Source organism: Peromyscus eremicus, chromosome 16_21, assembly GCF_949786415.1.
Source record: "Peromyscus eremicus chromosome 16_21, PerEre_H2_v1, whole genome shotgun sequence".
Lineage (NCBI taxonomy): Eukaryota > Metazoa > Chordata > Mammalia > Rodentia > Cricetidae > Peromyscus > Peromyscus eremicus.
The window spans coordinates 819189-889483 of record NC_081432.1 but is presented as its reverse complement, the minus strand read 5'-3'; the positions used below and the strand labels follow the sequence as shown (position 1 = coordinate 889483).

At 43.7% G+C, this 70295-nt stretch overlaps 4 protein-coding genes and 1 pseudogene across 5 annotated transcripts; 2 read left to right on the top strand and 3 right to left on the bottom strand.

The window, feature by feature from the left end:
• The first annotated feature begins 1321 nt into the window (after positions 1-1321).
• Positions 1322-1638, top strand: LOC131893752 (protein BEX3-like; annotated as a pseudogene).
• A 14702-nt stretch (positions 1639-16340) lies between these two features.
• LOC131893750 (HLA class I histocompatibility antigen, alpha chain G-like) lies at positions 16341-21406 on the bottom strand. Its single transcript, XM_059243848.1, has 5 exons — positions 21336-21406; positions 20824-21092; positions 20330-20608; positions 16617-16892; positions 16341-16513 (listed from the first exon to the last, which is right to left on the bottom strand). Exons 1-5 carry the CDS (start codon positions 21404-21406, stop codon positions 16341-16343), a joined length of 1068 nt encoding a protein of 355 aa, XP_059099831.1.
• Positions 21407-26505: 5099 nt separating this feature from the next.
• On the bottom strand, positions 26506-28783 carry LOC131926071 (popy Class I histocompatibility antigen, A-1 alpha chain-like). Its single transcript, XM_059281323.1, has 6 exons — positions 28711-28783; positions 28223-28492; positions 27760-28035; positions 26893-27168; positions 26657-26764; positions 26506-26573 (listed from the first exon to the last, which is right to left on the bottom strand). Exons 1-6 carry the CDS (start codon positions 28781-28783, stop codon positions 26506-26508), a joined length of 1071 nt encoding a protein of 356 aa, XP_059137306.1.
• Positions 28784-40524: 11741 nt separating this feature from the next.
• On the top strand, positions 40525-50474 carry Zfp57 (ZFP57 zinc finger protein). 2 transcript variants are annotated; one of them, XM_059282030.1, is made up of 5 exons: positions 40525-40637; positions 42614-42720; positions 45469-45604; positions 47463-47528; positions 49307-50474. In XM_059282030.1, the coding sequence occupies exons 2-5, from the start codon at positions 42703-42705 to the stop codon at positions 50257-50259; spliced, it is 1173 nt and encodes a 390-aa protein (XP_059138013.1). In that variant the 5' UTR covers positions 40525-40637; positions 42614-42702; the 3' UTR covers positions 50260-50474. The 2 variants fall into 2 exon arrangements, with proteins under 2 accessions (XP_059138013.1, XP_059138014.1); XM_059282031.1 differs by lacking the exons at positions 40525-40637; positions 42614-42720 and having other exon boundaries at positions 45495-45604; positions 47317-47528.
• A 1900-nt stretch (positions 50475-52374) lies between these two features.
• Positions 52375-66309, bottom strand: Mog (myelin oligodendrocyte glycoprotein). The gene is made up of 6 exons (XM_059282242.1): positions 66168-66309; positions 63816-64163; positions 57601-57714; positions 55426-55446; positions 54899-54919; positions 52375-52391 (listed from the first exon to the last, which is right to left on the bottom strand). The coding sequence occupies exons 1-6, from the start codon at positions 66256-66258 to the stop codon at positions 52375-52377; spliced, it is 612 nt and encodes a 203-aa protein (XP_059138225.1). The 5' UTR covers positions 66259-66309.
• Between the last annotated feature and the right edge of the window lie 3986 nt (positions 66310-70295).

Sequence of the window (70295 nt, the reverse complement as noted above, 5' to 3'; positions counted from 1 at the left end):
GAGGCAAGAGGTTTGATATGAGTTTAAGGCCAGCTTACCCTACATGACACTGACATTAAAAAAAAAAAAAAAGATTTATTTATGGGTGTGTGCGTGTGAATATGTGCGAATGCATGCCGTGTGTGAGAATGTCATGGAAGTCAGAAGAGGAAGTCAAATTCTCTAAAACTGGAATTGCAGGTGTCTGTGAGCTGGGTGCTAGAAACTAAACTGGGGTCATCTACAAGATCAGTAAGCACTCTTAACCATGGAACCATCTCTTCAGTCCCTTGATACTTTGACTTTAAAAAAAACTTTAAAAAAGTGAGACTGCCCTTACATTCTGCAAGTAAGTAGTGGTGGTGAAGAATGTAGTAACTCCTGGTTAGTTTTTCACAGCCTTGATTCAAACCAAGGTGTCAACAGATTAACTCAGTGTCAAGCACACCACAGTAAATATGGCAAGAAACTTAAGAAACATAAAAGTATTTATGATATCATACACCTCATAGCTAAGTGATTTTATGGGTTCCATCCAGCTTCAAACGCTATTGGTTTTTGTTGATCTTGGAGGCACATGACTTATTTCCACCATTCAAGAGGCTGGGGGTGGGTGGAGGGCCTGCAGAATGTCGGGGAATAGTAAATGTTTCTTAGAGGAAGTCAATGTACTTGGAGAACATGTAATTGCCTGTTGGGCCCAGAGAACAGATAAGTTTGTAAATGGTTTGAAAATTATTTTGTTTTGGAGCATTGGATGGGACTAAAGTAGATGATGATGGTATATGGCAAAAGTCTGTCCAGGATGCTGACAGGCTTCTTGCCATAGGAGACTCTTTTTTTTTTTTTTTTAAAGATTTATTTATTTAGTATACAGTGTTCTGCCTGCATGTATGTCTGTCTGCAGGCCAGAAGAGGGCACCAGATCTCATTACAGATGGCTGTGAGCCACCATGTGGTTGCTGGGAATTGAACTCAGGACCTCTGGAAGAGCAGTCACTGCTCTTAACCTCTGAGCCATCTCTCCAGCCCCCATAGGAGACTCTTAATAAAACAAAGGGGGAGGAATAGAGGTAATTATTTTCTCCTTTGGTGATTGGGGACATTAGGCAGGCTAGGGGAGAGAAGAATAAAGCCCTGTCCAAAATCTGCTGCTAACTTCCTTTATGTAAAATAACCATCATGAGGCTGCAGAGCTGCACAGCATCTGGCCACCAGCTCCCTGCTGCCATGTACATGGCAGGCTGGCATTAGGCCTAGGTGAGTGAAGCATGTCTGCCGGCACCTTGTGTTGCAGAGAAAATTGGGAAAGGGAGGACATGGCAAGGGATAGGCCCAGGAAAAGGAAGGAATGGAGCAGCCACTGTAAAAAGGACAAAAGACTGACTGCCCTTTGGGAAGAGGGAATGGCCAACAACCTACAGGAAACAAGAGAAGAGGATAGGCTCATTGACTTCCTCCTAATTTCCTACAGGCCGTACTCAATAGGTGGATTTATGATGAGATGGGTAGAGATGGAGAGGCTATGGATGATATGATGGGAAAGATGAGAAAAATCAAGAGAAAACTTAGGGAGCTACAGTCAAGAAACTATATATTCTTGGGGAGGAGCTCTCTAATCAACACTCTCATCATGATGAATTTTGCCTTATGCTTTGACTTCTACAATTTTCCATGAGGTTCATACATTGATTCAGACTGTCTTCTTCTTCCTAGTATTTTCTTGACATGCCTTTACTGATCTGTTTGTGGTGAGCTTTGTGTTATTTCCATGTGCTGAGTGGGTCTTGTGTTGCCAATCTAATTGGAGATTGTCTTCCCACTCGGTGTAAGTTTCTGTTAACAGTTTTGCCCATTTGCACAAGAAAATAATGTAAGTAAATAAAGCAATTGAAAATCAAAACAAACAACAAAAACAGTATAAGCTAAGCATGGTGGTGCATGCCTGCTGTGGGATGGTCTGTATGTCAAATGTGTTGCTGATTGGTCAATAAATAAATCACTGATTGGCCAGTGGCCAGGCAGGAAGTATAGGCGGGACTAACAGAGAGGAGAATTGAGAGAACAGGAAGCTGGGTGAGGGAGACACTGCCAGCCGCCGTCAGGACAAGGAAGATGTAAAGTATCGGTAAGCCACAAGCCATGTGGCAAGGTATAGATTTATAGAAATGGATTCATTTAAGCTGTAAGAACAGTTAGCAAGAAGCCTGCCACGGCCATACAGTTTGTAACCAATATAAGTCTCTGTGTTTACTTGGTTGGGTCTGAGCGGCTGTGGGTCTGGCAGGTGACAGAGATTTGTCCTGAGGTGGGCCAGGCAGGAAAACTCTAGCTACACATGCCTTTGATCCCAGTACTCTGAAGACAGGGGCAGGCAGATCACCATGTGTTTGAGTACACAGTGAGCTCCAGGACAACTAGAACTACAGAGAAAAAACCCTTTCTCAAAAAGCAAGACAAACAAACAAATCGGCATGCCAGAGTTCCATATTTTGAGTGATAGTCCCTGGACTCTGTCACTTCCCTTTCTGAAATTTCCCTGCGAGTGTCACACAGAAGCTGGCAGCTGTGAAAAGGAAAATCAGACCAATGACCAAATGGCAATAAATTTTCAAACAGAGAAAAGGGTAAATTAGAATAAGACTAAGTAATCAGAAAAGAATAAATCTAAGCACATTCCCCCAAAACCCATGAAAGCAACTATTCATAAAACAATTTAGTCACAAACGGTTTAGCCTCATTTGTCTGATGAATATATATCTTCTGTTTTAAGAAATGCAGACCGAAGCTCAGTATGGTAACAAAGACCTGAAATCCCAGCATTTAAAAAGTGAGGCCTGCCTGGCTGGGGTGTGTGTGTGTGTTGGAGATTGCAAGGAAGGGAATCAATGAATTACCCACAAAGAAAAAAGCACAAGAAAAGTGTTTTAAACTTGTATCTTTCTGGGCTGTGGTGGCAGCACATGCCATTAATCCCTTCACTCAGGAGGCAGAGGAATGTGGATCTCTGAGTCAGAGGCTAGCCTGGTCTACAGAGTGAGTTCAGGACAGCCATGGCTGAACAGAGAAACCCTGTCATGAAAAACCAAATAATAATAGTAATAGTAATAATAATAATAATAATAATAATAATAATAAACAATAGCTTTATCTTTAGGAGGATTTTTACAAAGAACACTATGAGAGGGAAGTAGATGGATCCTGATCCATGACCTTGAGAAATGACTCTCTACTTTATGGTGCTGTCTGCCTCTAGGACTTGAGAACCAGCCTGGCAATCTAAAGTCACTTGTAGGGCTGGCCCTCCAATTGTCCTGATCTCATTTGCTTTGATTCATATGAATCCAGGAGGATATTTTTCTTTCATCTGATGTCAGTTGGGTGGTTTAGTGTTACTACATAAAGTTCTTTCTGATGTAGGAACTTCAGGGGAAAGCCAAATGTTTTTAGTCCCTTAACTATGAGGAACACATATATCTATTTTGTAGAAGATATGTGCAAGCCAGCGTGTTAAAGGTCAGAGGAAGTCCATTTGGCAGACTTGCAGCCATTTATCCTTTTTAGACTGTGGGACAATAATAGTATTAGTCAGAGATAAATATAGAATTAGGAATTGGATACAAAAAGAATGGGTACATTTGAGGCTGCATGTTTAATATCTGCCAAGCCTCTAATTTGCTATGTGTATAGTTTTTAATTTTTTTTTTTTTTTGGTTTTTCAAGATAGAGTTTCTAAAAAAAAAAAAAAAAAAAAAAGAGTTTCTCTCTGTAGCTCTGGCTGTCCTCGAACTCACTCTGTAAGCCTGGCTAGCCTCAAACTCAGAGATCCACCTGCCTCTGAGAGCTGCGATTAAAGGCATACACCACCACTACCCAGCAGTTTTAGCTTCTTTACTCTAGCAATCTTAGTGGGAAAGTAAACAATCTGTAATAGAGCAGTCATGGTAACATCTGCTGGTACATGGAGTACCAGCTGAAGTTAAGAATGTATAGTTACCAGTCTGTGCCAAATTCTTGGCAAGCTCCATACTCATTTTTGAAGTAATTTTAATAGTGTCCATGTTTCCTTTTGCCAAGACAGAAGTTCTAGAAAGAGCAATATTCTCAATAGCATAAAGAGAAAGAAATAAAGAGAGTAACTATCAGTACGCATGTGTGTCTCATTCCGTTTCTAAGACCCTCAGATAGAAAAAAAAAATTATTCCTAAGTCCTGCTACTCTGCAGCATTCTTTTTACAACCCCGGAGCAGCCTTGAAAGATAGTCTTTTAGTCTGCATTATCTGGCTCTGTAACCAGGGACCAGTAAAAGGATAATCAGAAGACTATCCATGGGAGAAGAGGTAGTCCCATTGGCACCTTCTGGGAGTGTTCAAGAGAGACGACTCCCTAATCAGCAGCCTCAGATAGCCCTCAGTCAGGATTCTGCAGATCCCCTGGACATGGAAAACCAGAAAAGACAGGTGAGTAGTCTAATTCCCCAACCTTCCTTATGTCTTTTCCTTTGTCTCTGTCTTTCCCTCAAATTGGGTCAAACATAATCTAGAGAATAGCAACTGTTCATCGAGATTATTAAACACACACTTAAAAGAGAAAAAATAAATTTAGTATGAGCCAGCTGAATGACTTTAAGTTCATACAAAAAGTCAGCCCCTGGTTTCCAGACTGGGGGACCCTAGATGTAGACAATAGGATAGATATTAAGATAATTGGTGTATGAAAAGTGAAGGGATGGACCTGCCTCTTACAGCATTTGCCATTTGGAATGTACAGGCAAATAGTCAAGAGCTTGTGCACAAACCAGATCCAGAACCAACTGCTCCCCAAGAGGGAAGACCTCCACTGTCACCTCACTCAGAATTATAACAAATGCTTATCCTTTAATAACAGATCCCAGAGAAAACAGCTCAGAAAGAATACTAAATAATTAACCTCTGAGGAGGAAACTGACTTGGAGGAGCAGGCAACAGAGTATCATAATCCTAAATGTCTCCCCCTGCAACGTTTAACCATACATTTCAAACAGCCTGAGACCCTGAGAAAAGTAAAAAGAAACAAAGGACGTCTCTGAGTATCCTGGACTTTGTAGGTCAGGCTGTACTACAGGGGATGACAGGGAACAGAGAGCCTACTCAGAAACGCTCAGCCCCTCTCTCCCTTCATGTGAAAACTCGGTTGCAATTTCATTCCAGATCTAGAAAGAGACAGTAAAATACTATAATCTTATTTGGCTTTCCCTGCTGTGCTTACTTGTAGATCACTCCACACATCCCCCTGAGAACGTGAAAAAGGGTCCACAGAATTTGCTGTGCTCTCCCAGCAGATTTCCTGCAGATTTCACTGCTAAGCTGCCTGCTTTAGTCAGAGCATCCAGCAGGACTAATCCCTGGGAGAGGAAAGGAAAGAGTTAACTTCCAAACTGCCTGCAGCCATGGATATCAGCTTGCAACAGCCACGGCTGTTTGATTAGCTACAAAGCAAGCTTCCCTGACAGGCTGACAGCTTCTGCTGAGCTGGCCAAGCCACTTGGGCTAATTGGAAATTGAAAGATGATCCCCCACTCTTTCTCTATCCCAGCACTAGGGACCTGTTTCTTCAGCTGTCTTCTCCTGTTCCTACTCTATATATCTTGGAGCTCCAAGTCTGATTGAAACTGACACTTTTATGATTGTTAATCACAAAATTTTAGTATAAAATGTTTATTACACTTGGAGATATAGAATATAATGCACAATTTCTTTATTTTCTAGACTCTCTGATAGTTTAACTTTATAACCCCCTTTATAACCCTTTATAGACTAACTCCTTAGTGGATAACAAAACAGCTGGATCTTCTTTTACAGCTGCAGCTGAACACTAATTAGGAAGCTGATAGATTTATTACACATGTGTTATCAGAACAGTCTGCTTCTTATCATTTGCTTTAGAAATGAAATGTAAACTTCAAATAAAACTTTTAATGCCTGAAGAATTTCTGTTGAATATATATTAGCTGTGTATAACAAAGAGGAACAGATATGGAGAAAGAAATTAAGAGAGTGACAGTCAGTATGCTTGTGTGTCTCATTCTGTTTCTAAGACCCTCAGATTAAAAAAAAAATTATTTCTAAATTCTGCTACTCTGTGGCTTTCTTTTTTTACATCCCTGCAGCAAGCAGCCTGGAAAGCTGGTCTTTTGGGCTGGATTAGCATAAACTGACTTTCTAGTGGGCTTAGTGTATCTGAGGGAAGTTGTGGCAGCACCAATTATAATCTGTCTTCTAAAACTGCTTTCTAAGAGGCATCACCACAGAGAAATCAATCTGGGTTACTTGAAGAGGCATCCCAGAGCCTCTTGTTGCTTCACACCATTTTATAGCTATGAGGTGATCATGCTGAGGGAAAGAGGATCTCAGTCTAAAAGGGCTAGATGTATATAGACAGATGTAGAGTGTTAAGTGATACAAGATCATGAGGAACATTGGTCACAGGACATGTTTCCAGATGGTCTGCTGGCCCATAGACATTTTGTCTTAATTACTTTTTTTTCTTTATTTTTCTTCGTCCCCCCGGCCCCCCCCAACCCCCCAGAGTTGAGGACTGAACCCAGGGCCTTGCGCTTGCTAGGCAAGCGCTCTACCACTGAGCTAAATTCCCAAACCCATCTTAATTACTTTTAAGGGAGTAGACACAGCATTAAGAGCATGGGGGTGAATGAGGATCCTTGAATAAGAGCTTATTGTTCTCAATTGGAATGACTGTTGCTGCCACTGCACATAGACACTGGGGTACATGTGTTGTATTGGGGTCCAATCATTGTGAAAAGTGGGGCACTAGATGGACCCAATAAAGAAAGAGCTGTCCAGGGATGCTTTCAGCAATCCCATTATTTTTATGGAAGTATAGCTGAAAGGCTTATCAAAATTATGTAAACTGCGGTTCAGAGATGTGGACTGTGCTAGATGAAGCTTTTCAATGAAAGTAAAGTTCCTGAAAGAAACGGGGATGAAGGAGAGAACAAGAGAAAGGAGCCTTAGGAATCCATTAGTGGCAGCCAGTATTTCCTAGAAATGTACATAACTGCTTGTTCTTTGGGAGAAGAGAATGAACAAAAATAATCAATGCTAGGCATTTTGAGGTAAGCTTTGAAGTTCACCAAGGTATTTTGTGTTCTAAGCTAGGTCAAGTTATTGCAGCCAATGGCTTTAAGATCTAGAGGCTTCAGGTTCTCATTCAGCAGGAGCTTTCTGAACAATGAGAGCCTGTAAAGTCACTCTATTTGTCTTCTTATAAAATAAGAAAATATCAATGTTATACAAAACTGGAGCCTTCGATAAGGCTATGCAATCTGAATCATATTTAACTATTGGTGAAAATACTGAGAGAGAATCATAGTATGTCTGTGGTATTCAACTTCAGGTTAATTTTCTCCCTCTAAAAAAAATCTAAGAGAAATGACAAGCCAGGGTATAAGGGAATCTAAAATATGAGTAGAGGATGTTCACTGTGAACCACAACAACACGAGGGGATAAAAAGAATTTATGACACTTAAATATCTTTTCTAATTAATGGGCTGGTGTCTGAGTCCATTTGTTCCTCTTCCTCTGTTGGCAATGTTGGGGTTGTAGGTGAGGAAGTGAAACTAGACATCCTGTTGAGAAGGGAAATTTTCTTTGTCTTGTGAGAGGTGACACTGAGCTTCTAGAGGGAAAGCTTTGTTCCTGTCCTAGGCAGCACCCATGGGTCTGTGGTCAGGACAGTCCAACCTCATGTGTGTGAATCCCACACTGGATGATGCTTCCTGAAAGATGTCATTCTCTTCAGAGGGTGTTTAATGTCAGTTTTCTATAAAGAAAAGAATGGAGGAAGCTTGAGGTTGGTCTGGGGGTTATAGAAAAGATGGACACTGAGATGGACTATTGGGTGTAAGGAATTTATTAAAAGAGTTGTTAATGTCATGGATAGACAGACAACAGAATGTGTGGCTCTGAGATGATTTCAGGCCCCAGCACCAGAGACAGACAGCATGGCTGGGCCTCTGAAGAGAGGAATAAGGGCCCATGTGGCAGAAGCAAGGGTACTATTTTATAGCTCTCTGAGAACTGAGATGGTTGCACAGCACAAGCCTGCAGCCAGGCTCTGAATCCCAGCAAGAGACAGGGAGGAAATGGGGAACAGAATGTGTGGCCACCAACACGCACTTTGATATAAACTCACTTCTTCAGGTGAGAAATTCTGATATCTGAAAGTCTACTATCCAGAGATTCATAGAAAGTGTCTAAGTGGTATCTTGGGGTGAGGATGGGAGGTGGGATGCTGCAGGAATTGTGGCCTGAGCAGTAGCTGGAATCTAACAAGTCATGCTATATAGCCCTGGCTGACCTGGAAATTTCTATGCAGACCAGACTGGTCTTGAATGCACAGACCTATGCCTGCTATGTTCTGGGATTGAAGGTGTGTGCCACCATGCCTGGCCATAATATTACATTCCTACATCCTTATGATATTACAATGGTGGCATTAAATTGCCATAACAAAAATGTGAAATGTTTATATATGTCTAAAAGATGGGCTGGAGGAAATCCAGAAACTTAAAAGGCATGGAGAGGACCTGATGATACAGAGTTTACCATGAATATCTTGCTCTTAAATTTCCTAACCCTAGTCATTGTACTTCCCAACAAAGGAATTCAGATGAGGGGCCAATGAGATGGATCAGCAGGTGAAGGCTCTACGGAGCCTGATAATCTGAATTTGTTTCCAGGGATCAACATGGTAGAAGGAGAGAATCAACTCCTAAGGTTATCTTCTCACATCTGCACAGAGACATACACAGAAAATAAATTAAAATGTAAGGGTCAGGTATGGTGGTAGGGGCAGACTGATCTCTGAGTTGAAGGCCAGCCTCATCTACAAAGCAAGTTCTGGGCCATACAGGGTCCCTATAAAAAAACCATTGTGCCACATTATATTATAGACAGACTTTATGTATTTCTATAGTCTCCAGAGAAAGCAGCTTTTCTTGGAGGCCTTTTCTTGTCAAAGGGGTTGATAGATTTGTAGTTCTAACCTTATGGAAGCAGGCATTTGCTTGTCTTTGTTCTGTACCAGAAATTCTCCTCCAATACATATTCATACAAAGTCAATATAACTAGGTGTTAGAGTAGGAAAAACTCCTTACAATAGAACAGAATCTCTGGGCTGGATGGAGACCTAGGATTACAGTTGGGCAGAATCATTCCTTGGCCTAAGGACACCCCTAGGAAGGCATGCAAACCTTAATACTTGCTAAAGAGAGAGACAGAATAATTAGTCCTCTAGTGAGATACCGTACTGACCCAGCCCTTAGGTCAGTAGCAGATGGACCACAGCCATATAGATTTGTTAGTCTGCCCATCTTCAGGATTAGCCCTTTCCCTCTCTTCTGTCTCTGCTCTAAGCATGCTCTCCTTAACACCTTGGGTCTTCCCTTCAACATTTCAGCTTCCTTACTCTTCCTTTAAAGCCTCCTTCCTTGCCATGTGACTGTTTGTCTGCCCTGTGTCTGACCTCCATGACAGTTTAGAATGGCCTTTATCCCTTCTTTCCTCCATTCTCCTCCTCCAGGAAGCTGCTGAGGCTTGGCAGCTTGCTGATCCTGAGGTTTTCCTTTTTAACTTGATATTGACCTTGAGATTCTTTTGAGTCTACTCTTAAATTACTTTATTATTTAAACCAAGAACACCCAAAGGGGACCCCAATTCCTCCAGTATCGTTGGCATACACCTATAATCCTAGCACATGAGAGATTGGGACAGAAGAATAAAGAGTTCAACATTATCCTCAGTTACACAGTAAGAGTTTGAAGCCAGCCTAGGCTACAAGAGAGCCTGACTCAACAGAAGAAAAGAAAACAAGCTAGCAGTGGTGCCATGCCTTCAATCCCAGCACTCTGGAGGCAAAGGCAGGCAGATCTCTGTGAGGTGGAGGCCAGCCTGGGCTACAGAGCAACTTCCAGGATATCTAGGGCTCTACAGAGAAACCCTGCCTCTAAAAGCAAAACAAAACAAAACAAAAACAAAAAGAGTGGAGGGAAGGAAGGAAAGAAGGAAGGAAAGAAGGGAGAGAGGCAGGAAGGAAAAGAAAAAGAAAGGAAACAAAACAGAACACAGGCGGGGGAACCCATGATGGAACAAGACATCCAGCATGACACTGGAGTAATGGAGTGACTAGGGTAACATTAAGGAGATCCAGGGTGTCTGCCTGCCCTGTACCAGGTAGGACAGGGAATATGGGACATTTGTCCCAAAGAGTGTTGGTAGAGTTCCAGATGTGTTTGAACACAACATGTCCCTACACATGTACACACATGTTTGGGTGCATAAGGTACATATGTTTATTTGCTTATTTGCTTGTTTGCTTGCTTGTTTTTAGACCAGGTCTCATGTAACCCAGACTAACCTGGAATTTTCAGTCTTTCTGCCTCAGTCTCCCGGGTACCAGTATTATAGGCATTTGTCACCAGCCCTGGATTAAAGGAGATCTGGACCCTGGGAAATAAATGTTTGAGAATGAATTTGTAATAGGTATTGTGTACATTTGTTTGTAGTGCTACAACAAAATACCAGGGCTAGGTAGCTCATACAGAACAAAAGTTTATTTCTCATAGTTCTGGAGGCTGGTAGACCCAAGGTCAAAGTGATGACTAATTCAGTGTCTGCTGAGTGTTCACTTCTTGGTACAATGACATTGTCTTTTTGCTGAGTTCTAAGCATGGCAGACATGGTAAAAGAGCTCCTGGGTTCTCTGTTGTGAGAGGACTAATCCCATTAATAAAGGTTAGTCGTCCTGATCCCATTATTTCCAAAATCACTAACCTCAAATATCATCACATCCAGGATTAGGTTTAAATAGGAACTCTTGGATATAACTGGTCTGAGGATTGTCTAAAGACAATTGTGACCTGCCTTTTGAATATGTGACTGTGAATTAAGGTACCTCAGGGAACTGGAATTGTCCCAGGAATCTCATGCTGAGAGACAAACACTCAACCCTGGTGCCAGCCAGAGGAGGAACTTGTCCCCAGAAGAGATGTTTCACACACTTCTAATAACATGTTGGACCACCTTGTGGGATGAAACTACAGACCAGACAATGGAGGGGGGTTGATGGTGAGCTAGACACACCCTGGACTTGGACAGCCTAATTATGCACATCTGTTACCTTCTGTTAAACATTGTCCTCGTGTGAGGTCTCTAAAGGTAGACTTGGGAGCTGCTCTAGTCCTTATCAATGTGGCCATATTAAATGAATATAGTTCTCTCCCCCTGCTTTATACTATTTGGCTCTTTTAATTACCTTGTTGAACAGACAGCTGACCACGCCTTATTAGGGCTGTGAGGGGCACAGGCTCTGATCTTAACTCTGGTAACAGGCTAAGCTAGCCTTAATCTTTCTCTCTCTCTCTCTCTCTCTCTCTCTCTCTCTCTCTCTCTCTCTCTCTTTCAATTTTTGAGACAGGATTTCAGTATATAGCCTTAGGTGGCCTGGCTAACCCTAACCCAACCTTAACCCTTGCTTTGTACACCAGGCTGGCCAGGCTAACCCTAACCCCAACCCTTGCTTTGTAGGTGGGTGGCCTCAGATTGACAGAGACTTGCCTCCAAGTACTAGGATTAAAGGCATGTTCCACCATGCCTGACTAGCTTTAATCTCTTAACAACCCTCCTGTTCCATTGCTCTCAAGAGCTGGGATTAGAGGTATAAGGTACAATAGATGGCCCACAAATAAATTATTATGAGTTTAAGATTTTTGAGATTTATATGTACGTGTATGGGTGTTTTGCCTGAATGTATGTCTGTAAACCATATGTTCACAATACCAGAAAAGGGTATAAGATCACCTGGTCCCAGATTCAGGGACCCACATCTTCTGAAAGAGCAGCCTGTGCCTTTAATTGCTGAACCATCTCTCTATTCCCTATTATTATGACCTTATAAAGACTATTATAGGGCTGGAGAGATGTCTCAGAGGTTAAGAGCAGTGGTTGCTCTTCCAGAGGTCCTGAGTTCAATTCCCAGCAACCACATAGTAGTGCACAATCATCTATAATGAGATCTACCAACTACATGGTGGCCCATAACAATTTTTTTTTTTTTTTAGAGCTGAGGACCGAACCCAGGGCCTTGCGCTTGCTAGGTAGGTGCTCTACCACTGAGCTAAATCCTCAACCCCTGAGCTAAATCCTCAACCCCGGCCCACAACAATTTATACTGAGCCCTGGTGCCCTCTGCTGGCCTGCAGGCATACATGCAGGCAGAATACTGTGTATATAATAAATAAATAAATAAATAAATAAATAAATAAATAAATAAATAAATAATCTTTTTAAAAAGATTATTGTACTTGGGAATATAGGAATCTATGATTATTGCTCCTTTATTAAATTGATTCCACATACACCCCAATGTAGTAAACATTTATTTCTATTTGCTTAATGCTATAGACAGAATTTCCCTGTTACCAGAGTTAAGGAGATGACCAATCACTTCCTTATTAGATATGAGGCCTGGTCGACAGGTGGTAATTTATGCTTGGTGCTGTAAACTTGGAGAAAAGCCCATGCCAAAGAGATTAATAATCCCTAGGGAGTAGGTAGGGCTCCACCTACTACTGTTGTGCTGCTAAATGGAAATCCTGTCAAATGGCCTTCTAAATATTTATGTGGATGCCCACAGATTATTGCTACTCTTATCCTTGGTCAGAGAAGCTTGTTTTTACACTTAATGTAGAGCCTAACTGATCAAAATGCTGCATGTAAGTGTCTGTTGAACATTAGGTCCTATCAGGATATCTGCATCACTCCCTCTGAGGCCTAGTTAACACCATGCCAAAGAATGTCAGGGCTGGAGGATGGGGAGCTCTGTGAAATGCCATCTTGTGGACCATTGTATTCCAGAGCTCACAGCTCATGACAGTAGGTGGGGTACTTATTGGGAAGGAGGGGTACAGTGGGCATTGGAAGGGGATGAGAAGGGTTAATGGTATACATGAAAATGACCAAAATGCATTAACAATGTATGTTATTGTCGAAGAATAAATAAATAAATAAGGTGTCCTGGAAAAAACTATGTTTGTGGAAAAATTGCCTAGAAGTATACAAATAAATGATGTTATTTAAAAAACAACAACAAAACAAAACAAAAACATCTAGCTGGGCAGTGGTGGTGCACAACTTTAATCCCAGCACTCTGGTGGCAGATGTAGGCAGATCTCTGTGAGTTCAAGGCCAGCCTGGTCAAAGAGCAAGTTCCAGAACAGGCTCCAAAGCTATACTGAGAAACTCTGTGTCAAAAAACCAAAACAACAAGAAGAAAAAACAAAAACAAGAACAAAATCAAAACAAAAACCCAGCCACATCAACACCTCAAGGCCAAGCCCCAGCAAATTCTCTCCCCTCTCTCTCCCTCTTCTCTCTGTCCCTTCTCTCACTCTCTGGTTTCATTATGTAGCCCTGGCTGTCATGAAACTCACTGACCTCAATTCATAGAGATCTGCCAACCTCTGCCTCCGCAGTTCTGGAATTAAAGATTTGTGCCACCATGCACTACTATCAACAACCATTTTCTAGAGCCACACTCTACCTCCTAAATGTTTCAAACATTTCTAATCAGCACCACAGCTTGTATACAAGTGTTCAAGAATATGAGCCTATGGGGATATTTTATAGTTAGATCAAAATTCTGAAACAATACCCAGTTCTAGGGATGAGCTTAGAAAATATTTAGAAATTTCCCACCCAGGGTGATCCATGCAACCCCTAGAGCCCACCTTGTTACTTAACCTCCCTGGAATTGTGTATATCCTTTACTTATAACTTATATCCACTTATAAGTGAGCTTGTGGGTGTGGCCAAACAATGACTGATCTAATTTGAGGTCCAAGCCACGAGAGGGAGCTCATGCCCCACAGTGCCTGGATGGCCAGAACTGGAAGCTGGATAGCTCAGAGACCTAGGGTCGAAACAAACATGAATGACAAGAAAAAAAAAAAAAAGAAAAAGAAATGATTCCCAATAATATTCTACTATACTTACAGATTGGCACCTAGCCCAATTTTTCATCAGAGAGGCTTCCTCCAGCAGCTGGTGGGAGCAGATGCAGAGACCCATGGTGAAACATTAGGGAACCCAGCAGAAGAGGGGGAAGGACTACAGGAGCCAGAAGCGTCGTCAAGGATACCAGGAGAAAGGCCCACAGAATCAACTAGGCAGGGCTCATAGGGGCTCACAGATACTGAAGTGGCAATCATGGAGCGTACATGGATCTGTGCTAGGTCCTCTGCATACATGCTGTGGTTGTTTAGCCTGGGTTTTGTAGGACTCATAACAGTGGGAGTTGGGGTGTCTCTTACTCTTTTCACTGCTCCTGTAACCCTTTTCCTCCCTCTGGGTTGCCTTGTCCAGCTTGATATGAGGGTTTATGCCTAGTCTTATTGCACCTTGTTATGCTGTGTTCGGTTGGTATTATTGGGAGGCCAGCTTTTGTATGAAGGAAACTGGAGGAGCAGTGGATCTGGGGGAAAATGGATGTGGGCAGAGGTGGGGTTGGAGGGAAAACTGGGAGGAAGGAAGGGTGGGGAGGCTGCAATTGGGATATAGTGTATGAGAAAAGAATAAAGAAAAAGAAAAGGCATAGAAAATCTCAACTTTTCTGTGTACAGGAGTCCCCTGGACATCTCAAGATTCAGAGTGTCTTGGCTGAGATTCTGTATAATAAAATTGAACTGAACCTGCTGATGTTCAGACCACAAGCTGCAAGGATGTAGACCAGGATCCCCTAGTCAATGCACAGTCTCACTCACTGTTGATATCAGGGGTCATTATTGAAGAAGAATGTATTCCCCCACACTTGCAAAACCAGCACTCAGGCTGAGGCTGGATGATTTATAGGAGTAGAAGGTCAACCCAAACTATTGCATCGCTCACTTTTCTCTTTAATGTAAAACAAACAAACAACTTCAAAGAAGAAATAAGCAACTTAAGACAAGAAGGATTTCTTTTGGTTTTTGATATGAGAAGGTACAACCCATCCTGGCAGGAAAGGCATGGTGGAGTTCATGGAAGCTGGAGCACATGGCAGGGGTGACTCATGTCTCCATGCATCAGGAAGCAGAGTGTGAGGATGCTGGCTCCTATATGGCTTTCTCCTTTTCTCCCTTTCTTCAGTCTGGGACCCCAAATCATGGGCTGGTGTCACCCACATTCATTGCATTCCCTCTCCTCAGTTAATCTTCTCTGGGAAAACCTTCACAGACATTTCCAGAATTGCAAGTCCTGGGAGATTCTAAATCCAGTCAAGTTGACAATGAAGATTTGCCATCACAGCTAGTGAGTTCCAGGCCAGCCTGAGGTACAGTGTGAGACCCTGCAAAAGAGAGAGAAAGAAAAAGTAATATCTGGTTTCCCTGGTTTACAGCCTAAGACAGTGGATCTGGAAAGAGGCCTGAGCATTCTAGAACAAGGTTTGAGGTCACTGATGTCAATCATCAGAGCAGCACCCACAATGAAGAACAGTCCCAAATGTCATCACCCTTGAGTTGTCATGTTGGGTACATATTGTTTTCTCTTCTATAGGGTTTAGCCTCAGGTATGAGAAATAGTAAGCATTAACATGATGAAAGTCTCTGACTGATATCTGACTTATAGACACAAATAGTGGAATCCAAATTCTTATCATTTAAATATGAAGAAATTTTATATGTGAAATTATAGGCTTACAAATTTTTTATCTTAGAAAAATCAAAAACCCCAAACTTGAGTCTTCACATCTAGGGACAGAACATAAAAACCCATCAACACCAGGTTCTGTACAGGTACAGGTAGGCCACCTGTGGAGCCAAGAACTCAGCCGGGTTCAGCTGCAGGGATGTTTAGCAGAGTGATGGGGGACTAGGTCTCTGCTTCCTTTCTAGACTTTCAGGGAGGAGGGAGTTCTAATGCTGAGACATGATGCCAAGGGGGTGGAAATAAAATGACAAATGTTATCTAATACATCCTTTTCCATCTCTGGGAGGATAAAGACAGAGAAGGATGCAGAATAAGTCGGTTCCTGAGGAAACTCCTAGTCCTAAACCTCAGATAACATTCCAGGGTATGATCACAGGCAGACCTACAACAGGGTCAGGAAACACGAGAAAAGGATCAAGTACCCTCCCAGAGGCCTGTTTTCTCCTCTTGGAGACTCTACCTCAGATTTGTGTCCACACCACCAGAATCCTCAGTGTGAAACCTTTGTTCTCTATTTTCAGCTGTTCCTCACAGAGTTACTTAAAAATGGTCCCAAAGTGGCTAAGCACAGGTGAATGGAAACACTTTATAGTAATAAAACAGGAGATGGACACATTTATTTCCAGGGTTTGAAATTTCTCAGTAAGGCCCAAATCTCAAACACTGTCTTTATCCTACCTGTATTCTTCCTCATCACAATGGCAGCCACAGCTCCAACAATCAAAACTCCAAGGAGAACCAGACCAGCGATGATCCCCATGGTGGGGATGGTGGGAGAGGGAGAAGGCTCTGGGAGAGAGAGTAGGAGAGGATAGAAGTGAGGGTCCCTGACCTTGCTCAGGGCTCCTGCTTTCCCTAAGGACAGACTCTGTACCCCCACACACTCCTTTACCCCATTTCAGGATGAGGGGCTCAGGCAGCCCCTCATGTAGCACATGGCATGTGTATCTCTGCTCTTCTCCTGAAGGCACCACCACAGCTGCCCACTTCTGGAAGGTTCCATCCCCTGCAGGTCTGGTCTCAATAAGATCCATGTCCTGGGTCAGGTCTTCCTCCTCCCTCTTCCAGGTCAGGGTGATGTCCGCAGGATAGAAGCCCAGGGCCCAGCACCTCAGGATGACATCTCCTTCAGGCCTGGGGTGATGGGTCACATTTGTTTTTGGAGGATCTGAGGAGAAGAGTCAGAGAAGAACAACCTTCTGTTCCTTCCTGTGGAGCACTTTGTTGTTTGTTTTTCTGGCTCGTTTTTTGTAGGCCCACCCACCATATAGGTCCCAAAAAAATACACACAGAGGCTTGTTCTTACTTATGAATGCCTGGCCTTAGCTTGGCTTTCTTTCTAGCCAGTTTTCCTTAACTTTAAATTATCCTGTCTACCTTTTGCCTTTAGGATTTTCCCGTTCTCTTACTTCTTTAAATCTTATTCTTTTTTTTTTTTTTTTTTTTTTTTTTTTGGTTTTTCGAGACAGGGTTTCTCTGTGTAGCTTTGCGCCTTTTCCTGGAACTCACTTGGTAGCCCAGGCTGGCCTCGAACTCACAGAGATCCGCCTGGCTCTGCCTCCCGAGTGCTGGGATTAAAGGCGTGCACCACCAAGGCCCGGCTAAATCTTATTCTTACTCCATGGCTTGCTGATTGTGTAGCTGGGTGGCTGACCCGTGGTGTCCTTCTCCTTCTCTGGCTGCTAGATCTATTGATCTCTCCTTCGAGATTTCTCCCTCTATATGTTCTCTCTGCCTGTCAGCCCCTTCTATGCTTTCTCCTGCTTCACTATTGGCCATTCAGCTTTTTATTAGACTGTCAGGTGTTTTAGATGGGCACAGTAACACAGCATCACAGAGTTAAACAAATGCAACATAAAAAAAAGTAACAGAGCTTAGAATAATATTCTGCTACACCACTTGAGCACTGATCATGTGACCATCACCAGCATTGGGTTGGAGATTTAAAGAGGAGCACTTAAACTGCATGGATTCAGGATGCAGAACTATCTATTCCTTGAGAAGTTCTAGAATAAAGGCATGAACCTCTATACTTCTGAGAGGGTTAAAACCCAGTGACTCCCACTAGCTATAGCTGATCTGTGAACATTGGCAGAAACAGGGGCTGAGATCAAAAGGGAACTTCCACTCACTCTTTTCAGAGTTGGTACCTCTCCAACGCTGAACAGATGGAATCTCTGTTATGGTTTGAATATAAAATGTTCCCCAATGGCTCAGATATATGAAGCTTTGGTTTGTATCTGGTGATGATGATGATTCTAGTGAAATATTCAGGATGTAGGATCTAGCTGGAGGGAGTTGGTCACTGGGTGGTGGGCCTTAAGAGTTATAGTCTGTTTCTAGCTACTCTCTGCTTCCTGATATGTCCAGATATGAGCAAGGTTTCTAGACTGTAGCCCTGAACGGCTCCCACCACCATGTGCCGCTTATGAATTGTTAACCAATGGTTGGAGAGCCACAATACTTCAGTTCTTCCTCCCTGAAATTGCTTCTTTTCAGGTTATTTGGTCACAGGAATGAGAGAAGCAAGTCATACACTCCTTGAAAGAAGGGTGGATCCTGTGGAATCTGGAAACCAGGGAGGCTTCCTCTGCTCCAGACCAATGATGAAAGGGTGGTTGTGACTAACTGGAGTGGCATCAGCAAGTATCTAGATAGGACACCAATGACAAATGTCTTAGTACTGTTCTATTGCTGTGACAAGACACCATGACCAAGGCAACTTATAAAAGGAAGGGAGCAAGCTAACTGGAGGGCATGGGCTTTGAAATCTCAAAGCTCAGCCCCAGTGACACACCTCCTCCAACAAAGCCACACCTCCTAATCCTTCTTACACAGTCCACACTAAAAGTCAAACATTCAAATTGTGTGTGTGTGTGTGTGTGTGTGTGTGTGTGTGTGTGCACCTGTACACGTGCAGCACATATCTGAAAGTCAGTAGACAACTTGTGGGAGTCAGTTCTCTTGCTGACCTAATGATTCTTTCATATTGTCTCAGATTATGCAGCCTTTGTTTCATAGAGGGATGAGTAGTTACAGGACTCAATTTCTCTACTTCCACAGCACTCAGATCTATGTCCCACAGTCTTGGGAACCCTGTGGGAACCTTGGGAGCTCCTTAATTTTTAAAAGTGTTTGTTTATTTGTTTCAAGAAGTTCAGAGGGAGAACATTCCTGGTTATCAAGGTTTCCCATACTGAATCACTACTAAGGCCCTATATGCATGCTGAATCTTAGGCTTTTCTCTGAATTAAAGGTTGGCCTGAGGGGCATTCTTTTACTTGTACTTCACTTTCTCTCTTTACTGTCTTATTCTTACCATGATCTCCAAGTTTTTGGATTGCAGAAGCACAGCTCTAATCCCTGCTCTTTCCTTTATTACTCCCTCCCCACCCCCCAGCCATAAGAAGTGGTCAGCCAGCACCTGCATTCTGACTTTCCCCACTTCAGTTTATCACTGCAATCTGAGGTTAGCACAAAAGGCAGTATTTGCATGTCCTTTGCTCATTGTAATTCCTCCCTTAGGAGGGCAAGTTCTTTCTGGAAGGTGACTCAGCCTCAGTTGCAAGTCTCACTGCCCACAGCAAAGGCCACACAGCTTTTGCTGCCACTGTCTGCCGAGGATCTGGTGCCTCACAGGGGTTACTCCAGGAATTGCTATTGTTGGTGCTCATGTGATAGATCTCATGCCAGGTAGAGGAGGACAACTACCCTGGGATTCCCAGCACAGATATACATCCTCCTTCAGATGGAATGGTCTCAGATGCCAGTCTTATCACCCAACCAAGGGCAATGCAACTCTCAACTGTCATTCCACCCCATATGGAGAAAGCAGGTCACATCAGTACTTTCCCCCATGGATCATTTAGCTTTGCTGGATGTTTTATATCCCATAGGAGGATTCATGAAACTGATCCTCCCTAACCCAGCTTTGGTCCTGCTGTGTTCCCACTCAGTTGTCAAGTGTTTTTATTACATTTTCTGGAGAGATATGAACACACATCTATTCACCCTAGATAAAACTCCAACAACAGACCAAAGAGGGGATTCCATCCAAGTCCATCTTTATCTTCTAACACTAGTTTGGCGATCCCATAAATTTATTGTCAGTTACTTACAGACACATGGGTGAGGAGTTAATATTCAAAAACACCTGCATCACTGAAAAATCCACTCCAGCATGAATGACAGCTCACAAGACTGCCTCATTGGAGTCTGAGACCAGTGTATTTTATCAGTTAACCTCCTTCTGCCCCCATCCTGGCTTTCCTGGAGTTCACTATGTAGATAAGGTTGGCCTGGAACTCACTCATTCTCCTCCTCTCAAATGCTGGGATTAAAGGCATCAGCCACTACACCCAGCCCAGCAATTAACTTTCTAACTCCTATATACTGTAATAACTCTGCGACCAGGTGCAGCTGGCAGGATTCCTTGTGAGGAACATGGTAGAGTGTGAATGGCTAGAATCCCCAACTACTCTGATTTTGAAACAGCCCATTCCACTCCAGGGGGACAGTATTTCACAATAGGTGGCTTAGGAGTTAATTCCTGTTCTCTTCCCCCATAAACTCTGCTTAAGGGTTCACAGAAGCTACCCCACGTACCTGCACGCTGCAACATCTCCTTCCCTTTATCCAGGTATTTGAGAAGCCACTCCACGCACCTGCCCTCCAAGAAAGACTTCCATGACCTTGCAACACCAACTGCTTCCCACTTGCGCCTGGTGATCTGAGCCTCCTCGGTATCCACCGCAGTCCAAGAGCGCAGGTCCTCGGTCAGAGAGATGTAATCCTGGCCGTCAATACCGACATGCTTATACCCACGGAGGAGGCGGTGGTCTGGCCCTAAGTCACAGCCGAACAGCCACTGGACAGCGTGAGACCCTGTTGCAGCCAGGGAGATCAGCAAGGTTTTCTAGGTTAGCCCCACTCACTACACATAGCCCGTGTGTGATTGGTCAAAGCCTATTTCCAACTGAAATGAAACCCTAGTAAATTGTCGCAAGCTTCTCCAGGATGATTCAACTTGCCGGTTTCACTAACCCAAGGTATGTATGTGTCTATGGCCCTAGGAATATGGGGAGTCTAGGGTCGCTCACCATTCTCTCTCTGGCTATGATAGCCAAGCAGGGTCCACAGTTCTATTCGGCCAAGTATTAAGATGTCCCTGCCTAGTCGAGTCAGCTCCTTCAAATGCTCTGGGTCCTGAGCTAGAAATGGCACGCGCGGTTCCACCCGCTGACTTGGCATGTTGCTGTCGAAGCTCAAGATCTGCGTGTTGTCCACGTAGCCCACGACCATGAACCGAGGTTTGGGATAGCCAGGACCGTACAAAGTGGTGGTGAAATATCGCAGGGAGTGCGAGCCCAGCGGTGATGCGTCGTGATCTTGCACCCGGTCAGACCGGGGAACAGGTGCATCCGCTGGGAGGGGTGCAGGGTGCGGGGCTCCAGACATGGACTGGAGAAGGGAGCCTGGCAGGGTCGACCCGGCTCGGGGAGGAGGGTGTCTGGTTGGGCGAGGGCGGAGACATGCTTTTCCGGGTGCGGTCCCTACCGGGTTCCTCGCTCCTCCTACAGAGAAGGCTTCTCTCTCCATCCCGCACTCATCTGCGCCGGCCTGAGTGGGGGACAGGGCGGCCACCACCAGCAGAAGTAGGACGCCGGGCAGCGTGGACCCCATCCTTGGTGTTTGGAGAACTTGAAGAGACTAGGTCATTGTTCTTCTCTGTGGAGTTTTTAGCGTTGTGGGTTTGTGGGGACGGATCATGATAACTCTGAGTGGTTCTCTAAAATTCCCACATACAGCAGAAATGAGCATGTGGGTGTCCAGACATTACCGGGGAATAAGGGGTTCCCATTTGTGAATTCTTCTTGATTAAAAAAGAAAAATTTGCCGGGCGGTGGTGGCGCATGCATTTAATCCAGGAGGCAGAGCCAGGCGGATCTTCCTGAGTTCCTGGTCTGCCTGGTCTACAGAGTGAGATCCAGGAAAGGCACAAAGCTACATAGAGAAAACCCTGCCTAGAGAAACAAAAATAACAACAACAACAAAGAAAAGAAAAGAAAAAAATTAAGGCTAACAACAAAAACAATAGCAAAATCACGCTCAGAAGGATGCTCCAGGACCACTTCATTAGTTTTGGCGGGGTGGGGGTGGGGGGTTATGACAACAGCATTTGCAAGCCATAATCTTAGCAGCTGCTGTCTGGAGTAATGTAGAGAGGAAAGTAATGCCTTTGAGTTAGGGTCAGAGCTATGAGCAGCTGTAGAAAGTGCAGAGGAAAAAAGCATGCGGTCAAAAACACCAATGCACATAAAATAAAGACAATAACAACATTTTAAAAAGAACATCACTATTGTGGATGGATTAGATTGTTACTGGTCCAGAGAGCGAAATTATCTTGAGCTATCCTAGCCTCTTAAAAGCCATTCTTGGGGCTGGAGGGATGGCTCAGAGGTTAAGAACACCGACTGCTCTTCCGGAGGTCATGGTTCAATTCCCAGCACCCACATGGTGGCTCACAACCATCTGTAATGAGATCTGGCGCCCTCTTCTGTATACATAATAAATAAATAAATCTTTAAAAAAGAGTTGTTGAGACCAAGATTGGAAGAAATTAAAAAAAAAAAAAAAAAGCCATTCTTATCCCCTCTGTGTGTGACCTGACATCCTTGTGACAATTAGGTAAATCCTTTTGGAACGTACAAACAGACCCCTAGCTCAACCAACCCATGTCATCAGATAGCATCTGAGGTCTGTAACAGAGATTCCCCTGCCTTGATATAACCTACCTGCCTGATGTTTCCACCAATGTATTTTTTTTTTTTTTTTTTTTTTTTGGTTTTTCAAGACAGGGTTTCTCTGTGTAGCTTTGCGCCTTTCCTGGAACTCACTTGGTAGCCCAGGCTGGCCTCGAACTCACAGAGATCCACCTGGCTCTGCCTCCCGGGTGCTGGGATTAAAGGCATGCGCCACCACCGTCCGGCATCACCACCAATGTATTTTTAAGAGGTGTTGTTTATGCCTTTTTTGTTCTGTTATTATGAAAACTTCATAAAACGGTTACCATTTTAGGACATGGAATTTGGAGTAACTGAAATCTATGTCCCAGGCTATTATCAATTGTATTTGGTTCCAAAATAAACTCTCTTATTCCCTTTGAGTTGGGATCTGTGTTTTTATTCTTCACATTCACAGTGTATCATGAGTATTCAATCTACATAAGAAGCATATATGACCATGCTTGTATCTTTCCACTAGAGGGAATCTAGTAGAGTCATTGTATCTAGGGTAAACATTAGAATGCAATAGTTGTTTTTCACTGTATCTAGGGTATCAGTAGAATGTACTAGTGTTTGCTGAATGTATCTAGACCTTGAAGAAATCATAGTAGAGAACAGTGATGGTTTTCTATGATTTATAGAATTTTTCTGAAGAAGTTTTCCATCCCTTGCATGATTTTGATCACAAGACTATCTGGGCACACTTGGAGGTCTTGAATTATTAGGTACTGTGAAGAGTACACAATATGGATTAAAGCTGCAGGGATGTGATGATTTCCTTCAGAGAACATATAGATCAAAGGGGCTTTGGTATGAGGAACTTGTTGTACCTCAAAACCTTTGTGTATGATCAATAAATATGATTCTGAACAGAAGTTTGAGGTTCAGTTCACAGAAACACTTCCTCCCTGCTGCCAGAGAGCCTAAAATTACATTCTGGGGTGACTTTCCTTCTTTGAACAGCCCACACAACTCAGAACACCCAACATCCCACAATGTCACAATTGAGTGACAATAAATTCAGTAAGTGTGATTGGTTTCTATTTCAGGAATTTGGCAGATAATGCTGCTTTCTTTGGTAATTGAATTAAAGCAAACACAACTTTTATTCCAATCTTAATTACTGATATTAACTGAAATGTGACACATCACACAGGAAATATATGCATATATGACGGTTACAGAATAGATACAAAGATTAAGGAGGCTGCAGTAGCATTTCATGATGCTTCATAAGTTGGCTTACAGAAATGTAAATAGAGGGCTAGAGAGATGGCTCAGGTTAAGAGCATTTACTGCTCTTGTAGAGGACCCGGGTTTGATTCTCAGCACTCACATGATGGCTCACAAGCATCTGTAACTCTAGTTCCAGGGTATCTGATGCCCTCTTCTGGCCTCTGCAGGCACCATGGATATACCTGGTGCACAGACATTCATTCAAGCAAAATATTCATACACAGAAAATATAAATAAATCAAAGAAATGTAAATAGTCTTTTTAATATGGTGGGAACCCAAACAGTGCATGGAAGAGGCTGCTGCTATGGAGTCAGACACTGAGCAGAAGACTGAGAAATGAGTCCAGCTGCAGAGGCAAAAGGGTGGGACCAGATCTAGCAAAGGAATGGACAGATAGATGGACAAAGATCTAGATGGATAAAAGGAGGATGAGCAAATTATAGTGAAATGGTCCACATCAGCATAACTGAGCTGAAGCCCCAGGAACAGTCTGGAGTTCTCCATTAGTCACTGATGCACACACTGAGTGTCTGACACTCAGTTGGGTCAATTGGTGTTGGGTCAATGACATTACAGTGCTGATGTCCATGTCTTCTGGGATTCTGATGAAAATGTACCCACTCACTGTCCCATAAGTGTCCCATAAGTTCTTGGGCCTAATTTCCCTGATAAGATTCTAATACACCCACATAATCCCACAATCTCAATTCATCCCAATAAGTTTATGGCAGATTGTATTCCCCCACACTTGCAACACCAGCACTCAGGCTGAGGCAGGAAGATTTACAGGAGTAGATGGTCAACCCAAACTGTTGTATCATTCACTTTTCTCACTAATGTAAAATAAACAAACAAAAACCTCAAAGAAGAAGGAAACAACTTAGGGCAAGAAGGATTTATTTTGCTTTTTTATTTAAGGTACAAGCCATCCTGGCAGGAAAAGCATGGTGGAGTTCATGGAAGCTGGAGCATGTGGCTGGGATGACTCATGTCTCCATGCATCAGGCAGCAGAGTGTGGGGATACTAGTTCTTATCTCCCTTTTCTTCAGACTGGGCTCCCAAATCACAGGCTGGTGTAACCCACATTCATTGAAGCCCTCCCCTCCTCAGTTAATCTTCTCTGGAAACACCTTCACAGACATTTCCAGAATTGCAAGTCCTGGGAGATTCTAAATCCAGTCAAGTTCATGATGAAGATTAGCTTTCAGAGCTACAGGGTGAGTTCCAGGTCATCCTGGGGTACAGTGTGAGAACCTGCCAAAATAAAGGTGGAGGGAGGACTGGAGGATGGCTCAGTAGTTAAGAACATTGGTTAAACTTCCAGAGGACCAATGTTCAGTTCCCACCATTTGGTGGCTCACAACTCCCTGTAACTCCAGCTCTAGAGAATCTAATGTCCTTTTCTGGCCTCCTCAGGATGGTGCATACACAGTGCACATAAACTCAAGCAAGCAAACATATGTACACAAAATTAAATAAATAAATAAATCTTTATTAAAATAATTGACTGGAGAGATGGCTTAGTGGTTGAGAGCACTGGCTACTACTGCAGAGGAGCTGGGTTAGTTCCTAACACATACACCTTGACTCACAATCATCCAGTTCCAGGGGATACAATAAGTTTTCTGTCCTCTGAAGGCTCCTTCGTGCATGTGGAATGCATACTCACACACACACATAAATGATAAAAATATTTATAAAACCTTTCTCAAGGCAGGGAGGGCTCTATGCTCAACTATCTAAGACAGGTCTTGGAAGAAGCCTGAGTATTTTAGAACAAGATTTGTGGTCACTGATTCCATGATCAGAGCATCACCCATAATGATGAACAACCTCAAATGGGAATATAATATTTTTCCCTGAGAAGGTAAGAAAGGATAATGTCATCAGCCCTGAGTTGTCATGTTGGCAGATACATATTGTTTTCTGTCCCATGGGGTTTAGCGTCAGGTGGAAGACATTTACATAATGGGAGCCTCTGACTATTTGCTATCTGAAAATTCCCCAGATTGATTTCTTATTTCCATGTAAAGATAGTAGAATTCAAATTCTTGCCCTTACTAAACATAAAGAAAGTCTACATCTGATATCGGAGGGTTGAAGATTATTTTACTATTTTATTATGGAACCAAGTGAGTATTCACAGCTAGGTGGAGAACACACAAGCCTATCAATGCCAGGTGCCACCCAGGACACACCGTCCCTGTCACTGGACACAGGTGCTGGTCACTGTGGCTGGGACATTTTCCCTGCAGCTCCTGGAAACGATGTCACAATGTTACACTTGCCAAAAGCATTCTGTGCAGTTCTAGCTTTTCCTTATCACCATGTGCTGAGCCAAAGTCCAGCATGTGGTCATTTGACTGGTGGAACCAGGAACTCATGATGTGCTCAGCTGCAGGAAAGCTTTTGGGGAGGTGATGGAGAGACTTGGTCTTTGCTTCCTTTCTAGACTTTCAGAGGGGTATTCCCCTGAAGTGTAAAGAGAGTTCAAGAGCTGAGACAAATGGCCAACGGATGGGGATAAAATGGGAAAAGTCAACTCTTACAACAGACTGTGTAACTACATTTCCATGAAGGTAGGGAAAATGCAGGATGGGAGAACTCAGAAATTCCTTCCTGAGTTCAGAACCTTGGGAATATTTTTAGAATTATTATCTGAAGACCTAGATTCAAATCAGGAAATAGGAGGGAGATTTGCAAGAAAAGCCCAAGTTCCTGCCTAGAGATCTATCCCAACCAGCATGTTGTGTCCAATCACGTCAGTGTGAGATATTTGTCACTTATTTTCAAATATGCCTTAGAAAGTGTTAGAACACAAAGTCCTAGATCAGATAAGCACACATATATGTATATGTCTTATAGTAACAGTAAGACAAAAGCCCTCAGATAAGGCCCCATTCCCTACCTCTGCTCTTCCTCATCACAATGGCAACCACAGCTCCAGTGAACACAACTCCAAAGAGAACCAGGCCAGCGGTGATTCCCATGATGGGGATGGTGGGTTTTGGAGGGTCTGAGAAGGGAAGGGGAAAAAAGAGGTGTGGGCTCTGGCCTCCTGCTCTTAGCCATGATCCTCTCAGGGTCTCGAGAAGGGCTCCCACTTTTCCTAACGACCATCTCTGTGTCCACACCACTCCTTACCCCATCTCAGAACAAGGGGCTGAGTTAGTGCTTCATGGTGCACATGACATGTGTATCTCTGTTCCTCTCCAGAAGGTGCCACCACAGCTGCCCACTTCTGGAAGGTTCCATCCCCTGCAGGCCTGGTCTCCACAAGGTCCATGTCCTGGGTCTGGTCTTCTTCATCCAGCTGCCAGATCAGGGTGATGTCTGAAGGGTAGAAGCCCAGGGCCCAGCACCTCAGGATGCTGTCTCCTTCGGGTCTGGGGTGATGGGTCACATGTGCCTTTGGAGGATCTGAGGGAAACAGTTCGGGCATCTAAGATTCTTTCCTGAACTGCATAGTACTTATGTGACCATTCTGGGAATGGAGAGAACTTGGGCGGTGGAGGGATTTAAGCACCATACAGTAGTCTAGACTCAGGTATCTGGGATAATCTACTCCTTGGAAAGCTCTAGAATCAGGATGATTCAGGCAATATACACTTCAGGACTCCCAAAGGAGAAAGGAACGTCTGGTCCTGACTGGGTGAGGGCTGAGAGACTCAGCATCACTGGAGCCAGACGCTGAAGACTTTGGTTATGGGCAGAGAGCTGCATGAGAGGCCATGGATCACAAAGGGCTGCAGACTGGGAGCTGTTGTTGGTTATTTCAGGGATCTTCTCTCCTTCCTTCCTGAGGTAGACTCTCAACCGTCCTGAGACAAGGCTGATCCCTCCCTCAGGAGAGTCCATCTCTCTGGTGTTTGATCAGGATACCCGGGATCACTCTTCCCTCTCCAGATGCAAAGAAGATAAGTAGTATTCAAACCCATGTTCCTCCCTTCTGGGGAGACGCGAGCCCCAGCCCGAGGATAGATGGAGGAGATTCCTCAAGGCCCCTTGTACCTGCTCCTAGCAGAGTGTCCTTCCCTATCTCCAGGTATGTGCGGAGCGACTCCACACACTCGCCGGTCAGGTAGGATCGCCTTTGCTCCGCGACACCAGCCTCCTCCCACTTGCTCAGCGTGATTTGCGCCGCCGAGTCGCCTGCGGTCCAGGAGCGCAGGTCCGGGTTCAGGGAGAGGTAATCGCGGCCGTCGTAGGCATGCTGCTCGTACCCGCGGAGGAAGAGTCCCGCTGGCCCCACGTCGCAGCCGGACACACACTGAAAGACGTGAGAGCCTGGCCCCGCCCCCGGTCTTATTTGAACCCCAAACCGTAAGAAACCCGGTCACGGGTCCCCTGAGGTCCAGGGTCTCCGCAAATTCCACAGCCTCGGGCCAAACCTCACACCTGAGTACCCGGGAATTCGGTGTCGTCTGTGAGGATGAGGAGTCGTGACCTCAGTCCCAGCCCTGGGATCACTCACCATCCTCGCTATGGTTGTAGACGCCCATAGCCTCCTTCAGGTTCACTCGGGAATTCTTTGCAATGTCCTTGACGGTCCGGGTCTGCCGCTCCCAATACTCGGGCCCCATCTGCCTCACCCACAGCGCGCGGGCCTCCATTCTCTGACTTTCCCGCTGGTTGTTGTAGCACAGGAACTGTGAGTCGTCCACGAAGCCGACGAAGATGAAGGCAGGCTCTCTCGAACCAGGCTGGGACGTGACGGTGGCAAAAAACTGCAAGGAATGGAAGCCTGGCGGCGGAGGGCGGTGAGATCCAGACCCTCCTCCCGGAATCTGTGGCGGTGCTCGGGAGGGAGGGGAGCTGGGAGCAGCAGGGCTTAGGATGCATGATAGAGAGAAAGGAGCGGGAGGGTCTGGCTGAGAGATTTGGAGACCCGGTTTCCCGGGTACTGTCCCCGCCCGACGCCCTTGCTCTTCCTGACATTGGCAGTTTCTGGCCAGCACTCACCTGCCTGGACCTGGGTCAAGGCCAAAGCTCCGGTGAGCAGCGGTAGGAGGGCAGAAAGCGCGGAGCTTCCCATCCTTGGTGTTTAGAAGGCCCAGAGCGACTGAGACCTTGTTCCTTTCTGTGGACGGTATAGCATTGTGGTTTCTGGGGAGAGACCATGGTGACTGAGCTTTCTGCAGAATTCAGACATGCAGTGGGCATGAAGGCAGAAGGACCAGGACAGCTGAGAAAGGTGGTGAGCTGGAGAAAGTCAAAGGTAAGGAGGAGTCCCTAAACCTTGGCTTCTTGTCACCCCACATACCTCCTTTACAGACCAGACTTGAGAATCATGCCTGAGATCAGGGAGTTTAACACCCTCTTCCTCCTGCACCTAGTGCCAGGAGCTGTGCCTGAAATTCCCAACATTTTGTTTTTAGGATCTCTGTATGCTTTCACAAATAAATGAGGTCCTCAGAGAGATGTTGCATGTTACATCCGCCCCACATTTTATCATTTTAAAAATCAACAACAACAACAACAACAACAACAAAAATAAGGGCTGGAGAAACGTACAAGACCTGGGTTGGGTTTCCAACATCCATATTGGGTAATTTTGTTTTGTGGCAATATAAATGAAGGTTCCTCAAAATTAGATAATCTGGAGATCAGGAATATGGATACAACCACCAGTAACTTCACTTTCCGGGTTCTAGCGCCCCCTTCTGGCCTCCTCGGAGTCCTGCAACAATTGGTGCACATACAGACAAGTAGGCATACACAGATAGGCCAAGTATGGTGGTGCAGGCCTGTAATCTCAGCACTTGGAGGGCTGAGAGAGGCTTGTTACAGTTTGAGGCCAGCATAGGCAGCATGAAACCCTGTCTCCACATAAACAAAAACAAAACAAAACAGCACATTTAAAAAGCGAAATTGCCTTTTTTATCCTGTAAGTAATTGGTGTTGGATAATACAATAATAATTCCAATTGCAATTGGGTTCGTTGGCCTGGAATCATACTAAGGTGCCAGCAGATTAACCCACTGTCAGGAGTGTTACAGTAAATAAGTTATAAGTGTTACAGCAAGTAAGTTATAAAAGAAAATATTATGATGTCTTGGATCCCATGAAAGCATCTAAGTGACTTTGAGGGTTCCACAGAACATGCTTTAAGAACTGCTGTTCTAGTCTTGTTGTTCCTGCAACCTCCTGACTAGACCTTGTGTTCTCTGTGGGTCAGGGCTGTGACAGGTACCACGGCGTGGGCGACAAGGATGCTGCAGGCGTTTGGTTCCCTCCATCAGGAGAAGGCTCTGCTTTCTTTTTACTGTTATTACTATTGTTAAGTTTTCCTGTCCAGAGACTGTTGTATACATTCTCTTTTCTGTTGAAAGGTGTGTGTGTGTGTGTGTGTGTGTGTGTGTGCGCGCGCGCGCTTGAGTGCTTGGGGGAGGTGTCACTGTTTTCTTCAAATGGCAATAACAATTGACAAGTATCTTGTACCACTAAGTATTAAAGTACCTTTTAGTATTAAAAAAAAAAAAAAAAAAAAAAAAGAACTGCTGTTCTGTTGGGCCTGAGTGGCAGTAGACTACAAGCTCATCTTCACATCCAGTTATATAGCTCACTGCCCTGACCACTGGAGATTCCTGTTCTGCCCACATGATTGACTCAGATCTACGGGAGTGGTTTGAAGCCACAAGAGACATTCGGAAACTTCTTCAGATAACTCAATTGTTTCTTTGTGGTGATGCCTTTCGGAAAGCAATTTTAGAAGAAAGAGAATAATCGGCAGTGCTCTAGCTTCCCAACAAGGCCCCCTCCTGCTCTCAAAGTGCTGTGTCAAACCAATCATGAGGCAGATGAGGAACCCAGAATAAGAGGCTGGCAGACTAGGGTGGCAGACTCTGTCAGAACACTCAGGCCTTGGGGAATGCATGCTGTCAGAGGATCCAATCAGCATGAAAAGAGTACCGTAGTATGAAACTGTGAGGCAAAGGGTTGTCCCATGATGCCTTTATCAATCCCTTTTGTGGCAGTACAGTTGAAAGTTTCTCAAAATCAGGTAACCTGGAGTTCGAGAGGAAGTTAAGGAGAGAGAATGAGCTTTAGAGTGAGAGGAGGGCACAGAATGAGAGAGGTGGTGTGAAGGTCTAGACTTCACTTTACAGGCTCCATCTTAGGGCAGGGCCACCATCTCAGACCACCTGCTGTACTCAGTTCCAGGAAGGAATGTGCCATGACAACTCAACTGTATGCTCCTGCAGACATCCTGTCTGCAGTTTATGGCCCTTGAAGGTATCTAGATAATCCTGCTGAGCAGTCCAAATAATCCTGTTCAGTGGATTGTTGTTCCTCAGCAAAAGTCTAACCCAATAGTTTCAAATGTGGTTTTGTGCCCAAGGTCTAGACCAATAGTTTCCAAAAAATTACCTTGCCCCGTATCCCTTCTACCCAATCCCAAGTTGCCAATTCCCGGCTTGTGATTTTTCCCTATAAAAACTCTCTACACCTGGGCTCGTGTCCACCACCACATTTCCTTCCATCTGCTGTGCAGTGGCCCAGATTGAACCTGAATAAAAAGACCCTTATGTGCTTGCATGGGAAACCAGCTCCTTGGTGGTCTCTGGGGGTTTCTGGAAACAGGTACAACAGTAGCATTAGGAGTAGCATTAGCAACTGGTGGCAGCCAGTTGCTCCTAAAATGTACAATGTAGTGGTAATTGCTCCGCCCATGACCTTGGGCTATATGGCCCAAAGGAGGTGGTACTTCCTACTGTCATACATGACCTCTGATAAGGAGTTGGAGAAGGGTCACATGCCCCTTCTCCCTGCTCTGGCCTGTGAGGTGGATTTACTCCCAGTCAGATCAGAGGATGACTTCTGCTGTCTACTCCATTCTGTAATCATGAGTATATTTCCTCAATTTATACCTTAATAAATTCTGTTATCCACTGATAGACTCATGTGGATTGATCTTTAGAGGACTAGTTTGGACAAAATCAAAAGCATTTTGAGTTGAGCTTTGGAGTGCCCTGAGATAGGTCATGTCCTAAGCTAAAGCAGGTTTTTGCAGTGACATTTAGATCTGGAAGCTTCATAGAGTCTCATTTGGCAGGAGCTTTCTGAATAATGTCTATAAGGACACCCTATCTTATCTGGTTAAGAAATTATGAGCATATTGCATGAGGTTGGAGCCTTGGGTAAATGCTACAGAATCTAAAACATCTTTAGGTATTGAAGAAAATCCTGAGGGAAACTCACATGGCCAAAGTACTAGAGTCCAGACTAACTTTCTCCCACTAAATGTAAATGCAGAGAGAAATAACAAGTCTGGGTGTGAGGGAATCTAAAAGAAAGAAGAACAGAGGCTGACCACTGTAAACCAGGGCTAAACCAGTGCACAGCATCATGAGGGAATACAAAGAGGGTTTTGTTTTTTGCAAATCAATGTATTCGATTTCTGAATCCAATTGCCTTCTTCCTTTACTGACAAGACTGGCTTTATAGGGTGAAGAAGTGGAAACAGAAATCCAGCTGAAAGAGAGAATTTACCACAGGTTCTTTCTTTCTTCTGAATCTTGTGAGAGGTGGTTGGTGTTAGGTTTGTAAAGGGAAAGGTTTGTTTCCTTCTCAGGAAGGGCTGTGGGTCTGTGGTCAGTACCAGTTCAACCTCAGTAGCGTGTGATGCCTAGAGCTGGATGAAACTTTCTGTCACATGTCATTCTTTTCTTAGATATTAAATCCAGATAAGTTTCCATAAAAGCAATAAAGTAGGAAGCTTGAAGTTTGCTCTGAGGACATGGAAATAAAAACACTGGTGACACATGAAATAAAAACTTCCTTTAATGGTGACATTAAACTTATATAACAAAATCCCCTCTAAATATACACTGATGAGAAGTCAGAGACCCCAAAGACCTAGGACACTAAGAGTGCCTAATAATATGGAGTAGGCTGTGATAGTTGGACGATTTAGTACATTGTTCATAGACTCCAACAGCTTAAAGGGAATCAGAAATGTCAGATATTCACAATTTCTACAACCCAAGAGTAGAGAAAAGCACACTTGTGTCAATAAAACTCCAGTTCTGAATCTTCTACTTTCAGTTCTGGGATGTAACTAAAGATTATTGACCCATTAGTGTGTGTGGTTTCATCTTACTGGAGGGAAAAAGGAACCTCTGGAGGGCCCTGATCTTTAAGGAGTGCGCCTTTTAAATGTTTTCCCAAAAGCAATAATGCTGTTTTTGTCTGTAAGATTCTATCTATAAGGTAAGATTTGTTTTTTAAACAGCAGTGACTTTTAAAATTTTAATTAGATTTATTCACTTCATTTTATATGTAAATGTTTTGCCTGCATGTATGTATGAGCACCGTATGTATGCTTACATATACAGAGATCAGAAGAAGGCATAGGATCCTCTGGAACTGGAGTTACAGATGGTTGTGAACCACCATGTGGATGCTGGGAAATGAACCAGGATCTTCTGTAAGAGCAATAAGTGCTCTTAACCTCTGAGCCACTTCTCTAGCACCAAGATGTGTGTATTTAAAAAATTGTTTTCCTGCTGGGTAGTGGTGGTACATGCCTTTAATGCCAGCACTTAGGAGGCAGAGGCAGGCATATCTCTGAGTTTGAGACCAGCCTGGTCTGCAGAGTGAGTTCAGGACTACAGAGAACTACTACTACAGAGGATAGGCAGGACTACACAGAGAAAACCTGTCTCAAAAAACCAAAATAGATATCTAGATAGATATCTAGATATCCAGATATCCAGATAGATAGATAGATAAATAGATAGATAGACAGACAGACAGATAGATAGATAGATGATAATTCTTTTCCAAGCCCACCATGGTAATGCACATCTATTAATCCCATCACTCAGGAAGCAGTGGCAGATCTCCGTGAGTCCGAGGCCAGTCTGGTCTACGTAGCAGGTACAGCCAGAGCTATATAATGAACACCATCTCACTCCCCACCATCCCCACTCCCCCTCCCCCACAAAATTATTTTTACTTCTTGTTCTCCTGTACATCATTTCCAAAGTATTGTATGGCTAATTTATTAGGTCTCAAAGAAAGCCAGGACAAGTCTCACTGAGCACCTGTGTCTCCTCCGAGCACTGTCCACCCCCCAACCCCCTCCAACCCAGGGTTTCACTTCCCTCCCCCAGCTTCTCTTTCCTGTATGACTCAGCCATTTTGACTACACACCCTCTGGTCTCCTGGTCAGTGGCTCCTCTCTTGACCTCCTCTCTCTCTTCCTCTGGCACTTGTCTCTCCCCTCTCCTGGCTCCGTTTAGTCTGTTGGCCTGGTTCAGTCCGGGTGCTTCCCGATGCATCTGGCAGAACTCTCCTCCATATCTACAGTAAAAAACTCCCAGTCCTAGTAGCAGCCATGTCCTCCTCACTTCCATTCATACTTCCCTATATTTACAGACGGAACAGTTCGGCCAACTATGCTTTTCTAGGCCTGTGGCTTATACCAGGAAGTGAATTCCTGACCACCACAGAGATGAGAAAATTTTTACACTCAGGTTTTTCAGGGTCTAATACAAACATGTCTGAAAAACCTGATTAACTTTTAAACAAAATTTTTGAGGTAAACAAACAAACAAACAAACAAATCACAACTCAGATTTCTAGACCAGGTGTCACAATTCACATCTATAAATCTGAAACTGTGGAGGTCAACAAAAGGCATTGCTACAGGTTCTAGGCCAACCTTGGGCCACATAGCAAGACCCTATTTCAAAACAACAACAACAACAACAACAACAACAACAACAACAACAACAAATAGAAGGCACACAGTGGAGCCAGCCCTAAGGGAGGCCACAAGCGTTGCAGGTCGCGGGACTGGAGGAGGCAGGCTACACCAGGCTGTTGTTGGATGCCATCAGGAGTCCCGGGCACTGGGCACAGAGCTGCAGTAGTTGGTGTTTGCCCTGCTGGGCTTTAGGTAAACCAAAAATACTAACCTTTCCCTGCTATCTTTCCACTCCTCTTTGTTTTTCTTTTTTAATGGAAATACATTATGCTAATATTGGAGTACCTAAGCCCCATCCCCTTTTGTTGTTTTTAAACAGGGATCACAGTTAAGAGTGTGCCTTGAGCTTCAGAGATTTTGAATTTAGACTTCTGAATGTTCCAGCTGTCCAGACTGTGGAAACTGGGTTTGGAGAGGTGACTCCGTGTTAAGATCATTTACTGCTCTTCCAGAGGAGCCATACTGTTCCCAGCAACTGCCTGCATTTTAAATTCTGAGATGGATCTGAAACTTTGTGGGGTCTAAGGGCAGAATATTATGGGTTAAAGTGATAGTTTGGGTGTAGAATTGACATGGGATGGGCTTATGATTAATCTTTAAAAAAATAATTTATTTAATTTTATTTTATGTGCATTGGTGTGCCAGATTCCCTGAGCCATCTCTCCAGCCCCTTGATTAGTCTTATCAGTGCCTCTGGGTTTAGAATCGCTGAGGACGCACCCTTCTGGGCATATCTGTGAGGCAGCTTTTAAAGAAGGGCAGATCCACCCTGAATGTGAATGGCACTATTCCACAGGCTTAAGTCTCAGACTGAATGACAATGGGAAAGGAGAAAGCGGCTAAGCTCTGGCCTTCCTTCTTCCTGATCCACCCCGAGGTGTCACTGTAACCATCCTTCCCGCCATCGTGAACCGTACCCTTCAACCATGAGCCAGAATTAACCTCTCCTCCCTTAGGTCGCTTCTAGTAAACTATTCGGTCACAGAGATGAGAAAAGGAATTTTATAGCAGGTACTAGTAATAATTACGGGTAACAGAAGCCCTCATTCATTGTTGACAGGGATATAAATAGAACAGCCACCATGGGAGATCTTCAGTAGTTTCTCTAAAACTAAGCAAATACTTAGCATACAACACACTTGCAGGTGTCTACCCAGGGCAAGTCAAGAGTGTGGTGCACAACTTTGACACAGTGCAGGCAGCATTTCATCTTTCTGGGCCTCTTAAAAGCATGGTCCCAGTCAAACTGAAGTCAAACAACGTTCTTCAATATGCTGGCCCAGCCCTCGAAAGTGTCAAGGTCATCAAAACCAAGGAAAGTCAGAGAAATCGTCACAGCCAGAGGAGCCTTAAGGATCCTTTGAGACTGAGTGAGTGGTGCTTTGAACAGCATCCTAGAAAAGAAAAGGGACGTTAGTGGCAACTACAGAGTGTAAGTGAAACAGATATAGCTGCATGTGTCAATATTGTTTCATGAGATTTATTTTCATGTACCTGTGTGCTTGCATGAGTTCATGGGGAGCACAGACATGCAGTGCCCTGGAGGTCAGAAGGAGATGACTGTGAGTCACCATGTGCGTGTTGTGCCGAAACCGGGTCCTCTGCAAGAGCAGACAGTGATTTTTTTTAACGTTTTATAAAATCTTTATTGACAAATAATTCACATAGTATACAATTTGCCTATATGCACAATTTGATAGACTTTAGTCCAGCATCCGCATAGGCCCATGGCACCATCACCACTTCCTATTTTAGAACATTGCTATCTTCAATTTCATATACACATATAATGTATGGAGATTACATTCCACTTTATTTTTTAAATGAACATAATATTGTAATTGTAACCAAATATTTTCCAGTTTCAAATAACTCTGAACTTTTGAATTATAACCTGTTTTTATGTTCTAGCTATCTGTGTATTATTTCTCCTGCAGTTGTACATAAAATGTTTTTACATTCAGACTGCTCTTAACCATGGATCTGTATCTCCAGCCTTGTAGGATGTTTTAAACACAGACTGGAGGCTCTGTGCCTCACCTTTGCAGTTTCTTTGGAAATCTAAGAGCATTCTAAATTTTATTTTACTTTAAAATTTATTTATGTGTGTGTGAGAGACAGAGGAGCTGGAGGTACAGGCTTACTGTGAGCCATCTGATGTGGGTGCTGAGAATCAAACTCAGGTTCTCTGCAAGAGCGGTAAATGCTCTTAACCGCTGAACCATCTCTCTCCAGCCCTTGTCTAAGATCATGTTTAGAAAATAGTCTTCCACGGCTGGGAGTGTTGTTCAGTGATAGATTGCTTGCTTAATATGTGCCCTGGGTTGAATGGGTTGAATCCCCAGTTCTGCTCCTGTGTGCATGAGAGCATCCCCACCCTCCATTTCCACCCCCCACCCCCAAACCAACCTCCAGGAAGGAAATAGAAAGTGGAAGTAGGGGGCTGGAGAGATGGCTCAGAGGTTAAGGGCACTGGCTGCTCTTCCAGAGGTCCTGAGTTCAATCCCCAGCAACCATATGGTGGTTTACAACCATCTGCAATGAGATCTGGTGCCCTTTTCTGGTGTGCAAGCATACATGCAGGCAGAACACTGTATACATAATGAATAAATAAATCTTTAAAAAAAAAAAAAAGAAAAAGAAAGTGGAAGTAATGTTGATATCAAGGGATTGGAGAGGGGAGTACTCAGAGATAAGACAGGATGCCTTCTAACAGCTCTACTTTCTTCCAACTACTGGGTAGTCCTGGGCTCTCAGAAGCATTTTCATCCCCTACATCCTGGCCCAGTGTAAGGAACACATGTAAGGCCTAGGGTGAACAACCCTGGTCAGGAGTGATAAGCAATAGAATGATGTAAGTAAACCACAAATGGAGTAGTGATAAGCTATAGACTATGTGTGAAAGTAGGGATAAGACTAGAAACCTAGCCAGGAAAGAATATAAAAGATGAAGCCTCAGACCCGACCAACAGAGCTCGTCAGGCCCTCGCGTGAGACGACTCTCCTCTGCCAGAGACGTGAGATCCTGTGCCCAGTGCAGACGTGGCTGACCTGAGGAAGGCTGACCCAAGATCCAGAGGAAAAGACGTGGCGAGTCCGGACCTGTATATCCAGAGAGGTACTCCTGCTTCCATTTGGAAGACAGGATGAATATTGCTTGTAATCTTACTGTGTGAATAAATGAGTGTTATACCAAGTCTGAATCAAGAGTGATTATTCCTCCCCCGTAACTGGGGTATGTGCTCGCTACACCCAGCCTTCAGTAGGCCATTTCCGGCTGATTCCCAGACAACCTTGTCCTCTCCCCGCTTTCGCAATCTAAGAGGATAGAGCAGCAGCGCCCTCGTGTGGCCATAATATTGAGGACAGAAGATCCTAGTTCTTTAGCCTCCCGCGGGCGAAAACGTCCCCGTGGTCACCAAAGCTTTCAGCAACTAAGCCAGGCTCAGTACACAAAGCTGTGTCAGGTCCACGCCAACACAGATGCGTCCTCTCCATTGAGTGTTGGTGGACTCTGATTCACGACAGAAGTCTCCAGGTTGACCACACAGCTAGTCCGTAGTTCCCATTGTGCTGGGACTTCCCTCCCTCTGGGAACCAGCCCAGAACTTTCAACAAATAGATGGAAGAGGAGCCAAACCACCCTGGGCTTTGTCCAAGAAAGACAGGGAGGTCCTAGAAGCCAAAATAGAGGCGTTGAGACTGCGAGAGAGGCCAAAAGGAATGAATGGTGGGTGGAGACCAGAGAGAAAGGGGCACAGAAAATCTAGAAGGGGATATCGATGTTTCAGGAGTGAGTTCAGTTGGAGACATGCTTAGGACCTTCTCTAGCTAGAGTGCCGCTTTTCACATGGATATGACCCATTGAAATGTCAGGTTATGAGAGGGGGAGAGGAGGAAAAGAGGCAAGAGATAAAAAAAAAAAAAAACACTTTTTAAATGAATTTTTATTTTCATTGTATTTTATGTGTACAGGTATACATTTCGCCTGAATGCACACATGTGCACCACTTACATGTTTGGTACTCTCAGAGGCCAGAAGAAGGTGTCCGATCCCCTGGAGCTGGCGTTGTGGAGGGTTGTGAGCTGCCATGTTGGTGCTGAGAACTGAACCCCAATCCTCTGCAAGAGCGGCCAGTGCTCCATCTCTCAGAGTTTTCATACTTTGACAAATCTGGAAACTCGGTATTAGGCTTTTCTGAACACTGCCAGTTTTTGTTTGTTTGTGTGGTGACGGTGGGTTTTGGTTCTTTGTTTTTATTTTAGACAATATGTCCCTATGTAGCCAAGCCTCAAACTTGAGATCTTACATCTCATAAACTAAGAAAATGTCCTGTCACTGAGCTACATCCTCAGGCTGTTTTATTAGATGCATGTTAACTTGCCTGGACTGTACCCCATGATGTCAGCCTTGGGTGACATTCATGCTTCATTTTCCCTGGACTCAGTTGCTACGCTTTGGGATGGGGTATTTAAGTGGTTTGTTCTGCAGCTGTGTGATTTAGTGATCAGTAAGATTCGGCCTGTTTCTATTCAGGCTTTTGTGCCTACCCTTTCTTTTACTTTTCTTTTCTTTCTTTCTTTTTTTTCTAAAGATTTATTTATTTATTTATTTATTTATTTATTTATTTATGATGTATAGTGTTTTGCCTGCAGGCCAGAAGAGGGCACCAGATCTCATTACAGATGGTTGTGAGCCGCCATGTGGTTGCTAAGAATTGAACTCAGGACCTCTGGAAGAGCAAGCAGTGCTCTTAGCCACTGAGCCACCTCTCCAGCCCCTGTACCCACCCTTTCTCTGTAATCTAGGCTGGCCAAAAATGTGCTGCAATCCTGTCTCTAGTGCTGAGATTATACATACTCGATAGCACCTGACTGTTCAATGTCTGTTGATTGCAGATTTGCAAATCCCAACAGGACAGAGTCAGCCTTTTAAGGATAGACCTCCTGCATAGTCTGTTTTTTCTACACTCATGAATACTTACTTTAGAAGTCAGCCTGGAGTTTGGATAGATTTATGTTCAGATTTTTGTTTGTTTGTGGTAATAGTGATGGAATCCAGGGCTTTCTGTATGTTAAGCGAACATTCTACACTGAGTGCATCAGCAGCTATATTCAGATGCTGGATCTCAGTCCTTCTATGCTTGCCTTGTGATCTAAACACTGTCAACACCAGAGCCACTGGGGCTGCAGTAATTTGCTTAGGGGTTGGAAAACACACATAAGTACTGTCTTAAAGTTACTATTGCTGTGATGAAACACCATGATCAAAAAGTGAATTGGGGAGAAAAGGGTTTATTTGGCTTACACTTCCAAATCACCGTTCATCACTGGAGAAAGTTAGGACAGGAACTCAAACAGAGCAGTAACCTGGAGGCAGGAGCTGTGATGCAGAGACAATGGACGGGTGCTGCTTACTGACTTGCTCCTCATGGCTTGCTCAGCCTATTTTCATATAGAACTCAGGACCACCAGCCCAGGGATGGCACAATCCACCATGGTCTGTGCCCTCCTCCATCAATCACTAATCAAGAAAATGCTCAGAGGCTGAGAGCGGTTGTGTCTTTTATGTGTTTTTGTTGTTGTTTTTCTTACTGTGTAGTCCAGGCTGGCCTGGAACTCACTATCCACCTGCCTACTACTGGAATTAGCAAAGTTGAGTCACGCGCTCAGGAACCCTCCCTGCCCTCAGAAATAAATACTTAACTCTGGGGAATGGGATTTCCTAGCTCAGGTGAGACTAGTCATGATCGACCGGAGGCGGGGCGAGAAGGCGTGGCATTGGGTTTCTTAAGATCCAAATTTCTGACCTTGGCGGGCAGCCACCGGAGGTGGGTTACCGGCCGAGCGGGAGCGCAGGGACTGCGAGTCAAGGTGTGGCCACAGCGTAGAGAATTGCTGACTTGGGGCAGAAGCGCCTTCCTGAGTTCACGCCGCTGCATTCCCGTCCGGTCTCGAACACGCCCCGCCCTTCAGGGAGCTGCGTTCTCCGGAGGTGGGGCAGGGTGGGGGGTCGGGGGTTGGGGGACGGAGTTTCAGGCGTGAGCCTGCGCAGTCCGGGGCAGCCGCCCGGAGGACCCGCGCTGCGGAAGACTGTAGGCCGGCCGCGGGACTGTGGGGCTGCGGCCTCTGTGAGAGCCCCGGTGGAGCCACGAGGGGACCCACGCCAGCTGGGGTAAGCCTCCCCGCCCGGCAACAAGGTGGTAAAGCTCACGCGGCTGAGCCTCGGGGGTTTCTGGGCTGGGGCCGGGCACATCCAGCCAAGCCTACGGTGTGCAGGCCTGTCTCCACAGGTTGTGTACGTGGAAGAGAGGCGGGGGACTCAGATTTAGAGAAAGAGAGGCAGACAGACAGGGTGTCTTGCAGTAAGCAAGGCTGCCTGATCTTCTTTTTTCGGTCACCTGAGCTTAGGGATTGCAAATGTGTGCTATTCCGGCCCGCCCAACTCAGATTTGGGAAATCATGAATGGATTTTAGTTGGGAGGAGTGGAGTCGAATTGAGAAGTGCCCGCACATTCCCCCCCCCCCCCCCAGAAATTTACCCTACGGAAGGATAGGGGCCAGTCCAGGGTACAGGTGAACCCACTTGGGACTTCCTGCCTATTAACAGCCAAATCTTAATTTGGTCTCCTTCCACCCTCGAGTCTCCTGGACCAGGAAAGTACAAAAGGAGGTAAAAGAGGGAGGAGGTGGGTGGAGGTAAGCAATGCTTGGCAGTCTTCTTAAGCAGCCTAAATCTGTACCAAGGACTGCACCCTGCTGTCGTGTGTGTGTGTGTGTGTGTGTGTGTGTGTGTGTGTGTGTGTGTGTGTGTGTTCTGAGACTTATTTTGTAGTCCAGGCTGCCCAGAACTCATGGAGATCTGTCTCTGTCTTCCTGGTGCCTGGGTAATAGGCTGGGTCACCAGACGTGCATCTTCCTGCCATTGTGAAGAAAACTTACGGCAGGTCCTTGGAAACACTAGTGTAGAGCTGTTTGGAGTGTGGATGGCTGAAAAATGGGAGAGATGCTAGATCTGCACATCTCAAAGAGTCTTAAAAAAAAAGGGAGAGGGGAATGGGAGGTAAGACAGAGAAGGAAGGAAGAAAATCAGCTTCAGATCCTAGGAATGCAGCTTTGCTGGCAACTTCTTGGGGATCCAGTTAGCAATTCCTCGAATGCCTTGTTCCTTTTATGCCTTTAATGCTTTCCTTAGCATCTAGAGAGAGGAGAAGTAGGTGAATGGCTGTCCACAGGAAGAGACCTTTTTTGCTTTTTTAATCAGCATAAAATTTTGCACGTGAACAAGGAATGCTGTTGTATTAGTATCACTGTACTTTCCAAGGATCTGGTTGTAGAAGTGATACCTGACTCATGATGCCAAGACTTAAGATGGTTCAAGATAACGGGAAGTCCTGCACATTCATTCAGCTTGTATTTGGGGGTTTGAGTTAACTTGTCCCTAGACTAGCACTAGTACATAGGATACTCTGATGTCTCTTCATGCAGGATAGTAGTCACAGGCTGCAGTTTCCAGACAGCTAGCAGATTAGGAGGGAAACAACACTCTACAGTGTGCTATGTTACTAAGTTATGAGGTTCTGTAGGCTAGGTGCATTACCTGCATTTCTGACCTAATGGTATTTTTAGCTTAAGAGGTCGTCAGGGGATAGCTCGATTGTAAATAACGTATGTATACAAAAATCTAACAGAGCTTGAGGTATACATAAGGCTCTGTGGTACATTACCTGCTTAGTATTCACAAGCCCCTGGGCCTGAGCCCCAAGGCACCACACACATATTCAGGTCACAGAATCTATGTTTTAATCTTTGGTCCTAGGAGAGAGATTTACTTTCATGTTTCCAATGAAATCAAGTCAGGGAGAATGAAGAGACAGGATCAATGGTGTGTGACAAATTCACCTATGTACTTTTCAGTGGTACTGAATCTAGAATTAAAAAACTAACTCCGACGTTGGTCAAATGTCCTTGAGTGAATGACTTAACATCACTACGTTTGAGGTTTGTGAAGATGGAATCATTAACTGTTACCTCAAATGGCACTGCTGAGGAGGTTCCGTCACAGTGCAGGAAGTTAGTGACGGTGTGTTAAGGAAGCACTGGCTTCTTGCTTTCCTTTTCCTGATATTGTATCTTTTTCCCTAACCTCAGATTTCTAGAAGTGGGCACCAACAAGCAGTGACTAGAAGCAGTCTGGAATAAACTTCAAACACCCAGCACCAGCCTGGCATTACCAAACAATGGGAGCTAAGAAACAGGTAACCAGAGCCCTGAACTCTACAGCCTGGGCTTTGAGGGAACTAAAGCTATCACTTGTGAAAGAGGAGAATTTGTACAGCTGAACATTGAAGGAAGACAGTCTTTTAGAGTATACAATTTTGTTACAAGAAGCAGTATCATTTGCTGGGGCCTTATAGGACTGTAGGTGAAGGTTTTCCTGTGTCCCACCTGGTCCTGCAGCTGCTCAGACCCAAGTAAACACACAGAGACTTACATTAATTAAAACTGCTCGGCCAGTAGCTCAGGCCTACCACTGACTAGCTCCTACACTTAAACTCAACCCATTTCTGTTCATCTATATGTTGCCATGTGTTCCGTGGCTTTACCTGTGTGCCATTACATGCTGCTTTCTGGTCGGTGGGCTGGCATCTCCTCCTCAGTTCTGTTTTTTTGTCTTTTTTTGTCTTGTTTTGTCTTTTTTTTTCTTAGAATTCTCCTTCTCTGCTTATTCTGCCTATATGTCCTGCCTGGCTACTGGCCAATCAGTGTTTTATTTATCAACCAATCAGAGCAACACATTCACAGCATATAGAACATCCCATAGCACCTCCCCTTTTCTGTCTAATCAAAAAGGAAAGGTTTAACTTTAACATAGTATAATTACATATATCAAACAGTTAAAAAGCAAGACTTGTTAAGAACGGCGCACACAGAGTTGCCTTCAATATAAGGCATTGATCGCCTTAGCCGGGCGGTGGTGGCGCACGCCTTTAATCCCAGCACTCGGGAGGCAGAGCCAGGCGGATCTCTGTGAGTTCGAGGCCAGCCTGGGCTACCAAGTGAGTCCCAGGAAAGGCGCAAAGCTACACAGAGAAACCCTGTCTCGAAAAACCAAAAAAAAAAAAAAAAAAAAAGCAAGACTTACAGTTACAATATCTAGTCTATTTGTATTTTGTAAAATTAAAGAAAATATTCTATCTATCCTATATTTGTGAGTAAAGTTTCATATCTAATTTATCTTTTATCATAACTAAGCAAAATTATAACTATCTAGTCTTCAACTACATCAAAGACCTCAGAAGGATACAATATTACCTAAGTAACCAGAAAGTACATTGTAAGCAACTTCCAAAAATCTAGAATGACAGAGATAGCTGGCTGCCTGGACAGTCACCCAAAGTTCTTCTGTAACATTAGGGCATCCATTCTTCAGCCAACAGGCCTAGAGTCTCTCAGTTGCTTCTCTGTGTCCTGTAGAATGTCTGGCAGTTTCCTCTGTGAAGCAGGAACCTGAAGAACCATCTTGCCTTGCTGTTCTGCCCTCTCATTGGCTCTTAGCCCAGCTACCTCACTTCCTTGTCACTGCCTGTCTGTACAGACCTCCAGGTCTCTATGGTTGGTACTGGGATTAAAGGCGTGTGTCAACACGATTAGTTGTTCCCTAGTATGTCCTTGAACGCACACAGACTCTGCTTCCCATGTGATCGGGGATTAAGGGCGTGTGCTACCACTGCCTGACTTTTGTTTATGGGCTGGCTATGTCTTCTGATCTCTAGGCAAACTTTATTTATTAACATACAAATAAAATATCACCACATTTCAGCACAAATAAAATATCACCACATAGGACCTCCCTATTTGCCTAGTGCCTGGGAGGTAGAGAGTCACGAGGAGTCCCATTAATCTTGGGGACCAGGCCAGAAGTGACTGAAACCAGAAAGAGAAACAACTAAAGACATACTGCTCTGTGGAATAGTTAGCATGTTAGCTGCTCTACAGGAGCCCAGAAGAAAGATTATAGTAGAGGAGTTAGGGATGGCTCAGTGTGTAAAGTACTTGTACATACATGAGGACCCAATGTTCAGTCCCCACATAAAAACAAAACAAAATAAATCCCACAAGAAACTAGTTGCAGCAGGATAATCCCAGAGGCCTTCTGGCCAGATAACTCTAGTTGCATTGGTGATCTCCAGGTTCAATGAGAGCTTTCTCAAAAAACTAAGGTAGAGGAAGACACACATGCATATAACAAGGTTACCAGTGAAGTCCGACAGTGGAAGGGAGAAAGATCAGGTAGAGAAATGGAAGGCCACGGCCTCTCTGAGGTTTCTTACCCAGTTCCCTGTCTGTGGATCTAGTGGAACTTCAGATTGTTCCAGGCCAAACGGGGGAAAAAGGGAATTACAAGATTTTGTCTATCTCCCATACCACCCTAGCATCCTTCACAGATTTTGTAAGAGTAGCCATTAATTTTTTCACTTCTCTATATTCAGTGATTTCCTTCTTTGTATCCATCCTCTCCTTTCTGTAAACCACAGCTCCTGACTTTGTGCCCTTCTTCATACTTGTTCTTTCCTTTCATGGCATTATCTTTCTCTTAGGTTTGAATTCTCTAAATCTTGAGAATATGTCAGTATTTTATAGTCCAGATGAGAACATTACACACTGCCATGCATATAAGGCCGAATAGGAGTCCTTCATTTAAGCTGGTGACCAGGAGCAGGCTAGCGCCTTGGAAAAACTCTTGGCATAGAAGCTCAGGGGTACAGACAAAAACCACATTGTCAGGAATAGGTTAGGGGAACCTGGTAATATTTGCTTTGGCTACACATTTCAGATATTTGGTTATGAGTTTGGGCTATGGTCAGGATCATAGAAAATCCTGAATGTGTTGCCAAGGCTGATGTAACTGTTTAGAGGGTCCCTAAGCAGGCACAAAGTCAGGGCAAGATGGTGTTACCTCAGTCACTTGAAGTCTATGTATTTACATTCTCAAGTCTTCCCAGCCACTCCAGATACCAATCACTTATGAGGACGTGGCAGTGGATTTCACCCAGGAAGAATGGGAATGTCTGACTGAGAAGCAGAAGGCTGTTTACCAGAATGTGCTGTCAGAAACCTTTAAGAACCTGACATTTGTAGGTAAGAGGTCATGACTCCCTTGATACTCTCCCTGTTCTGTAGCCTTAGAATATGTATTTGATTTTTTTGCTCAGGTAGATCAAAGTTGGCTCCTAGTTCTGTACGTGGAAGATCTGAGTTACGAAGTTCAGGGGTAAAAATCAAAGAAATGGGGGCTGGAGAGATGGCTCAGAGGTTAAGAGCACTGACTGCTCTTCCAGAGGTCCTGAGTTCAATTCCCAGCAACCACATGGTGGCTCACAACCATCTGTAATGAGATCTGGTGCCCTCTTCTGGCCTGCAGTCATATATGCTGTATACATAATAAATAAATAAATCTTAAAAAAAAAATCAAAGAAATGAAGACTTATATGACTAGCTGGGCGTGGAAGTGGAGATAGGAAGACCATAGGTCAAGGGTGATTCTCAGCTACATAGCAGCTTTATGGCCAGCCTGGACTACACGGGAAAACAAAACAAAAAAGCTACATAGGCCCAGAGAGGTGGCTCGGGAGTTAAGAGAGCACTTGTTGTTCTTACAGAGGACCTGGGTTCAGTTTGCAGCCCCCACATGATGGCACACAAACATTTGTAACTCCAGTTCCAGTGGTCCCACACCATTTTCTGACTTCTGTGGGCACCAGGCATGTATGTGGTATACATACATATATACATGCAGGCAAAACACTCAACACACATACAAAACAAATTAAAATAAACCTGAAAACTAAAACACCCTGTAGAAAGACAAAGATAATGTTTTTTTTGTGTGTGCATATATGTGTAGGTACACTTAGGTGTTCACATGGAGGCCAGGGTCAACTTTGAGCCTTCATTCCTCAGGATACCACCCACGCTGTTTTTTTTTGTTGTTGTTGTTGTTTCTGGTAGAGTCTCACTAATCTGGAACTCACTGATAGAGCTAGGCTAACTGGCCAGTGAGCCCTAAGGATCTGCCTGTCCCTGCTTCCAGACACAGGCATTACATCCAAGTACCACTACACCTGGCCTTTTTGTGTGTTCTGGGAATCAAACTCAAGCACTCATGATTGCATGGCAAACATTTTATCTACTGAGCTACTTCCCCAACCCCAAGACACACTTTTATCACTATCACCATACTGTGAAAATATGCAAATTTGCCTATTCAGGTCTGGTTTGTTGACAAAAGCCTATAATCCCAACACTTCTGGAGCTGATGCAGGAGGATCACAAATTGGTTAGAAAGACTGAGTCCATCTTGGACTATATAGTGAAACTATCTCAAAAAAACACCTGCCTGTATATCCAACCAATATTTACTTAGTCTTGTGTGCAAGGCATTATATTAGAAGCTGCCTTTTAAAATATCTTTTTTCCTTCAACCAAGTGTTTTAGATTAATGTTCCTTAAAAACAAAAACAAAACCCCACATTTTTTGGGTTTATTTTATGTATATAAATGTTTTGCTTGCATGTTTGTGTGTACACTCTTTGTATGCCTGGTATCTGTAGAGGTTAGAAGAGGGTACGGGATCCCCTGAAACTGGAATTGTAGATGGTTGTAAGCCACCATGCGGTTACTGGTAACAAAATCCAGATCCTCCACAGAGTAACAAGTGCACTAAACTGCTGAGCCATCTCTCCAGCCCTAGATTGATGTTCTTAAAGCAGGCATGTAAGAGGTTGCCTGTTCTCTGCAAAATAAATAAGGGGCGTAGTATGGGACCAACTTGTTTCATTTCCACACTACAGACAGTCACGGTAGTGCATCTCATCACTCGGAAGAATGGAGAGTTCAGAGCCAGCTTGCACAGTGAGACAAAGACAACAAAACTATGCCTCCCACCCACCCAAAATATAACTCCACTCACAGCCAAAATATTTTCTGCCTAAACCAGATCAGAACACCATGCAAAATGGAAAAGGACGGAGGAGATCAGGTTTCCATCCCCCAAAGACTGCAGGTAAGAATGGCAGAGGAAGCAGGGTAAGGTAGCTCACATCTGTAATTCCAACACCTCAGCTTCATGGTGTATTTGAGGCCCTGTCATCTCACAAAACCAAGGGCCAGCAAAATGGTTCAGTGGTTAAAAGTGCCCTGCCACCAAGGCTCACAGTTGGAATTTGACATATACTTGGAAGGAAGAACCAATCCCACAAGTTGTCTGCTCACTTCCATAAGCATGTTGTAGCATGTATATACATGCACGCATGAATACAAAAATAATAAAGGTGTAATTTCAAAGTTGAAAAAAAATGCAAAGGAGAGAGGAAGGTAAAAAGGGCCGAGGACAATCACAGAATTGTCCTCCAGGATCCAGGCTCAGTGTATCATATCAGTGTCTTTATACCTTTCCATCCTGATTAGACCTGGGACTGGAAGAAACCTTGAGATCAAAGGTTTAGGTCCACTGACTTCATGATGAATAGCCAGGACTTTCAAAACAAGGAATCTAGTTTCTAGGAATTGAGAGATTACATGTGGGTCGCTTATGTCAGGATTAACCTTCGATTAATAATTTTTTCCCAAGAGAAAGTGAATAAGCAATGTTGAGCCTGAGAAGGGTAGGCTTGTTCCTGAGATAAGAGTGAGGAATTGAGAGGAATAATTTAGGGTAGCCACATACCTGGTCTGAGACAGTTGTGCTGTGTTGCTTCTTATCCTAGTCCAATTACTAATAATTAATACCATCACTTTTCACCCCAGATTTACAAGACAAATAATCTTCCTTGGACTGGAGATGTAGCTGACTGGGGGAGCACTTGCATGCCTGGTTTGCCTCCCCAACACTGGGGATAAAGTTTTCTATTCTGAGGGGTTTTGTTTCAGAAGCTACAACCACACATAGCACTGGGCCCAATTTATGTGTTTTTTTTTTTTGTTTTTACAGAGCTGGGAATTGAATCCAGGGCTTTGCATATACTTGGCAAGGGCTCTACTACTGAGTTACATCCTCAGCCCCTGAGTTCTGTTTTTTATACTAGACACAGTAATAAACTAAACTAAAATACTAATTAAATAGATTAATTATAATCTACATTAAAAAGTTATGTGAGGGTTGGGGATTTAGCTCAGTGGTAGAGCGCTTGCCTAGCAAGCGCAGCCCTGGGTTCGATTCTCAGCTCCAAAAAAAATTAAAAAAAAAAAAATTTATGTGAATGTGGTCTTACAGTAGGGAATTCTCCCTTTAATATTTTTGGACTGGCTGACGGATGTGAAATCAGGGATGAGGGGAGATTATTGCTTACCATATGGTCTTGTCATCTGTGGAAATATGAGCAATATTGAGAATGAGAAGATGGATTTCAAAGATGTAAGCTAGCATTTAGATATTTGAGATCATAGGAGATTTCTATGGAATTTTTACTAGCTTTTTAAAAAAATATTTATTTATTTATTATGTATACACTGTTCTGCCTGCATGTATACCTGGACGCCAGAAGAGGGCACCAGATCTCATAGATGGTTGTGAGCTACCATGTGGTTGCTGGGAATTGAACTCAGGACCTCTGCAAGAGCAGCCAGTGCTCTTAACCTCTGAGCCATCTCTCCAGCCCCCAAATTTTTACTAGCTTTTATTGTTTTTATTTATTGGTTTTTCCTATTTCTATCCTATAAGACCCAAGGATGAACGGTTGAGTTTTGAAGGTTAGGAAAATGGAAAGTGACTTGCACTGAGTGAAAATCTTGTATTGGTGATGTTGTCATGTTAAACTGTGTATTTTGCTTCCTCTACCACAGGACGCAAGAGAAAATCTCAAAAACCTAGCTCAAACCTGGAAGATGAGGAGAGAGATGATGAAGAGAAGACCTCTCGTGCTTGTACAGGGATATTCAAAGGTGGACCTCTCTATTTCTGTCTGACCTGTGGCAAATGTTACAAAAAGTACACCAACGTCTTTAATCACCAGTTTCCTTTGAAGGCCCAGCAGACTACTGGCCACAAAGCCCTTGGCTCCAAGCCCCAGAATCGTAGAGGGAGACCTTTCGCTTGTGAGCTCTGTGACAAGACTTACCGTGACGCCTCTGGACTGAGCCGTCACCGACGTTCTCATTTAGGTTATAGGCCCAGTTCATGCTCTGTGTGTGGGAAACGCTTCCGGGATCAGTCTGAGGTCAAACGCCACATGAAGGTACACCAAAACAGGAAGCCAGTGGCTAGCAGCCAGGAGCGTAAGGTGAAGGCTCCACGTACATCACCTAGATCCCAGGCTCCCATCCTCAGGCACTCAAAAGTGATCCAGGGACCAGTGGCCAGGACTAAGACAAGGAACAGCAGAGCCTCATCCTTGGATGTCAGATCCAACCCTATTCCAGTGAGATGCTCTAGAAGAAAGATCCGCTGCCCCTATTGTTCAGTACGTTTAACCAGGAAGACCTATTTCTTAACCCACCTCAAGTTCCACTTCAAAAATCAGCCCAACCAATACTTAAGTTGCAAGGAGTCCTCCCAGTTGTCTGTGATGGTAGGCTCCCACCGGAACACCCACAGGAAGCAAAATATCTACTGTTGCCCCATCTGTGATATCTGCTTTAGGGGAAAGGAAAGCCTGCTGGATCACTTGTGCTGTAAGAGATCAGGCAGACCCATTAAGTGCTGGGCAATCCTGGGTCATTTGCTTGGCTTTCTTTATGAACCCTTGTGTCTGGGAAATACTTCAACAGTAGAGGAGTCCTCGGAGGAGGACGAATGAAAAAACGAAATCCAATCCAGGAAGACAAGATGAAATATACATGCAGTGAGAATCCTGAAGCATAAATAAAAGACCTGTTTGGGGCTGGTGAGATGGCTTAGGGGCCAAAGGAGCTTGCTACTCAGTCTGACCTCCTGAATTTGAGCCCTGAGACCATTGTGACAGAAGGAAAGAACCTATTCCTGACCTCACATGTCCCACCCCTCACATCTCTCCCCACCCCCACAAAATAAATATAATTTTTAAAACTAAAAGAAGGGGGTCATCTCAGTCTTGGCATTTGGTTTTTCTGAAGACTGGCCTCTGGGCTCAGGAGATTTGAACAGGAGAGGTGAGTGGATGATGAAAGACTCAACGAGGAAGAGCAATGGAAGTGTGCACAGAGAAACTTGTATTATTAATTAGCACCTAGCTTGTTCGTGTCTGGTAGACCATCAAGTAGTAGTTGTTGATAAAACAGTGGGTATTCTGAGAGGAATGAGGACAGGAGAAAATGAGAGGCAGGAGTACAAAGGACACAGGGACGTGGGAGGGAAAAGACAGGACACCCAATTCTCAACCCTTGTTCCTCAAGCTCCTCCCATCCACAGGCTGCCCAAGCATGGCGCTCTGATCCGTGTTCTTTAGATCCCATCTCCAGGTTTGGGTTCAGGCTCCATAGTCATACACTGGCTCACTTAGCTTCCCCAGTATTGTGGGCTCTGCTGTGGTCTTGGAAGAAACATCCTCCATTTGCACAGTTGATGTTCTGTAGTTTATAATGAGGTGCTGGACATCCTGTTTGATAGAACCACTCCTGTATTACTCTGGTACACAGGTGTCTTCTGATAGACGGCCTGGCCTTAGCCATGGGGTACTTTCTGGAGGGAGACTGAGGCAGGAGTATAAAGATATGGGAGGCAAAAATTAGAGGAAGGAAGGAGCTGAGGAAAGGAAAACAGTCGAAGAGAAATCAAATTCTATTTGGAATCCAGAGTGTTTCTGTAGATGAAGATTGGAAAGTGCCTGTGGCAGAGAGGCCAATGACATCCCAGCGACCTGTCTCTTGGCCTACCAGGCTCTCCTTTGCTCCAGGAAGTTGATGACTCAAAAGGGGTTTCCTAGAAGAAAGACAAGATCAAAAACCTGCCAGTGGTTTCTTTCATGAAGTCATTGAACCTAGGAGACAGTCCCCAGGGGTCATGTTATCTCTGCCTCTCCCACCCCCTAGGTTGGTCTTGAAGATGAGGTTCAGGAAAACTATTATGGAGAATGTCAAAGTAGACTGCAGAAGTGGGATTCTGGCCAAGGGGCACTGGAAGATGTTAAGTCAGCAGGTAAGAGTGGCTAAGCTGCCTCTCTGGCACTGAAAACTTGTTATTCCCTTTCCCATTCCCTCACAGGAGAGGAGGTCCTTCCTGTCCTGTCCTTCCTGGGATTATGGTCCCTCAGTAATTAATCATCTTCCCTATGCTGGTTTTCTTGTTCAGTTTAGAAGAAAGGAGAAAGGTTGGGTATGGTGGCACATGCCTGTGACCCTAGCACTTGGAAATAGAGGCAAAAGGATTGTCCTAAGTTCAGACCAGGCTGGTCTACATAGTGAGTTCCAGAGGCGCATCCTGAGACTGATCTCAAGAATGGAAAGGGGTGTTGGGGAGAACTTACTTAGCTCTTCAAGAAACTGTCCTGCAAACAAAGAAAAATGAGTAGGTGGGTGATCAGCAGGAGATTCCCCACAATAACACCTCATATCCTCCCTAGACAACCCTCCCCTTCCACTAAGGGACCCATGAACCTCATTAAGTGGTTCTCAGTTTTTCTGAGAATTCTGATGGTGAGCATGGGGACACAGGAGAAAGGCAATCCCAGCCCTGGAATGTAGAACCTTGGTTCCACTCTGGTCTGCCTGAGTTCCCTGCTGCATAGTGGTTCTGTTTGCTGCCCAGACACTACACCTGCTAGTCTTCTGTGCAGCCAGTTGTAGCAGATGATCAAGGCAACCAGGGGTCCAAGAACAGGCACAATAACAAACAGTGTTATCTTCCAGCAGGGCACCCTCAGGAAGTGAGGATCTGAATGGTAGAACAGAACAGAGTGTTTCCCTCTATACCATACCCACTCTTAAACCTGAAGCCCTCAAACACCAAAGGACTCTGGGGACAAACTTCAGAGTCCATGAATTTGGATGAGGTGCACTGTTTTTATTTTCATTAACTTCTAATTGAATTTAGCTTTTCCTTTTTAGCTGATTTTATTTAGCATATAAAATAATGGGGTGCATGACACATTGTTTATATTCAGCTACTCACTAACCCTTCCTCACCCCCATCCCTAGCATTTTTGTTTGCTTTTTCGGAGATAGGGTGTCTTGCCATGCGTGGCCTTGAACTTGAGAAGTCCTGCCTCAGCCTCCCAGGTACTGGGATTACAGGCCACCAAACTGGCTATTCCTAAGGTTTTCTTACAGTAAAAAGGCAAGCAGCAGGCTAGGTAGGGATGTGGTTCAGTATAATGAGTGCTCATCTCACATGTTGAGGCCCCTGGGATCAATTCTCAAAAACGCACAGTATTAGCACTGGCTGTATGATTTCAAGATACAAAAATGGTTAAGAATTTAGACATTCAAATCTTACAAGCAAAGTCCTGGGGGCTGGGAATGTAGCTCAGTTTGTAGAGCTACATTCTTGTAACTTGCCTTTCATGCACGGAACTCTGAGTTCCATCCCCAGCACAGCATGCACTAGGCTTGGTGGTTCACACCTCTAGTCCTAGAACACAGGAGGTAGAGGCAGGGGGATCAAAATTCAAGGTAATCTTTGGCTATGTAGCAAATTTGAGGCCAGCCTGAAATACATGACAGTCTGTCTCAAGTGAATGGGGTCAGCAGGATGGCTTAGTTTGTAGAGGCACTTGCTGCTAAGCCTGAAGACCTGAGTTTGATCCCCAGAACCCACATGATGGAAGGAAAGAACCAAGTCGTCCTACAGATTGTCCTCTGACTTCTATGTTAGCACCTGCCCACACTCACCCACTCACCCCCTACAACCGTACGTACACACACACACACACACACACACACACACACACACACACACACATTAAAAAATAACTGTTTTTCTTTGGATGTTCAAAGACTACGTGTGTGTCAAAGACTACGTGTGTGATACCCACACACTAGCCCACTGTCAGATGCTAGGGTGGGGTCCTCTGTGCCAGATGCCAGGAGAATTGAACAGGGTTACTTTTGGCCTCAGAAAGGAAGGCTGTTTAGGAAGATTGCTCAGAGCAGGAATTTTCTGTGCTCTGCTTAGCGCTGTTTTCTAATTTGTATGGAATTTATTCAACAAACATTTGGGTACTCTTCTGTTGTTGGTGTTGTCCTTAGGAACTGTGCAATCTGAAGTAAAGAAAATGCAAAGACCATTCTTGAGGGATTAATATTCTAGTTGGTGCATGCATAGCTGCATATGCATTTACCTGCACTTGGGAGGTGAAGGCAGAGGGATCAGAAACCCAAGGCCATCCTTCATGACGTAGAGAGTTTGAGGCCAGCCTGAGCCACATGAGCCCTTACTCAGAACGGCTTTACTTTTTCCTTAGAGAAGCCTTCTCTGATAAACCGTGTGCTTGGGTTGTACTCATGAAAACTAACTCTGCCATATAAGTGTAGTAGATGACTTTTTAAAAATGTAATTTTCTGGGTATGGCAGCATATGTCCCAACACTGGGGAGGCAGAGGCAGGTAAATCTCTGTGAGTTCAAGACCAACCTGATCTACATAGTGAATTTCAGGTTAGCCAGGGTTACATAGTAACACCATGTTTCAAAAAATCTTTTTTTTCTCATTTATGTGTGTGTGCCCTGTTCATACAGATGTCCGCTGTGAGTTGGGGGCTGGAGAGATGGCTCAGAGGTTAAGAGCACTGGCTATTCTTCCAGAGGTCCTGAGTTCAATTCCCAGCCACCACATGGAGGCTCACAACCATCTATAATTTGATCTGGTGCCCTCTTCTGGCATGTAGGCAGAACATTGTGTACATAATAAATACATTTTTTTTTTTTTAAAGGAAGGTTGGGGCTTCAGGTCCACAACAAAAAATGGGGAAATCTGGAAGAGAAAGAAATGAGAAAAACCTTGACAATTCATTAAAACCCTGGACACAAGTAGTTGAAGGACCCTGAAAGGCTGGAAGGGTGGAGATGGGGTGGGCATTAAGAAGAGAAGGTGAACAGGCTTTAGAAAGAGAGAAAAGAAAAAAAAAATGTCTGCTGTGGGTCAGGAAATAGAACTTAGGTCCTCTAGAGGAGCAGCAAGTGCTTTTAACCACTGAGCCATGTCTTTAGTTCCAGTAGTTGTGTCTTGTTCAAGTATATATATATTTTTCCAACTAGGCAACCAAGTTTATGTGCAAAGGATCTGTTTACCTACCTTTTGTAATTCACAAGATGAAAACATATATATAAGAAGTTTACATTTGTGCAATTTAGTGTAGTGCCTGACACTAGAATGTGATACATAAGTTTTTGCTATATTCCTACAGATCTTAAATGTAAAGAATAAAGGTGGAGGGACCTACCTAAGAGCCACTGGTCCTGGTTCCCCAGGCCACAAGTGAAATCCCACAGTGACTTGGGAGGGTTGGACTATGTCTGAACTTACCAAAAGTCCGATGGAGATTCTCTGAAAGAGGAACAGATGAAAATGGATTCAGTTGGGCACTGAGAGGGGATCCTTTCCCTGGACCTATTTAAATCTCTTAAAGCTGGTTCTAGTCCTGACACAAAATAAAGCAAGCTATAGGATTTTATGTCTACACTGGCTGAACTCAGGTGAAACAATAAGATTTCTAATTTTTAGCTGCTTATAGTTTTTTGTTGTTGTTGTTTGTTTGTTTTTTTTCGAGACAGGGTTTCTCTGTGTAGCTTTGTGCCTTTCCTGGAATGTGCTTTGGAGACCAGGCTGGCCTCGAACTCACAGAGATCCGCCTGCCTCTGCCTCCCGAGTGCTGGGATTAAAGGCATGCGCTACCACTGCCCGGCTGCTTATAGTTTTAAATACCGACATTCCCAACTGAAGGGATCACAAAACACTGGGGAGAGGCAGAAATGGTCTGAAGAAAGGGGCATTTTGGTTAAGCTAAAAGACTAGACAGGAGGAATTAGGGAAGGGGGGTGTCTGGAACTCACCGACTTCTGCTCGAAGTTTCCCTAAAATAGAAAAAGACAACTTTTTAGTTCCCCAATCTGCTACTGTATGAGGACCCTTCTGCACCCAGCACCTTGGACCTTTGTGTGGGCAACTTTGTAATAGCTTGTATCTTAGGAGAGTGGGAAGAGCTCTAGATTTAAAACCAAGAATTCAGGCTCTTTCTGTGGGTGTTGTCTGAATTAAATAATGAAATAAAACCTGAGCCTGGATGTGAGGGCAATCTGGCTGTGGTGTTGATCATCCCAGTGATTGCCACGGTTGATTGTGCTGATCCAGGTGAGTGCTCCCTTCTTTTCTTACAACTCCACATGTGTCCCTCCCAAAACTGCTTGTTTGACTAGAGAGAATTGTCTTGTAGAAGAGCAGGGCCTGCTGTTCTTTGGTCAAAGGTATACGAATAGCTGCACTTCATAGCTAGAACCTCCAAAAAAAGCTTTTAAGAATTCAAAAGCCTTCAGGACTGTCCCTATGAGCTAACAATACTCAAACCACTCAATTGTGTTTGGTTTTTTTTTTTTTTTTATTTTATTTTTAATTCTCCCTCTCCCTCTGTGTGTGTGTGTTGTCAGATCTCCTGAAGTTATGGGTAGTTGTGAGCTGTCTGACATATGTACTAGGGATGGAACTTGAGTCCTCTGTAAGAGCAGTACAAGCTCTTAGCCCTTACGCTGTCTTTCCAGTCCTATATCATAAAGCTTTATTACTTCTTCTATCACACCTTGCTCAGTTCACATGGCCAAATAGATCACTATTTTGTAATTAGACTAGGAGCTAGAACATTTAGTGAGATACTACTTTATGATTGCATCTACATCAGGCACTTTCCATGACATTATCCTCCTATAAACTTCCCACAGTTTAAGAGGGAAAATGCTATCTCTGCTTGGTGACTTGGAGAACCTAAGAATTTTCCTCAAAGTTTAGTGTCTACAATAGAGTCGGATCCTAGGCTGCCTAGCTCTGTCTTGTTCTATTCAGCCACAACAGCAAAGGGCCTTTTCCTTGCCAAGGAGCAAGTAACCAAACATTTGGGATGAGTTTAAGGTGAAAGAAAAGACATCACTGTGGTGCTGGGGATGTAGAACAGGGTGGAGCACTTGTCTATTGCGCACAAGGCAGGGCCATTGTTGATCTGGTACCTGTCTCCTCTCCATGGCCCAAACACTCCTTGCTGCCTTATCCTCTTATTAACAGAGGAGGTGGAAACACATGACCTGTGCTATGGTACTGGGAAGTACACAGTCTAAGAAGACTCTGACTGGAGGTTCTGGGCACAAAAGAACTTCATCAACAGTTGAACTTGTGTCCACAGTTGAATGGAAAACACAAGGAGAGCAATTTTTTTGAATGCATTCTATATGGTGAAGACTTCCATTTCAGAATCCTTATTAAAATGTGAAGTAATGGGGCTGGAGACATGGCTCAAGGGTGAAGAATACTTGCAGCTCTTGCAGAGAACCCAGGGTTCAGTTCCCAAATAGAGCATCTTACAACCACCTATAATTCCAGTTCCAGGGACTCTGACACCTTCTGGCCTCTTAGAGCACCTATACATATGTGTGCACATACGGACAAGCAAGCACACACAAATAAAAATAAATTTGAAAGTTTACATTTTCACTTTATTTTATTTTTAATTTTGTATAGGTGTGTATATCTCCATGTAGGTATATGCACATGAGTGCAGGTGCCTGAGGAGGCTAGATATGTTAGGTCCCATGGAGTTAGAGTTACAGATGGTTGTGAGCTTTATGGTGTGGGTACTGAATCCTCTAGAAGAAGAGCAATTGTTCTTAACCACTGAGCCATCTCCCCAGCCCTTAAGTTTATTATTATTATTATTTTTAATGCTTAGTATTTTAGACCTGGCTGACTTTGAAGAGACTACTCTCCCAGTTTCATGAGATTGTTAAGGACGATGGAGGGCTGAGCTCTACTGCCTGTAACATGCCATTTGAGCAAGTCACTTAACCACCCCTGGATTCAATTTCTTCCTGGGCAATGAAGCTGTTACATGTCAGTCTTACTTCACAGGGTCCTATCTGAAAGTGTTCAGTGAAACTTGTTATGTAGTCCTGAACTCAGAAACCTTAAAAATGAACTATCCCTTAAGGACAGGAAAGGATCCTGACAAACCCAATCACTGCTCATACCTCTCAGTCTGTGCTGCAGAAAGAGGAAGACCAGGCCTACAGAGATCTGCAGCAGGAGTGCAGGCAGAAGTGCGATGAGGACCAGAACCCCAGGGTTGATCCAGTAGAAGGGATCTGAAAGGCATAAGGGACATCACCCAGCTTTCTTCCCCATCACCCTGTACAGAGCCTGTGTTGCAGTGAATTGGTTTGAATAAAGGAATAAACCTTAAGATTTACAACATAAAACTTGTAGGCAGATTTTTCTGTCCCTCCTGCCAGCTCCCAAATCATGAAATGGAGACATTAATTTTGAAAGCTTGGCGAATAGCTTAGGCTTGTTTCTAACTAGCTCTTGTAACTTAAATTAAACCATTTGTATTAATTTACTTTCGGCCTTGTGGCTTTATTACCTTTACTCTGTACTGCCCATGCTGCTTTCGTGCTTCCTCTGTCTCTGGCTCAAGATTCTCCACATCTCTGCCCTTCTTCTTCCTAGTGTACTCTCTGACCCCAAAATCTTGCCTAGCTATTGGCCATTCAGCTTTTTATTAAACCAATCCAAGTGACAAATCTTCACAGTGTATCAAAAGATTATTCCACAACACTCCCCCTTTTTGTCTAAACAAAAAAGAAAGGTTTTAACTCTAACATCATAAAATTATAAGCAATAAGAGCAATTATCAGGTAGGAATTACATTTACAATATCCAGTCCATATGTATTTGGCATATTTTGAGAAAATACTCTATTATTTATTCTATCTTAATGAGTCCAAAGCTCTGATTTAACCTACCTTCTGTCATAACCAAGGAAAACTATAACTGACTATCTAGTCTTTAACTCCATCAAAGAACCCCAGAAGGATATAATGTTACCTTAGTAAACAGGAAGTACAGAGCAAGCAACATCCAAAACTAAAAGAAATGGCAGAAACACTGGGGCATCCATCTTCAGCCTACAGGCCTAGAATATCAGCCAGACTTTTTTATGAAGCAGGAATTTTTGAAGGACTGTCCTACCCTGTCTTGGCAAAGTTCAGCAGTTGCTTTTCTTACACTGGGGGAGAGGTTATGCTTTTGTTTCCACAGGAAATGAAAGCTATTGATTCCTTCCAGATAAAGATCAGATTTGACCAAGGGAGACCTCCTGAGTATCTTGGCTACGGACATGGGGGAGGAAGCCAAAAAAGACTACAGTAAAGGTGCCATGTAAGCTGATTCCTTGACATGGGAACAGCTCTGAGATGAGATGAGACGAGACATGATAAATCCTGTTGGATACAGAATCCTCATGATATTATTACATGCCATCCTTTCATATAGCATGGATAAAGATTTATATTACAGTTTGATTACACAGTCCAAATGGACTTATAAAGTTGACATATGCCTTTTACCTGCTTAAACATAAAACAAAAAAATCATCTTTAACTGGCTTGTGTACAACATATAGTCCATATTTGTGTTAATGCAGATATGTATGTTACCTTTGAAAGTTTATGTGTTATCAGAGCAAGGGGACCAGATACCAATGAAAATAGGTAGCCCAGGTGATCCAGCCTCTCAGAATACCTCTGTTGTAGTTTCCTCAGAGTTCTACATCCAGAATAGCTTCAAGGCTGCTGGCTGAGATAGTCCATCCTCACAGACTATTCTAGCCAGGACTTGACTATTATCCTAATTTTCTCAGGGTCCCCCAAAGATTCCAGCTACCCCAGACAACAAGAAGCAGTTTAGAGAACATAACACCCACATTCCCAAGAGTTGGAGTGGATGGTTTTTGATCATTTGTTGGGTTATGGATGTTTGTCATTGCTTAGGGGGCTTGGTCACAACTTGTTATTGGTCATGGCCAGGGAGGATACTAAACAAAGGAAATTAGATTCAGGGATCTTGTTCTCAAAAGAAAAAGGGAGACATAGAAATGATAGGATAAAATGGTAGATTATTGAATCTACTTTTAAACTAAAAAAGCAACTACTAGTCTTAAATATTTTACATTGGTATGAATTTTTATATATTGATACAAATTTAATGTTATTTTTATACTGTATATATGTTTCTATTCTTGTTTAAGATATTTTTGTAGTTTATGTGTTTCCATTCATTTGGCTGTTTGTCCCTGTGCTTTATCCAACCTTGGTCTCAACAATGAACCAATGGCTGAGGGGCCCCCAACTGGATCAGGCCCTCTGAATGGGTGAGACAGTTGATTGGCTTGATCTGTTTGGGAGGCATCCAGGCAGTGGGACCAGGTCCTGTGCTCAGTGCATGAGTTGGCTGTTTGAAACCTGGGGCTTATGCAGAGATGCTTGGCTCAACCTGGGAGGAGGGGACTGGACCTGCCTGGACTGAGTCTACTGGGTTGATCTCAATCCTTAGAGGAGTCTTTGCCCTGTAGGAGATGGGAATGGGGGGTGGGCTGGGGGGAAGAGGAGGGGGGCGGGAGGGGGGAGAACAAGGGAATCCGTGGCTGATATGTAGAATTAAATTATATTGTAAAATAAAATAAAATAATAAAAAAAGAAAAAAGAAAAAAGAAAAAAAAGAAAAAAAAGATATTTTTGTATATTGATACAAATTTTGAGGTTATTTTTGTTAGAGCATACTGTACATACATTTCTACTCTTGTTTAAGGTATTGTACCTATGCAGGTCATTTAACAATGTAATGTCAATTTCTAGTCCTTGAAAGTTACTACAAACTATTTAGGATAATAAAGAAATGCAGGTTAGTAGTTAGTCACTTATAATAATCAAACTTGTAGTCATATCAAGTATGTTTTCACAGCCAAACAGAGATATATTTTAGATAGACCGATGGTCTTCAAACACTTCAAAGACCTGTAGAATATAGCATTTAAAATGTTTTGTTAACATAGGACTTTTCATGACAATGAGACACATCTGCTCCTAGCAGCACCAATTTACTTCAGATAAGCACCAAAAAAACTCCATATAAAGTTTGCTTTTAATGTGGCAAAACTAGCCATTTGGGCAAGAAACTTCCCTTGTCTTGATTGCTTATAGTATGCTTTCTAAATTGGACAAGCAGGACACAAAGAAAAAAGACTGCTGAACTTCAAGACAAGGTGAGACAGTCCTTCAAAATTTCTGCTTCACAGAAGTCTATCAGATATTCTAGGCCTGTAGGCTGAACATGGATGCCCCAACATTGCAGAGGAACCTTGGGGTGACTGTCCAGGCAGCCAGATGTCTCTGTCATTTCTTAGTTTTGGAAGTGGCTTGCAATGCATTTCTTGTTTACTAAAATAATATTATATCCTTCTTGGGTCTTTGATGGAATTGAAGATTAGATAGTTATAGTTTTCCTTAGTTATGATAGAAAGTAAATTAGGTACAAAACTTTGGACTCATCAAGAAAGGATAGATAATGGAGTATTTTCTCTAAATTTACCAAATACAAATGGGCTGGACAATTGTAATATAATTCTTACTTGATAATTGTTCTTATTGTTTCTTTTGTTAAAATTAATACCTTTCCTTTCTATTTAAACAATACCTAATAATTATTCTTATTGTATACAGTTTTACTATGTCAGAGTCAAAACCTTTCCTTTTTACTTAGACAAAAAAGGGGAAATATGGAATAATCTTTTTATACACTGTAAAGGTGTGTCTCTCTGATTGGTTTAATAAAATGGTAGGCAGGATTTCGAGGCACAGAGGACACTGGGAAGAACAAGGGTGGAGTTGTCAGCCAGACAAAGAGGAAGCAGATGAGCAGTACAGAGTAAAGGTAATAAAGCCACGAGACAAAGAGTAGATTGATAAAAATGGGTTAATTTAAGTTATAAGAGCTAGTTAGTAATAAGCTAAGCTATCAACTGAGCTTTTGTAATTAATGATATGTCACTATGTCATTATAGGGGAGCTGGCAGTCCTGAGGAAAAAGTCTGACTACACAAAATGCTGACACATCCAGGCATGGTGCCATAAGCCTGTAAACCCAGCATTCAGGAGCCTGAAGCAGGAGGATTGCTGCAAGTCACAGGTCAGCCTATATGACCTGTCTCAAAACAAACAAACAAACAAACAAAAAACATAGACTGGAGAAACAAGTTTGGCCTTATTTTGATAGTAAAGTGGGCTTGTTTCTAGTGAGGGATAATGTGGCCATTGGTTTTGTTTTGTTTTTAAACCAGGGCGAGTCTGCTCTTGAGGTCTCCTTGCCCTCCAGCCTCTAGCTCCCAAATGCTGGGATTACAGGCCTGTGCTACTACTCTCCAAATCTTATTCAGTGTTGTGAACGAAACTCCACCCCTTCCCCTCTCTCTCAGACAAGCAAAACCGGAGATGACTGGAGGGATTTGGAATGTGGAGATCCCTCAAAGAAAAGCATTCTCCCTTGTTTAGTGTGTGTTCTGCCCCCTCCTCCATCTTTCTTTCTTGTAACGTGCAGGGCCTCAGCGAGTGTGCTGGAGTTGGCAGTTGAACTGGGAATTTGCTGAGCAGGAAGAGGGAAAATCTGTATTCTGAAGTTCTGACCCTCCACTTCTTTGTGAGTAAAAATTCCCCAGCAAAAACAGCTGTCTGAGAACATTCTGTGGCGCACAGCTATTTTCATGTCCCTGCAAGCTGTCTCTAGAAATAGCGCTTTGTTACTGGGCGTACAATGCATCTTCTGGTCTCAGCCTGGCAACAGTCACCCCCACCTCAGATACAAAACCGATGGATTGTATGATGCTCATGCTGCAGGTGGTGAGGAGGAAGGGGCAGGCAGGATCAGAGGCTCAGCTCAGAACACTTTTGTTCTTCAACTACATAGCAATTAACTTTCAAAGCTCCCTCTGTGTATTTTTCCTATCCACACTTTTAACCACTCTGAGGCAGGACAAATAATAATAACTCCAAAATCAGCTATCACACAAAGTATACTTTTCATGAAGTCATGAAAATGAAGCAATGATGCTAAAACTATAGGTCTCCCCGACCTATGTGTGTGTTTAATTTTTATTTTATTTTTATTTATGTGTATATTTGTGTGTGGGTATGTGTGGGTGCCTTTGGGGGCCAGAGGAAGGTATCCAATCTCCCAGAGCTAAAGTTATATGGGTACTGGGAACCAAACTCTGGTCCTCTGCAAGAGCAGAAAAAGCTCTTAGCCACTGAGCCATCTCTCCAGCCTTTTTTGTTTTGTTTTGTTTGAGACAGCCTCTTATAACATAGGCTGGTGTATGGCTTTTCATTGTCCTGACTTTAACTTCTAAGTGCTGGGATTACAGGCTTCAGGTTCTAAGATCCGTTTATGCAGTGCTGGGGATTGAACAAGTGTCTACTTGCATTCTAGGCAAACACTCTACTAACTGAATTATCCCTGCCATATATCTAACACACACACACACACACACACACACACACACACACACACACACACACACGAATTATATACCTGTCATATAATACACACATATATGCATATATATATATATACATATACATATATACTGAGTATATATGTATATGTGTGTGTGTACATGTATGTAAATACACTCAAACACAGGGACATGTTTTTGTTCCCTAGATTCTATGGCTTGCTTATGTCACTCAACAAGTTCTCATGGGAAGCACCCAAGCTATCTGGTATGGCTCTAAAACAATCATTTTAAGCTGAGCGTGATGACTCATGCTTTTAGTCCCAGCACACCAGAGGCTGTGGATGGAGGACTGCCCAAGTTATATATATAAAAGCTAGCTGTGGTGGCACATGCCTTTAATCTCAGCTCTTAGTGCTTAGGAGGCAGAGACGGGAGAACCACTGTGAGTTCCAGGCCAGCCAGGGTTCCATATTGAAAAGCCATCATTAAAGGAAGACAAACAAGCAAGCAAGCAAGCAAACAAACAAAAAACCAAATAAAAACTGAAGTGCAAAAGCATTTGTCTAGCTTAGATACCATCTCTTATCTAATGCTGCTTTCTTATCCATGAACACTGACTTTGATTCCAGTTTCTTTCCCATTTCAAATAACAAAATAACCAACAGCCACAGCATAGAAGTTCCTGTTTACTGGAACTGATCTCAGAAGTGACATGTTTGGGTTGAAAGACCTTAGCTGAATGACTGAAGGCTGAAGGCGAGGTCAACTCCTCCACAGGTCATATTGTGTAATGAATATGGGAATCATGAGAAGGATATTTAGACCATTAAGTTAAGAAGCCTAAGGGAGGGATTGTAGGGGAGAATAGAAATTATTCATCCACCTTGGCAAACTCACCTTCCACTTTCAACTCCATTGCTGCCTCCTCTTGGTAAGAGTGATCTCTGAAGAAGCAGGTGAAGCCTCCTTCATCTGAGAACCTCACATTCTGAATCCTGAGGGTAACCTTTCCCTCACCGATACTATCTTTCAGAAGCTCTGTGCGTCCCCGATATTCAGGTGCCTGCTCTGCATCTTGGTCTTTGCCATTTCGGTAGAGATGAACCACTCTAGAGAAGGGAGGACGGTACCACCCCACCTCCATGCCCGAGGCATTCTTCCCAGGAGATATGCGGCATGGCAGTTCTGCTTCATCCCCAACTAAAGCCCGGATGGGATGCCCTGGTCCTACCACTCTGAACTGTCCTGTCCAAGACATCAAAGAAAAGAAACCAAGAGTCAGATGTGACAAGTTCGTCATAGGAAACCTACTTCAAAAAAAGAGTAAGAGAGAGGAAAATCAATTTTTAATTTTTATTTTATTTATTTTTGAGTCAGGGTCTCACTATATATCCTTGGCTGACCTGGAACTCAGAGATCTGCCTGCCTCTGCCTCTCAAGTGCTGGGATCAAAGTTGTATACCACCACATCCAGTGATTTGGTGTGTGTGTGTGTGTGTGTGTGTGTGTGTGTGTGTGTGTGTGTGCGTGTGTATTTGTCTACATCAGCCCTCATAAGAGTGCAGGTGCCCTCAGAGGCCAGAGGCATTTGGTCCTCCTGGATCTATAGTTACAGGGTGTTGTGAGCAACCCCATGGATGTGGGTGTTGGTAACCAAAATCCAGTCTTTTGTAGGAGAAGTACATACTCTTTACTACAGAACCATCTTTTCCAGCCCCTACTTACTAATTTTGAGACATGGTCTTGCTTGAGCTGGCCTTGAACTCACAGCAATCCTCCTGTCTCAACTTTTCAGGTGCTGGAATTATGAGCATGTGCCACCATGCTTGGCTTAGGACAATCAGTTTTTTTCTTTTAAAGATTTTGTGTCTGTGCCGGTGTGGGTGAATGTATTTCACCTTTGTGTGACTGCCCTTGGAATTGAGAAGAGGCTGTAAAGTCCTCTGGAGCTGGGGTTACAAGTAGTTATGAGTTTCCCCATAGATATTGGTGCCGAGAACCCAACCTTGGATCCTCTGCAAGAGCAGCAAGCATGCTTAACTTCTGAGCCATCTCTTCATCTCCCCATTTTTGAGACATGGTACTTGAAACCAAAGCAGGCCTTAGTCTTTCATGTAGCTGAGGGTGACTTGAATTTCTTCTGGTCCTTCTGCTTCCATTTCACAAATGCTGGGATTACAGGGGCTCACCATCACACCAGGTTGAGGAGTTAAATGGAATTCAAAAGCCTCAGCGGGCCTCGTTTCTAAACTTTGAACAGATACAAAGTAAGCAGTCTCTAGTTAAAGATATGTTCTGAGTGTCTAGCATAGAATGTTCCAACATGAAATCATCTGGACAATGGCTTCCACTTCTCTGCCAGCTGTGTTCATCTGACTCTTCAGCTCTGATTCTCGCCTCCACCTTGGAATGTGACCTGCTCCTCCTAAGTGCTTCCAGCCCTCTGTCCTCACATCTTGTTCCCTGTGAAGTCACGCACTCTGGAAATAACTGCGTCACTCTACAGCCTCGCCCCAGCTCCAGATCCTTCTTTGAACATCTTCCCAGTGAGATTCAGCTACTGGCAAGTAGGTGGGGTTTTTCCTTAGAGCGGGGTGTCCTTAGGGGGTGCATGGGCTAGGCATGGCTCCCTGAGGTAGGACTCTGTCTTCTGTGTTTCTATTTCTCCCCCTAGTTGGGGAACAGGAACCTGTATACAAACTTATTGCTGCCTGATTCTGTCTCAAACATAATGAGATGCTATAACTCAAATATTAAAAAATTATTTTATTTGTGTTATTTTATCATTCAGGTTATCAGGCCTAGAGGCAAGGACCTTTACCCAGTGTGCCATCCCCCTGACCCTCAACAAACATTCATTGAGATTTACTACAAACAGGCACTGCAGTAATGTACAAAAGACTTTCTCGCATTTGAAACTCTGACAGCAACTCCAAGAATTTAGTTTTTTCTCTTTTGAAAGGTGAAAAACCAAAACGAGGTTTGGCTCAGGGATAAAGCTCAGTAGTAAAGCATGAACTGAGCTTGCACAAGGCCCCGAGTTTGATTCCCAGCACTGTAGGAATGGGAGAAAGTTTGAATTGGATTCCACAAGAAGTTAGGAAGGTTTCTAAGGAGGGAAACCATGCCAGTAGACTTAAGTGCAGATGAGGAACACATATAGACATTTGAGAATGATTAAAGGAGGTAAGCCCAGAACACCCCCTTCCTGTTCTTAGGTCTATGTAGGGCTGGAATTAGCATGCTTACCTGCATAGCTGGATGACAGCTGGAGGAGGAGGAGCAGGGAGAGGAGGCAGCTGGACAGAGAAAAGCTCCACAAACTGGCCATCATCTTCATGGTTACTGAGGACAGAGTCCCTGGCAGCAGGGTCAGGCCACGCTGAGGCCCTCAGGCTGCATGTCTCCTACTCCAAGAAGCCTGATGGGCGACTCTGGGAGGGCACTACTGCCCAGGCCCTACCTCCATCCAGGCATTACACAGCTGTGCCCAGAGGAATGGCCCCACGTCACCCCTGACAGACATTTGCACAAAAGGACTACAGATCCATTGATGACCAGGGTTTGCCTCCACACCCCCCTCACAGCATTGGAGCAGTGGCTGACTGGTACTGGGCCGTTTCCCTTTTCCCCTCCCTAGATCCAGGCTTGGGAAGGGCATGTAGTGGGTGTTCAGTGGTGATCAGAGGGACTTGTTTGTGGAGTTTGTAAGGCTTCTCTAATTCCTCTTGCTACCAAGGACTACCTGGGGGAGAGTGGTTAGTGAAGGTTTTTTTAAAAATAAAAAAAACATTCAGCCTTGACTTTCTGTGTCAGTTGTCTTTGTGTGTGTGTGTGTGTGTGTTACCATACCAGCTTGGTCACCTTGCCTTGTCTCCTCTTCCTCTTCCCCAACCCCCACTGTGAGACAAGGTCTCCCTATGGTTGGCTGCCCTGGAACTTGACATGTAGACCAGGCTGGCCTTGAACTCACAGAGATCCACCTGCCTCTGTGTCTTAAGTGCTGGGATTAAAAGTGTGCACAACATGCCCAGCCTCTTCTTTTTTGCATATATTTGTAAGTGTGATACGAATGTATATGTTATTTGTTCAAAGGTATGTGCATACATGTGGAGGCTAGAGGTTGAAATCAGATGTTTTCAACCACTCTCTACTTTATTTACGGAGACAATGTCTCTCACTGAAGCACCTCCTGAGCTGGGATTATAGGTGGGCCCTCATACCTGCCAGTGTTTTAAGTGTTGGTGCTAGGGATATGAACTCCGGTCCCTAGTCTTGCACGTCAAGTGCTTTTTCCCCTGAGTCATCTCCCTGGCATCTCTCCTCTATGTCAAACATGCTCTCGCCTGTAGCAGATCCAAACTCCCATCTTTATGCTTAGACATGGGACAGTTCACTTAAGTTTAGTCAGCTTCTTACCAGCAAAGGATGGATGTGATTTGTTGTTGTTGTTGTTGCTGTTGAAAATTGTTTTTTTGTTTTGTTTTGTTTTTGTTTGTTTCCTTTTGAGATAGGGTCTTACTCTGTAGCACAGGCTCACCTGGAACGCACTATGTAGCCCAGGCTAGCCTCAAGTTTGCAGGGATCTTCCTGTCTCTTCTTTTATAGTGCTGGGATTGCAGGTGTGAGCCATTGTACCCAGCTCTCAAAGATTATATTTGAGAAAGTCACAAGGTGGATATTAAGAGCTAATAGTCATTTGTGTCCAGAAAGGCAGCACTGATGAGAAAGAGAATCAGTAATTGTCAGTCAACATGGGCTTCAGGAACAGGTCCAGCATGCAGATACATACCCAGGCTTGGCATTGTTCACAGCTGAAAATGATATCTGTAATGAAGATATGACCTTCTTGTTTTCTTGTTTTGAAACAGGGTCTTGCCTGGCTTGTAACCCAGGCTTGTGCCCTCATGCCAAGTATGGCCTATTTTCTTTTTCTTTGAGACAAGGTCTCTTTTTTTTTTTTGGTTTTTCGAGACAGGGTTTCTCTGTGTAGCTTTGCGCCTTTCCTGGGACTCACTTGGTAGCCCAGGCTGGCCTCGAACTCACAGAGATCCGCCTGGCTCTGCCTCCCTAGTGCTGGGATTAAAGGCGTGCGCCACCACCGCCCGGCCTATTTTCTTTTTCAAACATAGAATTAGGTTGGGTTGTTGTTGTTATTATTATTATTGTGTGTGTGTGTGTGTGTGTGTATGTGTGTATGCGCGCGCGTGCCTCTTTCTTATATCCTAGACAATGTTTATTACTATTTTTGTTCTTGATGATAGCCATTCTGACTGGGGTGAGATAGAATCTCAAAATCATTTTAATTTGCATTTCTGTTTTTTTTTTTCTAGGAGATCTTTCCTTATCAGCACCCAAATAATACCCTTGTTATTTTACACAAATGCATAGTATCTTATTGTATATACATTTCATACTCATCTAACTAGGCATTCTGCAATGTTTAGGTTGCTGCCATTAAAAAACAATCTACTAGACTGAAACAAAAAGTGTATTTAGTCAATTTAAACTAATAACCATTTAACAGCATGGTATATGCTGGGCTTAATTAATAAAATATAATAATCTTACAGGGTTTAGGGCTCCCAGAAGCAGGGTAAGAGAGATATCCATTAATGACCCCCTGAGCAATTTAGGACATCCAGTCTCCTTTCAGGGACAGAAATAGCTCAGGTACCATTGCTCTGACCAATAATTAGAGTCCTGAAGTTTCCCATTGGCTTTATAAGATATTTATTATGAAGGAGGAGTCCAGTTCTAATGTTTTTCAATCTGTTAACAGCTACCTAACAATGGGACCCTAACTACATGCCTATGAGGTCTACTCTGCTTGTATCATATTGGTGTGCTTGAATCTGAAGAGTCCACTGAGACCCAATGACTGATAGACTGTCAATAATTATCTCCATTTAGCCAGATGCCTCAAAAGTCTGCTGGAGAAATAATTCGCTGATGTGAACCAGCTTGATGCAGTTTTCTACCAAATGTGTGCTTGAGAAACAGACGTTAGATGCTGCATGTGGTCGAAAGCATTGACTCAGTTGTGCCCTTCCCTTTAGTTATTAGACTCTTTTTGTTACATTCAGGCTGGCCTGGAACTCACTCTATAGCTGAGAATAACTTTAATCTACTGAGCCTATGGCTCTGCCTCCCAGATGGGGAGATTACAGAAATGTGCCACTATGCCTGACAGGTCAGAGTGTCACCTTTTCCACTTAACACTTAACAAGAATGGAGGGTCTGGAACCTGAAGCTGACCTCCAAATAAAAGACACAAAGACGAGCTCTCCAACTATCAAATGAAATAGAATTATATATAAAACAACTCTGTTGTTATCCCACAAAACCAGACTCTTTGTTTTTTCAAGCTGAGGGGCCTTTAAGACCCTCTTTTCCTCAGCCAGGACTCAATCCAGAAAACTGTTTAAGAAACAACCAAGAAGCCAGGTCCCCTTTCTTCTAGGAAAGGACCAGCTAGCCTATCTCAGAGTTAATTGGAGATTCTTAGCCTTTGTACCATGACTTTTTATAAATTTTGCATAAATGCACTTTGGCCAAAATGTAAACTAATCTATTTTCCTTTATCAGTTTGCTTCAAACTTCTTTTAAAATATAGGAAAATTATGCAGAGGATTTAATGAATTGAAGAGAAGAGCAGCAGTGTGGGATTTGAGAGTACTTGCTGCTGTGGAAGTGGGGTGTGTGAGTGGGTGGCCTTACTTTCATTTTGTTGTGTTTATTTTTATTATTTTTTAAAATTTATTTATTATGTATACAGTGTTCTGCCTGCATGTATGCCTGCAGGCCAGAAGAGGGCCCTAGATCTCATTACAGGTGGTTGCGAGCCACCATGTGGTTGCTGGGAATTGAACTCAGGACCTCTGGAAGAACACTCACTGCTCTTAACCTCTGAGCCATCTCTCCAGCCCCCCTTGTTGTGTTTATTAAGTTCAGTGTAGAAAATCAGAAAAAAAAAATCAGTTATGCTCTATGACTGTCTTAGTCACTGTTCTGTTGCTGTGAAGAGACACCATGACCAAGGCAGCTCTTATAAAAGAGGGAATTTAATTGGAGCTTGCTTACAGGCTCAGAGGTTTAGTCCATCATCAGCATGGCCGCACCCAGGCAGACATGGTCGCTGAGAATTCTGCATCTGGATCCAGGTGGAGAGAATGAGACACTGGGCTTGGCATGAACATTTGAAACCCTAAAGCCCACCCCCAGTGACACACTTCCTTCAACAAGGCCACACCTCCTAACCCTTACCAATTAGTGCCATTTCCTAGTGACCAAGCATTCAAATCTATGAGCCTATGGGAGCCATTCTTATTCAAACCACCGCATCTACTGATGATTAAAATGTCACATTTCAAGTGT

Coding starts and splice junctions, on each gene's coding strand:
- LOC131893750 (XM_059243848.1), bottom strand. CDS start 21,406: ATGGGGTCCACGCTGCCCGGCGTCCTACTTCTGCTGGTGGTGGCCGCC. Junction 21,093..21,335: donor TCCCCCACTCAGGCCGGCGC/AGATGAGTGCGG, acceptor CGCATCACCGCT/GGGCTCGCACTCCCTGCGAT. Junction 16,514..16,616: donor GCCCCTCATCCTGAAATGGG/GTAAAGGAGTGT, acceptor TCTCTCTCCCAG/AGCCTTCTCCCTCTCCCACC.
- LOC131926071 (XM_059281323.1), bottom strand. CDS start 28,783: ATGGGAAGCTCCGCGCTTTCTGCCCTCCTACCGCTGCTCACCGGAGCT. Junction 28,493..28,710: donor CTTGACCCAGGTCCAGGCAG/GTGAGTGCTGGC, acceptor CTCCGCCGCCAG/GCTTCCATTCCTTGCAGTTT. Junction 26,574..26,656: donor TGTGATGAGGAAGAGCAGAG/GTAGGGAATGGG, acceptor TATCTGATCTAG/GACTTTGTGTTCTAACACTT.
- Zfp57 (XM_059282030.1), top strand. Junction 45,605..47,462: donor TAAGAACCTGACATTTGTAG/GTAAGAGGTCAT, acceptor TGCCTAAACCAG/ATCAGAACACCATGCAAAAT. Junction 47,529..49,306: donor CCATCCCCCAAAGACTGCAG/GTAAGAATGGCA, acceptor CCTCTACCACAG/GACGCAAGAGAAAATCTCAA.
- Mog (XM_059282242.1), bottom strand. CDS start 66,258: ATGAAGATGATGGCCAGTTTGTGGAGCTTTTCTCTGTCCAGCTGCCTC. Junction 64,164..66,167: donor GCTGTCATCCAGCTATGCAG/GTAAGCATGCTA, acceptor TGTCTTGGACAG/GACAGTTCAGAGTGGTAGGA. Junction 57,715..63,815: donor AATGGAGTTGAAAGTGGAAG/GTGAGTTTGCCA, acceptor TATGCCTTTCAG/ATCCCTTCTACTGGATCAAC.